At 45.8% G+C, this 70,680-nt stretch overlaps 6 protein-coding genes and 2 pseudogenes across 10 annotated transcripts; 5 read left to right on the forward strand and 3 right to left on the reverse strand.

Annotated features, from left to right (window-relative positions):
• Nucleotides 1–2,843: 2,843 nt before the first annotated feature.
• Nucleotides 2,844–5,513, forward strand: LOC136452688 (auxin-responsive protein IAA5-like). Its single transcript, XM_066453273.1, has 5 exons — nt 2,844–3,248; nt 3,329–3,564; nt 4,147–4,288; nt 4,528–4,589; nt 5,094–5,513. Exons 1-5 carry the CDS (start codon nt 2,905–2,907, stop codon nt 5,129–5,131), a joined length of 822 nt encoding a protein of 273 aa, XP_066309370.1. The 5' UTR covers nt 2,844–2,904; the 3' UTR covers nt 5,132–5,513.
• An 89-nt stretch (nt 5,514–5,602) lies between these two features.
• LOC136454958 (NAC domain-containing protein 2-like) lies at nt 5,603–6,619 on the reverse strand. Its single transcript, XM_066455186.1, has one exon. The coding sequence runs from the start codon at nt 6,617–6,619 to the stop codon at nt 5,603–5,605; it is 1,017 nt and encodes a 338-aa protein (XP_066311283.1).
• Nucleotides 6,620–7,070: 451 nt separating this feature from the next.
• On the forward strand, nt 7,071–18,517 carry LOC136454959 (cationic amino acid transporter 5-like; annotated as a pseudogene).
• A 109-nt stretch (nt 18,518–18,626) lies between these two features.
• Nucleotides 18,627–19,553, reverse strand: LOC136454960 (leucoanthocyanidin dioxygenase-like; annotated as a pseudogene).
• A 590-nt stretch (nt 19,554–20,143) lies between these two features.
• LOC136452689 (NAC domain-containing protein 67-like) lies at nt 20,144–21,980 on the reverse strand. Its single transcript, XM_066453274.1, has one exon. It carries the CDS (start codon nt 21,828–21,830, stop codon nt 20,592–20,594), a length of 1,239 nt encoding a protein of 412 aa, XP_066309371.1. The 5' UTR covers nt 21,831–21,980; the 3' UTR covers nt 20,144–20,591.
• A 14,696-nt stretch (nt 21,981–36,676) lies between these two features.
• LOC136452691 (protein CHLORORESPIRATORY REDUCTION 41, chloroplastic-like) lies at nt 36,677–37,829 on the forward strand. The gene has a single exon (XM_066453279.1). The coding sequence runs from the start codon at nt 36,692–36,694 to the stop codon at nt 37,529–37,531; it is 840 nt and encodes a 279-aa protein (XP_066309376.1). The 5' UTR covers nt 36,677–36,691; the 3' UTR covers nt 37,532–37,829.
• Nucleotides 37,830–37,973: 144 nt separating this feature from the next.
• Nucleotides 37,974–41,691, forward strand: LOC136452690 (uncharacterized). Of its 3 annotated transcripts, none has more exons than XM_066453278.1 (5): nt 37,974–38,472; nt 38,823–39,405; nt 39,516–40,741; nt 40,824–40,954; nt 41,043–41,691. In XM_066453278.1, exons 2-3 carry the CDS (start codon nt 39,036–39,038, stop codon nt 40,193–40,195), a joined length of 1,050 nt encoding a protein of 349 aa, XP_066309375.1. In that variant the 5' UTR covers nt 37,974–38,472; nt 38,823–39,035; the 3' UTR covers nt 40,196–40,741; nt 40,824–40,954; nt 41,043–41,691. The 3 variants fall into 3 exon arrangements, with proteins under 3 accessions (XP_066309375.1, XP_066309372.1, XP_066309374.1); XM_066453275.1 differs by having other exon boundaries at nt 40,836–40,954; nt 41,043–41,690; XM_066453277.1 differs by having other exon boundaries at nt 38,853–39,405; nt 40,836–40,954; nt 41,043–41,690.
• Nucleotides 41,692–62,634: 20,943 nt separating this feature from the next.
• Nucleotides 62,635–65,685, forward strand: LOC136452692 (protein SPEAR1-like). 3 transcript variants are annotated; one of them, XM_066453280.1, is made up of 5 exons: nt 62,635–62,996; nt 63,119–63,223; nt 64,083–64,138; nt 64,277–64,358; nt 65,162–65,685. In XM_066453280.1, exons 1-5 carry the CDS (start codon nt 62,772–62,774, stop codon nt 65,264–65,266), a joined length of 573 nt encoding a protein of 190 aa, XP_066309377.1. In that variant the 5' UTR covers nt 62,635–62,771; the 3' UTR covers nt 65,267–65,685. The 3 variants fall into 3 exon arrangements, with proteins under 3 accessions (XP_066309377.1, XP_066309378.1, XP_066309379.1); XM_066453281.1 differs by having other exon boundaries at nt 63,122–63,223; XM_066453282.1 differs by lacking the exon at nt 63,119–63,223.
• The last annotated feature ends 4,995 nt before the right edge of the window (nt 65,686–70,680 follow it).

Genomic DNA, 70,680 nt, shown 5'->3' on the forward strand with positions numbered 1-70,680 from the left:
TTAGACTCAGTAGAACTAAAACTGAGTATATGAGATGTGACTTCGGCACTACTACTCGGAAGGATGAACATATTAGTTTAGAAGGTCAAGTAGTGTCTAGGAAGAATACCTTTCGATATTTAGGATCAATGCTACAGAGAGACGGGGATATTGATGAAGATGTTAGCCATAGAATCAAAGCAAGGTGGATGAAGTGATGCCAAGCATCTGGTGTCCTATGTGACAAAAGGGTACCATAGAAGCTAAAAGATAAGTTTTATAGAACGACGATTAGACCTGCTATGTTGTATGGTGCAGAATGTTGGCCTACGAAAAGACGACATGTTCAACAGATAAGTGTCGCGGAAATACGTATGTTGCGTTGGATTTACGGTCATACAAGAAGAGATCAAGTTCAGAACGATGATATACGTGATAGATTAGGGGTAACACCAATTGAAGAAAAGCTTGTCCAACACCGGTTGAGATGGTTTGGACATGTCCAACGGAGACCTCTAGAGCCACCGGTGCATAGTGAAATTCTAAGTCAGGATAGTAATGTGAAGAGAGGCGGATGAAGACCGAAGTTGACTTGGGTAAAGACAATAAAAGGAGACTTGAAAGGATGAAATATACCCAAAGACTTGGCCTTAGATAGAAGTGTTTGGAAATAGCTATTCACGTGCCTGAACCTTGATTGCTTCTGCTGGGTTTTAACTCTAGTCTACCCTAACTTATTTGGGACTTAAAGGCTTTGTTGTTGTCGTCATCGTCTAGGTATATAGCGAAATAGATGAAAAAAAATCAAAACGTCTTATAATTTGAAACAGATGAAGTATTTATTAAGGTGGTTCTCTTGTTATCTCTTTCTTGTTGATGCCATTTTTCTTTTTTATGTTTGCACGTTGTTTTTTTATCTATCAGTATATGATCGACATATTTTTGTTGTTGGCTCTTAAAAAAAAGGACAGATCGGCTGTGGGCGGACGGTGGTTAACGCGACCTACGAGGGATGGAGGAGGATTCATGCCTACTTCATTCATGGGGCGTGTCCGTGCGCACGGCAGGAGCAGCGCGGCAGCGCCAGGCACGGGCACGGCTGGGAGCACGGGAACGGGTTGCGTGGCGTGTGGTGCGGGGGTGGGGTTGGTGCGCGAGGTCGTGTGGCCCGGGCGGAGAGGGACGTGTCCGTGGCGCTGTCGGGCTATCTCGCGTGTCGGCGGTTCCGTCCCTGCGCCCCAACCCCACGACCGTGTAGTACGCCTTTTTTTTTTTTTTGCGAGGCGCCTTAATTTTCCTTGCTCATGCTTGGAGCACCGGACTGTCGATTTTCCTCATGAAAAACGCCGGAGACGCACCACACCAAAGTCCAAACACACCAACAACCTGCACCTATTCTTTTCTTCTTCACCACCTAATCGGGACTCCTGCTGCTACCATGGACAGGGGGAAGCCGAGTAACGTACAGCAGTTGTTGTACCCGTAAACGTCGTGCAGGTTTCAGTGTCAAAGATCACTGTTACCATGGACGACATGCGCCAAAACTGCGGAACCGAAGAATAATACAACTTGGAGCGGTAAAAACAGTGACTAGCATTTGGGCTGCCGCGTTATTAGCTGCCTATCAAAGCCAAATTCCCACGTCTACGTTACCCTGAGCCCTGTGCCAGACTGGCCTTTTTCCATTTTACGTTCTCCTAGTTGTTTTCTCCAGCAATACCGTACGTATTATACTAGTCGTCGTATTTGCTGGTCAATGGTCTTGGACGCCATGCCAGCTTATCGTAGCTGGAAAAGGTAGTTAAATGCGTACGATGTGATTAGCTCGCGGACGGCCAATTTGTCCCGTGGATGTGATTGCTCGGGTGCGGAGTTTAACAGCATTGCTTAGGGCTTGTTGAGTTCCTTCTTCTAAAGTTTACTTCTGATCTCATCGAATATTTAAATATATGTATGGAGTATTAAATATAGACTAAAAAATAACTAATTATATAGTTTACGATTAATTTGTAAAACGAATCTTTTAAACCTAATTAGTCCATGATTTGACAATATGGTGCCACAGTAACACGTGTGCTAATAATAGATTAATTAGGCTTAATAAAAGTGTCTCGCGGATTACTGACAGATTCTATAATTTATTTTTTATTAATATCCGAACACCCCATACAACCCTCCATATGACAATCAATATGACACTTCAAAACTTTTACCCACTAGATTTAAATAAGGCCATACTAAGACATACGTGCACTTCCCAAAACTAGCATAGTCGCCGACCTGGCCATTGGCTAGCAGTAGCCGTGCCGAGGGCCGGTTTGCAGGCCTTAAGGCAGAAGTAGGCTCTTTTCGGCTGCTCTAATAAGCTGGTTTATGAGCTGATTTATTAATTATGATATAATGTTTTTTTCTTTTAATAAATCAGCCGTACCAGCGGTTTAAAGACCGACCCGAAGAGAGTTGCGGTCGATTTCCATGACAAGCAAGAGAAAAATGGCCGATTAGCTGAGAGCTGACTCTGCGTCGTCCACCTGTGACCTGGAGAGGACGCCGCACAGGCCGACCCCACAGAGCAGAGACTCCCACCCACACATCGAGACGGAGCAGAGACTCCCACCCACACATCGAGACGGAGACCAGCGGCAGCAGCGACCCAAGCACAAAACACCGCGCGACAAGACGACAACCGGACAAGGGCCCCCCGGGACAAAGAAAAAAAAGGCGAGAGAAATTCGTTAAAAATCCTCCCGGTCGGGCCACTTTTATTACCACCTCCACCAGCACTCCCGCAGCAAGTCGTCGTCGCTCCCCCCTCGTCTCGTCACCTCCACTCCAAACCCACCCCCACCTCGCCGCTCCTCTCTCACTGGTTTCTACCCCCCAGGCCCCAGGTCCCCCTGTCTCTTCTCTTCCCCACCCGCCCCAATGTCGCCGCCCCTCGAGCCCCATGACTACATCGGCCTCTCCGCCGCCGCCGCGCCGCCGACCCCGACCTCGTCCTCCTCCTCCTCCTCCTCGCCGGCGCCCCGCCTCACCCTGCGCCTCGGCCTGCCGGGCTCCGAGTCCCCCGACCGCGACCGGGACTGCTGCGAGGACGTCGCCGCCGCGCTCTCCCTCGGCCCGCTGCCGGCTGCCCCCAAGGCAGCCGCCGCATCCGCTGGTGTCTCCGCCAAGCGCGCCTTCCCGGACCCCGCCCAGCGCCCCGGCGCTGCTGCCAAGGCTAGCGACGACAAGCAGCAGGCTTCCCCCGCCGCGCCGCCGGCCGCCAAGTAAGACCCCGCTTCGATTCGCCGCCGGCGCTACTGTTTTGGCCCGGAACTGACCGATGCGGTGCTGTCGATCCGTGCAGAGCGCAGGTGGTGGGATGGCCGCCCGTGCGGAACTACCGGAAGAACACCCTCGCCGCCAGCGCCTCCAAGAGCAAGGCGCCCGCGGAGGAGGCCGCGTCCGGATGCGGCGGGCCCATGTACGTCAAGGTGAGCATGGATGGCGCGCCCTACCTCAGGAAGGTGGACATCAAGATGTACTCCAGCTACGAGGACCTCTCCATGGCGCTCGAGAAGATGTTCAGCTGCTTCATCACTGGTGAGTGGTGTTCGGTTCTATTCTTCCGTTTGATGCGTTCCCCTCTTGTAATTACACAAGCACTGCGCCCTTTCACTGCCATTTTTGGAAGCTTATTGATTGGATCCGTTGCTATAAGCCCTTTGTGGTGTACTAGATTTAAGTACTCCAAAAGAGTAGGAGGAGCTTGAGTAATTATTGTCGAATAAAAGTTGCTTTCTTGAAGCAAAGATTCATAAGACTTGCATGAAGATAGCATTCATACAGCGATGTGCTATGCATATATGATCCTAAACAAGGACCAAGCACAATACAGACATACAGTCATTTTGTGCACAGGGAGAAATTTCTGCTTATCATGCCACGATCTAAGTGCCATCGGCCTTGGCTCCACTGCTCAATTTTCATCAGAGTTCCATGTAGGCATGTAGCTTTGCTAATGGACGAATAATTGGGACACGTGCGCACATTTTCATGGCCTAACAAATAACGATTAATGTGTGAACAGAAAGTAAATACCATACAAATCACTGAACAGTTTTTTTTGCATAGTATGTCTTCCTTCTTTTCACAAGGATATTTACTTGGCCTGTGATTTTAAAGGTCAAAGTGGTCTGCATAAATCATCGAGCAAAGATAGGCTGACTAATGGCTCAAAGGTGGTTGCCCTCAAAGACCAGGAATATGTCCTTACATATGAGGATAAGGATGCAGACTGGATGCTTGTTGGTGATCTTCCCTGGGAGTAAGTACACCTTATACATTGTCATATATGTTTGTTTTAATGGTGCTAGCGTAGACTATAGTTGGATCAAGTTGGGTTCATCCGTTGTTAATTTTATTGGCAATTATTAAGAACATATTATATGATTATGAAAATAATATCATATGCATTATTTATCCTCTTGTGAATGCATTACCTCATAGCATCAGTAGCTCACTATCTCAGTAGTGCTAGTGCTGACCTTATTTGTTCCTTTGCAGTTATTTTACCTCTATCTGTCGGAAGCTCAAAATCATGAGGCGCTCTGATGCTGTTGGAATAGGTATGTACCATGTGTACAATAGATCTAGAAATTCCGCATGTATTCTGTGCATATGTTACAGCATTGCAGGACGAATTTTATCAATTCCCAAATGCTAATATTTGCAGTTAACTTATAGTATGCGGTGGCTATATTTCTCATTTTTTGCATGAGGTTGTCTTGCCAGCCCTTTGAAAATAAGTTAGGCCAAAGTATTCAAATATTAGCTGCAACTGTATCCTGGCCGCCAACAGATTGTAGCTTGTATGCATAGCTCATCTCTCTTGGCTGATAACATAGCACAAACTTAAGGGAATAATAAGATGATTAAATATTAATTGGAAGAAACAGTTGCTGTTTTGGTGCCTGAATCTGAAACTTCAGTTTGGAAGGTGCCTTTTCTTCTTTTCTGCAACTAAGACCACTGACTATTGCATCCGATCCTTTATTTTGTAATTTTGTGCATTGTTTCATTTAGCTATAATACTTCTTGTATGATTCTGAACTATGTCCATTTGCCTGCAGCTCCAAGAACCATAGAGCAGACAGGTCAGAACAAATAAGCTTGGTCTTTGTCTGCATCCACGGAAGACATCTGAGCTAGCTGGGAGACTATGTTGAAGGCTGAAATAGTTGCTGGGAATTATCAAAACTCGTCAAATGTTTAGTGTAGTTTTCACGTGTCCTTGAGATATGTGCATTTGTATGTGATGTGATCCGTCAGATCGTGCAATCGTAGGTTGCTGTTCTTGTGCCATTTAAAGGCCAAATCAGGGAGCTCTCTGCTTCCTGTGTGTGATTGCTTTCCAGCATTCCCTGTTATTCTACTCTGAAATCAAACATCATGCCACAAGAACTGATGGTTCGTGATGTCAAGAAAGCTGCCCTAATTGTTCAATTGCAACCTCGTAATTGTGTTCTTTTACAGGAGAAATTGGTTCTGCACTCAGCTTCCTACCACATTAACACTAGTGCTAACAGCGCATTTTACAGAGAACAGGGGTATTCGTTTGGGGTTTGTCATGGCTCACCAGTCACCCTTTCTTTGGGTTCTGCGAATCTGAGAAGAAATTGTTGAACGTTGGGTCCCTGGGATCTCTGGGCTCCTGTTCTGCTTCCACCGGAGCATCAAGAGGGGCACTGCTGTCACCGAAGAAATTGTAGAATTGGATGTCCGAAGTCCCGGTCTCCTCCTGTTCTGCTTTCTCCGCCGCATCAAGCGGGTCCTTGCTGTCAGCGAAGATTTCCCCGGTCGTGGCCGCATAAGCGCTCTCGCCGTCGCCGTCGGCCTTCTTCTGGCGTCCAGGCGACGCCGCCACCGTCTCCGCACCAGAGTCCTTGTCGCCCGCCTTCCTCTTACGCCCAGGCCCCGCCGCCGTTTCCGCACCAATCTCCTCGTCCGCGTCCTCGCGTCCAGGCGTCACCACTGCAGACGCAGCGGGGCCCTCGCTGCCCGCTTCCGCCACCGCCATAGAACTCTCGTCGTCTACGTTGGCATTCGGGTTGCGGTACACCTTGCACAAGACAAGAAGGTTCGAGGAGCCCGCTTCTTGGCCGCCTTCATCGGAGTCGAGGCTGAGCTCCACCATGCGCCATGCCGAACGCACACGCTTGCCGTCCACTTTCTCCATGAAGGCGAAGGTCTGATGCTGTCCTATCCACTGCCGGCGGCCGCCGCGGTAGGAGAACACGGTGGTCTTGGGTCCGTTGTTGGCCCAGCTTCCCTCCCTCCCGGTGTCCACTTTGCGTTTCTTGTGCTTCTTGGAGGGGGCCCTGGGGAGCAGCGTCGTGAAGAAGTACCACGTCCTCTCCCCATCGTCCGCAGTCGCCGGCGAGTACTGGCTGGTGAGCAGGTCCGGGTCCGCGGCATACAGGTCCGCCTCGTGAATGAAGTCGCTCACCTTGGTGCCGGAGACGATCCGGTGGCGCAGGTAGGAGTCGATGAGCTCCTCGTAGGAGGGGTGTCCGGTGAAGGTCGCAGGCGGCGGCTTGGGCGAGGAGGAGCCGACGGCGAAGGTCGGAGGCGGTGGCTTGGGCAGGCTGCCAGCCATGGCGAAGATGGATGGTTTCGGCCTTTCGGGAACCGTTGTGAGTTGCGATCACGAGGAGGCGTGCTAAGGGCGGCGGCGGTTTATATAGCCAGCCCAGTAAATTGCATGACTGGTCCTTTAAAGTATTCGTCGGTTTTTATTTAGGTTTCCAAACTATAAAATCACGTTTAGCTACCTAATGTATTTAAGTGATCTTATTTAGATCCAAAATAGGCACGAGGAGGGTTAGAAGCTGACGTGGACATAATTTGAACAGAAAACCGTGAGACATGCAACGTCCCCATCGGTGGCGGCTCCCACAAGCCGCGCCCCATGCCTACGCTCGTCGCAAAGCCGGCTGTCTCCTACATGGCCGTGGGCGGCGCGCCATCGATGGGCCTCGGCATCGACTTGGGCATGGCCATGGGCGTCGGCCTCGGGCCCTAAGTGTCCTCGTAGTAGTCACGGGTACATGGTGCCCGCGGAGATGTCCGCGCCGGTGGAGTACGACGAGGGCGCAGGCAAGGCCGCGGCGACGGTACCAGCGAGGAGCTACTGGCGATGGCACAAGGACGACTTCTTCCCGGAGCCGTCGTTCGCGAGCTAGGGCGCATACCGTCAGGCGCTGGGCGAGACCCCCGCCCGCCTCCGGGACCGCCTCGCGGGGTGGTCCACCGACGCCACGGAGCTGGGCGCGCTGCGCCGCCGGAGCGAGCACGAGATGCGGCGGTGCCTCACGTGGTGGGACCTCACCTGGTTTGGCTTCGGCTCCGTCATCGGCGTCGGCATCTTCGTTCTCACGGGGTAGGAGGCGCACAACCACGCGGGCCCCGCCATCATGCTCTCCTATGTTGCCTCGGGCCTCTCCACCATGTTGAAAGGTCCTAATATGGCTAGAGGGGGGTGAATAGCCTATTTAAAAATCTACAAATCAACTAGAGCAATTTGATTAGTATGACAAATAGCGAAATACAAACTTGCTCTAGCTCTATAAGGGTTGCAAGCCACCTATCCAATAATTCTAGTTGCAATGATTACTAGGCACACAACTTACAATGTTACTACTCACTAAGGGCTCTCAATCTTGCTACTCTAAAGAGCTCCACTAGATGAACTTAAAATAACAAAGTAAGCTCTCAATTCTAATTACACTAAAGAGCTTGCCACAACTAGTTTGCAAGAATATAAATGAGTGAGTAGGGTGATTATACCGTCGTGTAGAGGAGTGAATCAATTACAAGATGAATACTAAATCAATCACTGGGAGAATACCAAAGGGCAAGAGACAACCAATTTTTTTTCTGATGTTCACGTTCTTGCCGGCACGCTAGTTCTTATTGTGTCGACCAACACTTGGTGCTTCGGCGGCTACGAGGTGTTGCACGAACCCCATCCACACAATCGGACACCGCAAGAACCTACTCACAAGTGACGTAACTCAATGACACGAGTAATCCACTAGAGTTACCTTTCAGCTCTCCGTCGGGGAAGGCACAAGACCCCTCACAATCACCACTATCAGAGCCGGAGACAATCACCAACCTTCGCTCAACGATCCTCGCTGCTCTAAGCCGTCTAGGTGATGGCAACCACCAAGAGTAACAAGTCAATCCCACAGCGAAACACGAATGTCAAGTGCCACTAGATGCAATCACTCAAGCAATACACTGGGATTCTCTTCCAGTCCCATAATGATGATGAAACAATGATGAAGATGAGTGGGAGGGCTTTAGCTAAGCTCACAAGGTTGCTATGTCAATACAAATGTCCAAAAGAGTGAGCTTGAGCCGGCCATAGGGCTTAAATAGAAGCCCCCACGAAATAGAGCCATTGTACCCCTTCACTGGGCACAACTCGGGGTGACCGGACGCTCCGGTCAGTTCGACCGAACGCAGGACCCCAGCGTCCGGTCACCCAATGCTTGCCACGTGTCATCGGCTTCAAACGCCGATCGCCCGATTTCAACGGTCAAGGGATGATCGGACGCGTCAGTTAGAAAGTGACCGGACGCGGGACCCTAGCGTCCAGTCGTTTCCAGTAAGGTTCCAAACATAAAATTTCACGACCGGACGCGTCCGGTCATGCTCGACCAAACACACCCAGCGTTCGGTCACTCAATGTTTCCTCTGTGCGCCTCACGTCAGCGTACGTCAGCACTGATCGGACGCATTCCGCCAGCGTCCGGTCACTCTTCACGCCAGCGTCCGGTCACTGCACCACCAGCGTCCGGTCACTCTGTGAACCCCTGTCTTTTCTGTATAGGGCGCCGGTGAAGTTTCTAACCCTTGCTCAAATGTGCCAACCACCAAGTGTATCACCTTGTGCATAAGTTTCTTGAACCCCAAATGGTAACAATTGCTCCCCCTACATATGTGTTAAGAGTTTGGATTGTAGCTTACACATATGCTTAGATAGAAAATATAGGAGACAATTTCTACCGTATGATGCTAAGGTATAAGAGATGGACCTTTGAAGCGTGATATCGATCGGAGTGGACCAATATACCATCCTTAGCACCATTAGTAACTATACATACACAAAAAACTAGAATACCCCATGAGATCAACATTACAAGCAATGGTCTAATTTACATAAAATAAATATAAGTCTAGTTACTTTAGCCTATGCATACTAGTTTTTTATTTCACCATTCAAGCATATAACTAGCATACACCACACAAGCATGGATATTGAAATTTAGAACTTGTGACATGCAAGCAAATATATGAAATACACATTTTAATGCAACATACAAGTTTATGAGCTTGCTCCCCCTACTTGTGTGCTTTTTTTGTTTACTAGCTTTGTGAATTTCTCCCCCTTTGTCAACAATTAGCACAAAAATGTGAGCTCAAATTATAGATAGGTTGTGGTGAAACCATGTAAAAAGAGGATCATTTTCCCAATTTGGCTCAATTTAGATTACTTGTAAAAGATATTTAACTCGGTTTGATTCAAGGACAAACTTCTTCACACCTCCAAATAAGGGTTATCTTGTACCATGTCGAGTTAAATACTTGTAGCTTATTTTCTAGATCAAACACTAGGTTTACAAGCCCACAAATATGTCATATGCTACCACTAGATCATTTCAAACATACAAGCAATAGTGATACCATACAAGCATCAAATTCATTTGATTTTAATGACTGAGCCTAGGACATGATAGGAATGACTAGATGCACTAAATAAGTCCTTAGCAATGGATGGATGACATGTCGATCAACTTTACCTTGCTTTGCTCAAAGAAGAGGCATGTCATATAATGGGGGGTGCATCAACACATATTGGAGAAGTCAAGTATGTTCAATTCATTCCTTAGCTTACAAAATCTCTTCTCATCAAGTGGCTTGGTGAAGATATCGGCAAGTTGATCTTTGGTGCCCACACTCTCAATGCAAATGTTTCCTTTTTGTTGGTGATCTCTTATGAAATAATGGTAGACATCAATATGCTTTGTTCTTAAATGTTGAACTGGGTTGTTGGTGAGCTTTACGGTACTCTCATTATCACATAACAATGACACTTGCTTGAATTTGATTCTAAAATCATTCAAAGTAGCCTTCATCCAAAGTAATTGAGCACAACAACTACCGGCTGAAATGTACTCCGCTTCGGCGGTTGAAAGTGCTACACTATTTTGTTTCTTTGATGACCAAAATACAAGTGATCTTCCCAATAGTTGACATGTGCCTAATGTGTTCTTTCTCTCAACTTTGCATCCCGCATAATCGGAGTCCAAATATCCAATCAACTCGAATCTTGCTCCTTTGGGATACCATAATCTAATATTTTGTGTATGCTTCAAGTACCTCAATATTCTCTTTGTTGCCTTCAAATAACTTTCTCTTGGTGAGGCTTGAAATCTAGCACACATACATACACTAAACATCACATCCAGCCTTAATGCGGTCACATAGAGTAGGCTTCCAATCATAGACCGATACATCTTTTGATCCACCATGTTACCACTAGCATCACTATCCAAGCTTTCACTTATTCCTATTGGTGTACTAATAGCTTTAGCATCATCCATTCCAAACTTCTTGAGCATATCCTTGATGTACTTACCTTGACTCACAAATGTGTCATTCTTCATTTGCTTGATTTGAGGACCAAGAAAGTAACTAAGCTCTCCAATCATGGACATCTCAAACTCACTTGCCATCATCTTGCCAAACTCTTCACAAAAATCTTGATTTGTTGACCCAAATATGATATCATCAACATAGATTTGCATTACAAACAAGTCATTTCCAAGCTTCTTGGTGAAGAAAGTTGTGTCAACCTTTCCCATTTTGAATCCCTTAGAGAGTAGGAAATCCCTCAATCTCTCATACCATGGTCTTGGTGCTTGTTTCAATCCATACAAAGCCTTTCTCAACTTGTAAACATGGTTGTATTTCTTTTCATCTTCAAAACCGGGAGGTTGCTCAACATACACAAGCTCGTTGATGTACCCATTGAGAAATGCACTCTTCACATCCATTTGGTACAACTTGATGTTGTGGGCACAAGCATAGGCTAATAAGATCCTAATTGCTTTCAATCTTACAACCGGGGCATATGTTTCTCTAAAGTCAAGACCTTCAACTTGAGTGTAACCTTGAGCCACTAATCTTGCTTTGTTTCTTATTACTATCCCATCTTGATCTTGTTTGTCCCAAAAGACCCACTTGGTTCCTATCACATTATGATCCTTAAGCCTCTCAACTAACTCCCATACTTGGTTTTTTGTAAAGTTGTTTAACTCTTCATTCATAGCATTGGCCTAATCAATATCCTTCAAAGCTTCATCTATCTTCTTAGGTTCAATGGATGACATAAATGTGAAATGCTCACAAAATGAAGTCAATCTTGATCTAGTTTGCACACCTCTTGAAATATCACCAATGATAGTGTCCAAGGGATGATCTCTTGCAACATTGGTTGGTTGAAGCACTTGCACTTGATTGCTTGCATTTGATAGATCACTTGGTTGAGATGATGAACTAGCCACTTGTTGTTGATCTTGCACTTTGTCATCACTAGTTCTTGCTTGAACTTGATCATGAGAACCACTAGCTTACACATTTGAGTTAGAGAGCACTTGATTCTTGTCATCTTCAACATCAATTACCTCTCTAGGCCTTATATCACCAATATCTATGTTCTTTATTGCATTGACCAATTGAGTGCCTCTTACATCATCTAGATTCTCATCTTTCTCTTGAAAACCATTTGTTTCATCAAACTCCACATCATGAACCTCCTCGAGAGTACCAATAACTAAATTCCAAACTCTATAAGTCTTGCTAGTAGTGAAGTAACCAAGTAAGAAACCTTCATCACATTTCTTTTTAAACTTGCTCAATCTAGCGTTTTTCTTCAATATGTAGCATTTACAACCAAAAACCTGAAAGTATGCTATGCTGAGGTTTCTTCCATTCAAAAGCTCATAAGATGTCTTCTCCATCATGGGGTGATAATAGAGTTGGTTGCTATAATAGCAAGCCATGTTGATTGCTTTGGCCCAAAATGAATGACTCATATTGTACTCACTCAACATTGATCTTGCCATATCAATCAAAGTTCTATTCTTTCTTTCAACTAAGCCATTTGATTAAGGAGTGTACTTGGCCGAGAATTGATGTCTAATTCCAAATTCATTACACAACTCATCAATTCTAGTGTTCTTGAATTCACTGCCATTGTCACTCCTAACTTTCTTGATGATTGTTTTAAACTTATTGTGAATGCCCTTGACAAATGATTTGAATGTTGCAAACACATTACTCTTGTCAACAAGAAAGAATACCCATGTGTATCTAGTGAAATAATCCACAATCACAAATCCATATTTGTTTTCACCAATACTTATGTATGTGGTTGGTCCAAACAAGTCCATGTACATCAACTCAAATGCCTTAGATGTACTCATCATGCTCTTCTTAGGATGTGTGTTACCAACTTGTTTTTCGGCTTGACATGCACTACATAGCTTATCCTTCTCAAATGTGACATCTTTCATGCCTCTAACTAAGTCATGCTTAATCAACTTGTTCAATTATTTCATTCCAACAAGACCAAGCCTTCTATGCCATAACCAACCCATGCTAGACTTAGTGATCAAATATGTTGTCAATTGAGCTTCTCTAGAAATGAAATCAACCAAGTATAGATTTTCATATCTAAATCCTTTGAATATCAAGTTAGAGCCATCTATACTTATAATCTCTACATCATACACACCAAATATGCACTTGAAACTAAGATCACACAATTGATCTACCGACAAAAGGTTAAAGTTCAAGCTCTCTACTAGTAGCACATTGGAAATGCTCAAGTCATTGGATATTGCAATCTTACCAAGCCCTTTGACCTTGCCTTTGCTATTGTCACCAAATGTGATACTATCAATCCCATTGCTCTTGTTTTCATTGATTGAATTGAACATTCTTGGATCACCGGTCATGTGTTGTGTGCACCCACTATCAAGCACACAATGCCTTCCTCTGGCTTTATAATTGACCTACAAAAGAAGATCAATTCTTTTTAGGTACCCAAACTTGCTTGGGTCCTTGAAGGTTAGTTACCAAGGTCTTTGGTACCCAAATGGCCTTCTTCTTTGGGCCTACAATTGGTGTACCAATGAACTTAGTATTCACACCATTGGCACCCTTAACAAGCATGTAACAAGAATCAAATTTAATTGATGATACAATAGGTAGCTTGTTCTTGTTAATATTGCAATATTGCTCTACATGTCCAACTTGCTTGCATCTATTGTAAAATCGACCATTGCCCTTCACAAAGTTAACTTTGGGAGTGACAAAGATCGCCTTGCCTTTCTTAGGGGTATAGCCTAATCCCTCTTTGTTGAGAGAAAACCTTTGGCTACTCAAGCACTTTAGCAAGCGGGCATCTCCACCATAGGTATTGCCTAAGGCACGAGTGAGCTTATTCACATCCTTCTTGAGGGTCTCATTTTCCACCATTAATGAGGCATCATAAGTGAGATCATCACTCAAAGGTGAAGTAGAAGTAGTAGTGCTACAAGAAGTCTTAGTGGGAGCAACTATAATGGGCTTATAAAAAGATTTATCAATAAGATCACATATTAGTCCCACATCATATGATACAATCACTTGCTCCTTCTTGGCTTCCTCTTTGACTTGCTCGATGAGAGATGAGTGAGCTTTCTCAAGCTTAGAGTGAGCTTTGCTAAGCTTCTCATGGGTTTCCATTAGCCTCTCATGAGTGGCATTGAGCTCATCAATAGATTGCTCAACAAATTTGACTTTCTTGTTTAATTCCTTGCACTCCTTTCTCTTTATCTCAAAGCAAGTATGCACTTGCTCACACATGTCCATGAGCTCCTCCTTGGAGTACTCCTCATCATCATCATCACTCCTACACTTTCACATTCATCATCATCACTCACATCATATTTTACCTTGGTAGGTTTTGCCATGAGGCATGTCGAAGGAGTGTCAAAGATGGAGAGGGCTTGTTGTTGATGGTGATGCTTGCTAGTGTTTTCTTGATAGATTTTTTGCCATTATCACTAGAGTCATCACTATCCGAAGAGCCATCACTATCCCAAGTGACCACATAGCCTCCACCCTTCTTCTTTTAGAAGGTCATTCTCTTCTCCTTCTTCTCCTTCTTTTCTTTTTTATCCTTCTTGTGCTTCTTCTTCTCATCCTCATTATTGTCACTATTATAGGGACAATTTGCTACAATGTGATCAGGACTCATGCAATTGTAGCATCTTCTCACATATTCTTTGCTTTTGGTGTGATCTCTTCTCTTTCTTGCACCATAGCCCTTCTTCATGAATTTTCCCATCTTACGTACAAAGAGGGCCATAGCTTCATCATCAATATCACTAAGATCATCATCATCACTTGATTCTTTCTTGGACTTGCCCTTGTTCTTGGATAATGATGAGCTAGCCTTGAATGATATACTCTTCTTCTTCTTTTCTTCTTCTTCCTTCTTGTCATCCTTGTCATCCCCTTCCCTTTCCACACGGTATGTCTCTTGGGTTATGACATCACCTAGTACTTGGTTAGGGGTAATCTCCTTCAATCCTCCTCTTATGATAAGCAATCTCAACATCTCAAATCTTGGAGGTAAGCACATCAAGAACCGATGAGAGACATCATCATCCTTGATCTTCTCTCCCAAGGCCTTCAAGTCAGTTACAATCACTTGCAACCAATGGAACATTTCTAGAATGCTCTCATCTTCCCTCATCTTGAAGCTTGTCAACTTATCCTTGAGAATGTACAACTTAGCACTCTTCACTGCTGGTGTGCCCTCATATGTTTTCTCCAATCTTCTCCACACCTCATTTGCTCTTTCACAATCTTTGATTTGCTCAAACACCTTGGAATCAATGGCATTGTATATGGTGTTGAGAGCCATTGTATTGCATTGCTTGTTGGTCTTGTCTTGGTTGGTGGGGTCATCGAGATCAATGATAGCATAGTCATTCTCGGTCACCTCCCATACTTGATCATTGATTGAACCAAGACACATCCTCATCTTTCTCTTCCAATAATCATAGCATGTGCCATCAAAGAACGGTGGTTTGCCCTCCACATGGTTGAACACAACTTGAGCCATAATTTGACACCGAGGTCGTTAAGCCTTCAATCAAACGATAACCTAGCTCTGATAACACTTGAAAGGTCCTAATATGGCTAGAGGGGGGGGGGGGTGAATAGCCTATTTAAAAATCTACAAATCAACTAGAGCAATTTGATTAGTATGACAAATAGCGAAATGCAAACTTGCTCTAGCTCTACAAGGGTTGTAAGCCACCTATCCAACAATTCTAGTTGCAATGATTACTAGGCACACAACTTTCAATGTTACTACTCACTAAGAGCTCTCAATCTTGCTACTCTAAAGAGCTCTACTAGATGAACTTAAAATAACAAAGCAAGCTCTCAATTCTAATTACACTAAAGAGCTTGCCACAACTAGTTTGCAAGAATATAAATGAGTGAGTAGGGTGATTATACCATCGTGTAGAGGAGTGAACCAATTACAAGATGAATACTAAATCAATCATCGGGAGAATACCAAAGGGCAAGAGACAACCAATTTTTTTCCCGAGGTTCCCATGCTTGCCGGCACGCTAGTCCCCGTTGTGTCGACCAACACTTGGTGGTTCAGTAGCTAAGAGGTGTTGCACGAACCTTGTCCACACAATCGGACACCGCAAGAACCTACCCATAACTGAGGAAACTCAATGACACGAGCAATCCACTAGAGTTATCTTTCAGCTCTCCGCCGGAGAAGCCACGAGACCCCTCACAATCACCACGATCAGAGCTAGAGACAATCACTAACCTCTGCTCAACGATCCTCGCTGCTCCAAGCCGTCTAGGTGGCGGCAACCACCAAGAGTAACAAGTGAATCTCGTAGCGAAACACGAATGCCAAGTGCCACTAGATGCAATCACTCAAGCAATGCACTTGGATTCTCTCCCAATCTCACAATGATGATGAAACAATGATGGAGATGAGTGGGAGGGCTTTGGCTAAGCTCACAAGGTTGCTATATCAATGCAAATGTCCAAGAGGGTGAGCTTGAGCTGGCCATGGGGCTTAAATAGAAGCCCCCACGAAATAGAGCCGTTGTACCCCTTTACTGGGCACAACTCAGGGTGACCGGATGCTCTGGTCAGTTCGACCGAACGCATGACCTCAGCGTCCGTTCGCCCGATGCTTGCCACGTGTCATCGACTTCAAACGCCGATCGCTCGATTTCAATGGTCAAGGGATGATCGGACGTGTCAGTTAGAAAGTGACCGGACGCAGGACCCCAGCGTCCGATCGTTTTCAGTAAGGTTCCAAACACGAAATTTCACGACCGGACGCGTCCGGTCATGCTTGACCGGACACACCCAGCGTCCAGTCACTCAACATTTCTTTTGTGCACCTCATGTCAGCGTACGTCAGCACTGACCGGACGCATTTTGACAGCGTCCGGTCACTCTTCGTGCCAGCGTCCAGTCACAAGACCGACATGTGTGCTCACTGCTGCTACTGACCGAACTCAGGAGCCCAGCATCCGATCACTGTGCCACCAGCGTCCGGTCACTCTATGAACCCCTGTCTTTTCTGTATAGGGCACCGGTGGCACTGTCGGACTATCCGCACTCTATGGGCGGGCACTCCACCGATGAAGTTTCTAACCCTTGCTCAAATGTGCCAACCACCAAGTGTATCACCTTGTGCACATGTGTTAGCATACTTTCACAAATACTTTCAAGGGTGTTAGCACTCCACTAGATCCTAAATGCATATGTAATGGGTTAGAGCATCTAGTGGCACTTTGATAACCGCATTTCAATATGAGTTTCACCCTTCTTAATAGTACGGCTATCTAACCTAAATGTGATCACACTCGCTAAGTGCCTTGATCACCGAAACAAAATGGCTCATACTATTTATACCTTTGTCTTAAGCCTTTTATTTTTCTCTTTCTTCTTTTCAAGTTCAAGCATTTGATCATCACCATGCCATCACCATTGTCATGATCTTCGCCATTGCTTCATCACTTGGAGTAGTGCTACCTATCTTATAATCACTTTGATAAACTAGATTAACACTTAGGGTTTTATCAATTAACCAAAACCAAACTAGAGCTTTCACATGCTCTCCGTCTTCTGCTACACCGAGTTCACCGTCGAGATCCCCATGGCTGGTGGTTCCTTCGCCTACCTCCACATCAATCTCAGCGACGCCGCGGCGTTCATCGCCGCCGCCAACCTCATCCTCAAGAGCGTCATCGGCACGGCGATCGTGGCACAGTCCTAGACATCCTACCTCGCATCGCTCATCAACAAGCCCGCCATCACGCTACGGATCCACGCATCGGGGCTTACCGAGGGGTACGACGAGCTGGACCCCATCGCGGTGGTTGTCGTTGCCGTCACTACCACGCTGGCCATGCTCACCGCCAAGGGCACCTCCCGCGTGAACTGGGTCATGTCCGCCGTGCACGTGGTCATCATCGCGTTCGTCATCATGGCCGGGTTCATCCACGCCAACCCGGCCAACCTCCGGCCCTTCATGCCGCACGGCATGCCAGGCGTGTTCCAGGCGGCGACGATTGTCTACTTCGCGTACGGCGGCTTCGACAACATCGCGACCATGGCAGAGGAGACCAAGAACCCATCATGGGACATCCTGCTGGGCTCCATGTCTGTCATCATGGCCATCTACTGTATCATGGCGCTGGTGTCGAGCATGATGCAGCCGTACACGGCCATCGACCACAGCGCTGCCTACTCGGTGGTGTTCGCCAGCTTGGGGATAAGCTGGGCGCAGTACGTGGTGGCGCTGGGCGCTTTCAATGGGATGACCATAGTGCTATCGGTGGGCGTGCTGGGGCAGGCACGCTATAGCACCCACATCACGTGGAGCCACACCATCCCGCCCGTGTTCGTGCTGGTGCACCCGAGGATCGGCACCCCCGTGCACGCCACCGCGCTCATCGCCGTCTGTAGCGCCTGCATCACCCTCTTCTCCAGCCTCGACGTCCTCTCCAGCCTGCTCTCCGTCAGCACGCTCTTCATCTTCATGATGATGGCCACGGCGCTGCTCGTCCGGCGGTACTACGTGCGGGGCGTGACGACCTAGACGCACGCGCTACGGTTCACGGCCCTGCTGCTGCTCATCATCGCGTCGTCCATCGGCATCGCCGTGTACTGGGGCATGTCGCCGGAGCGGTGGCAGGGCTACGTGGTGCTGGTGCCGGCGTGGGCGGCCGGCACGCTGGGCATCCAGCTGCTGGTGCCCGCGGCGCGGGCGCCCAAGGTGTGGGGCGTGCCGCTCGTGCCATGGCTGCCCTTGCCGTCCATCGCCACCAACCTCTTCGTAGCGGGCTGGCCACGACGGAGATGCTTGTGGTGGTGATGACGGACAGCAGCGGCGAAACTCCGGCGTACGATCAATTTCGGCGGCTAGAGATGACACGACCGGGTCAGGGAGAAGCGCAAGGATGTGGATGAGCTACGACTGCAAGCTATTTGACGTCCGTGTGGGCCTCGACGCCGATGGCCAGCTCCGGCTGTGGGCACCTCGGGTAGTAGTTGATCTTGAACTGCAGGAGGAGGTTGAGGTCCTGCTGCTTCTGTTCAGGTTCGTCTCCTGCCTCTGCCTGGGAGTGGGTGATGAGCGCCTTTTCTAGCGCATCACCGCGGTCTGGGCCGAGGAGCCTCATGGAGAGGATGGCGAGCAGCGTGGAGGTCAGCTCCCGTGTTCAGCGACCGAAGTCGCGGGTGGCGGGGACGTAGTCGGGCGGGTGCGCGGGCCAGAGCGCGTGGTCGGCGAGCCCGTCGGGTTGCACCAGGTGGAAGAGGTAGTCCTCCCACTCACGTTGCCCGGAGGTGTTGGTGGCGAGGCGGCTACCGTAGCCCTGCAAGCGGCCGACGGCGGGGTCGTTGGCGTAGGCCTCCTTGTCCTGGATGGGGAGGGCAAAGAAGACGGCTCCGGCAGCGTGGAGGCGGTCCATGAGCTCGGCGGGGATGCCGTGGCCGGCGATGTGCATGACGCTCCAGTCGACGGCGGCGGCGCGCACGGCCTCCACGCACGCGTCCCGCTGCTGCTGGCTGCTGGTGGCGTCCAGGAAGAGGAGATGTCGACGACAGGGATCCGCGGCGTGGTGTGGTCGTTGGCATGGGTGCACGCCTGGTCGAAGGCGTCCCCGAGGCCGGCTCGCTCGTCGGCGGGGCGGACGTACTCGAGCGGGATGGCGGAGAGGCCGCTCAGAGCCTCCACGCTCGAGCGGGATGGCGGCGTCCCCGTCGGCGGCGGAGGAGGAAGTGGACACTGGATACCGTGGACCCTCGACTCGGGTTTTTATGTTCAAATTATGTCCACGTGACCACCATGTCAGCTTCTAACCCTTCTCGTGTCTATTTTGGACCTGAATGAGATCACTTAAATACATTAGGCAGCCAAACGTACGATTTCATGGTTTGGTGACCTAGATGAAAACTACTCAATACTTTAAGGACCGGCTGTGTAATTTACTCTAGCCAGCCGGACGGTCCACACGTTGGTCTGTGTAGTTCCAGTTCTTTGTAAAATAATTTCTCCTTCATTATTTATTATTAGAACTTGTTTGGAATGCAGAAAAAAAATTCCAGTTCATGTATTTTTTTCTATAAAATTGAATTGTTTCTGCGAAATTACTACATGATTCTTGTGAAATTTCTGCGTTCAAAACAAGCCCTTAATAAGAACAAAGATATTTGTACTTTAGTTTCTGTTTGCGTTTAATTGAAATAAATTGGGGGGAAATAGATGGAGATTTGTGAACATTAATTTCTGCTGCATTTGTGAATTAACTAAGCCAAAGTATCTCCGAATGTTGGGTGCGTTTTATCGTCGTGCACTCGCGCTGCATCGAATCTGCCTGCAGCTAGAGTAGACAGGAAGTTAGGAACAAGAAAAGCTGTATGCTACATTGTTCTCGCAAACACAAAAAGATTTAAGGGATGGATCATAAATCTCTAGTATTTACTGCTTATGGTACATTGATGCTTCAGGCGTTCCCTTCTCAAGAGTTTGTGAAGCAAGCATCTCAGAATTTTGAATTTTGTCAGTGTGGTTTCATGGGTTTTCGACGTGCATTTCTACTATCTCCGCAATGGGAACGTTCAGATCGTACAATCGTGGGTTGAATTCGCTCTGAAGTCTGCTGTGTCAGTTTTGCCCTCTGAAGGTCCGGTCAGGTAGCAGTGTATCACACACTGCTTCCTGCATTCCCTTTCAAAGATAAAGAGAAAAACACTCCTAAACTAAACCATCATCCTACAATTACAAGTCGTAATGCCCTCACGAAACTACCCTAATTATTAACCCCAGACCCCTAATGCCTTCTTCCGACAATTACACGAGGAAATGAGTTGTTTACTCTGCTATCAGATTACTCTCAACACCATGGCTCTGTTTCCAGGATTTATCGGGGGAGGAGCCCTGGATCTCACAGGAACTGATGGAACCGAACATTCTTCTGTGAAGAACCACGCGTCTCGCCTCGCTGAGGAGCACCGGACGCCGACTCGTCCTTGGCGATCGCCGTCTCCGATTTGGACTCAGCCCTTTTCAGAGTGACCACCAGATGGGTGCCGCACTGAGGGCACTGCATTTCCGTCGCAGAAACTGGAGCGCCAGGGGAGCTGCTGCCGTCGGCCTTTTTCTTTCGAGCGGGCGCCCCCGCCGCGCCGGAGCTCTCGTCGTCCAAGGCCTTCCTCTTGCGAGGAGGCGCAGCCGCGGACGTCTCGACGGAATCCTCGCCGACCTCCGCCTTCTCCTTGCGTCCGGGCGCCGCCGCGGCCCCGCCGGAGATCTCGTCGTTCGCCTTGCTATGGCGACTAGGCGCCGCCACCGTCGCTTCGCTGGATTCCACGTCGTCGGATTTCCTCCTCTTGGGTCCAGATGCCGCCTCTAGCGACGCGTTGGAGCTGTCGTCGTCGTCGTAGTCGCCATCCAACGTTGCGTCGCTAGATTCGTCGTCGTCGGCCTCCGCCTTGTGCCCGGGCGACGCCGCCGCCGCCGCGGCCCCGCTGCCGCTAGGCTCGGGGTTGCGCGGGCTCCGGTACACCTTGCAAAGCACGCGATTTCCGAGGGCGCCGTCCTCCTCCGCCTCCGGTTCTTGGCCGGCGCCGTCCTTGAGGAGGCGGAGCTCTATCATGAGCCAACCCGTGCGGACCCGCACGCCGGTATCCTTCTTGACGAAGGAGAAGCTCTGGCGGTGCCCAATCTGGTGCTGCTTGCCGTTGGAGACCATGTACACGGGCTTCGATTTCGCCTCGTTGTGCCAGCACCCGCCGCCGGTGGCCACGGTGCGCGTCTTCCGCTTCCCGTGGACGCTCTTGTGGCGTAGCGGCGTGTAGAAGTACCACGCCCGCTCGCCGTCGCCGGCCACCGCCGGCGCGAACTGCCGGGTGAGGCCGGCGGGGTCGGCGGCGTACACGTAGGCGTCGTGGATGAACGCGCCGGTCTTGACGCCCGTCTCGACCCAGGGACGGAGGTAGGAGTCGACGAGCTCCAGATCGCTGGGGTGGGATTGGAACGCCCGACACGGCGGCTTGATGGCCGCCGACGGAGAGCGTAGCATGGCGGGAGGGTGCGGTGCGGTGGCGGCGGGGTTGGAGGGGGAGACGGGGAAGGGGACGAGACGACTCGGAATTTGAGATGGAATGGAACCGGGTGGAGGCATCGGGCACGGGGAACCGCCGCTTTATATGGCCATCGATTCACGCGTTTGCCTTTTGCCGATCCCCTGTTCGAGTCGGACTCGAACAAGAACAAGGGAAGGCGTACGAGACACGGAAGGCAGGGTCGGTTCCCGGTGGAATCGGACTCGGAGTTCGGGAGAATAGCGTCCGGTTGGTATCTCAGACACTTGATGGAGCCCACTGGACTGAGTGTTTGATCAGACGATTGATTGAAGCCCACTGGACTGTGTGTTGCCCAGACACCTGATTGAAGCCCATTGGATTGTTCTATTCTTTTCCCCTCTTTTTTTCTCTTTCGTTTGCGTCCAGGCCCAGTGCACAATTGAACAAATTATAAGGCAGGAGTGGATTCTAGAATATCCTCAAATTATAAGAGCAAAAGTACAATTCATGATTGTGAAATTTCATAATCAGTGTGCTTTGCCACGTCCTATGTTTCATCTCTTCTTTCATTTTGTATCCTGTATATTAGCTTAATGTAATCCGAAATTACAGTCAGTTACCTTTGATTTTAAACGATCAAAACGGAGAACGTGCACGCTTATAGAAGTACATATATATAAGGCAAATTTTATTGCATTGCCTTTGTCTTAGTATAAATCCTATTGCCAATAGCATGTTAGCAACTGAACTTGGCTTGATTACATGTACGATGTGGCGCTCGGCGCTGCATCTAGATCACGACTTCAGGAGTTGAGCACCGGAGAATGGCCGCAGCCAAAGTCAACATAATGGTGTTCCAGCAGCCGCAGGTACTCATCGAGCCCGTAGGTTTTCTGGATCTCCTCGTCTGTCCGGTCGACGATGTCGCACTCTTCCATTAACCAATCCTTATTCCTCATCCACCAAGAGAAAAACGAGTCGTCCGTCCAGAGCTCGTCGGTCACAGTAGAGTTCTCATCAGGGAGCCCGCGGCGGCTTTGTTGGGTGTTGTCTTTCTCTTCGTCATTATTGGGTGTGGGCGTGCCAGCCTCTGCCTCGGTGGGACGGCCGCGGCGTCGCCTGCGCGCCGAAGTACTAGCCGGGTTCTTGTCGTCCGCGGCGGCCTTCCTCTTGCGCCCGGACGACTCCGCCGCCGACGCCGAGGCGCTCGCGCGCGGGCTGAAGTAGATCTTGCAGAGGACCACGTCGTCGGCGTCGGCGCCGTCGAGGCTGAGCTCCACCATCAGCCACCCCGACCGGACGCGCCGCCCGTCCACCTTCGTCACGAACGAGAAGCCCTGGCGGTGCCCTACCAGGATCCGGCCGGCGCCGGATCCCTCCACCACGGGCTTCGCGCCGGCCTCCGAGTGCCAGCACCCTTCCCCGGTGTCCACCGTGCGCGCCTTGCGCTGCCCGTCGCGGGTCTTGGCCCTCACGGCGGAGAAGAAGTACCACGCGCTGTCGCCGTTGCTCTCGACCACCGGGGCGAGCCGGGCCGTGAGCGCGGCGGGGCCGGCGGAGTAGACGTCCGCGTCATGGATGAACGACGCGCTGCACGGCCTGTCTCTGCCGTCGCCGGAGACGACGCGGGGGCGGAGGAAGGACGTGATGAGCTCTTCCTCGGATGGGTGGGCCGCCAAGTCGGGCCGCGGCCGTGGGCGTGGGCCTGGCGCTGTCTTGGAACGGGTCGCGACCATGGCCCAACGGAGAATGTGAGCATATACAAGTGTGACCCACGGAACACGGTAAGAGTATAGGGGGTATACAGTAATCGAATCGAATCGAATCGGACGAAAATTATAATCGATTCTGAGGATAGCTTCGCAGCCGTCTCGGCGTCTTATATCGAGCGGAATACGATGGCTGGTGTGCGAAGGCCGAAACCGACTCGAACCGTTCTTTCATGACACGGAAAGGAAACACAATTCCAAACTCGGTTTGCGCGGCCCGTTGCTGATCGATCGTCCGACCCGTATGGTTGAGGGGGCAGTGGGCTGAAACCAATACAGATGGGAAGCTGGGGCTTGACCGTTTGAGTTTTTTTTTTTTTTTTTGAAACGTGGCCGTTTGAGCTTTTTTAAGTTGTGTGGTGATACTAAAGGTCTAAAGCCAACATCTATATGCCTATATACCATGTGACTGAAGCAACGACTATCCATATCTATATATGCCACATTCTATAGCACACTCCTTCCGTCCCAAAATAAGTGATGTTTTAGGTTTATTCTAAGTTGCATTTTAAGTTTGACCAAAATTATAGAAAAAATAGTAATGTTTATAGAAAAAACTTAGTTATAGATTTATTTCGGAGAAGTATTTATAAATCTATAACTAAGTTATACATGATCCAATGAGTATGAATTTTTTACTACAGTTCAAGCATATAAGAATTAGCCCACCATAAAAATTTCACCACAATTGGACCATAGAACTGCAGTTATGAATTAATTAAACAAAAGCATAGATCTAAAGTTACAACAAAAATTTGTACTAAAGCATACCATATTATATGTTCAGTGTGTAGATCTACTCATGTGGAGTCCAATAAAATTAGATTTTCTATTTTATGATTTTTCTGTGATTTACTATGATTTTTTAAAAATTCAGCCAAAATAAATAAAAAAGAAAAAGACAAAATCGTCTTTGAAAACCGCTTATAACCGGTCAGGGAGGTAAAACGAATGGTTTTAAAAGTTTAGGGAGATGGTTTATCCGGTTTTAGAGTTCAGAGAGAAAAAGCTGACTTTCGCAAATGATGAGGGAGGTAATGTGGACTTTTTTCGGTTCTCATTGTCCTTAACCTCTCGAAACAATTCAGTCCCGCATGTTCAAAGCTTCTATGACTGAAATTTCTAAAGGTGGCTCCATTTCTAAGGGTGGGTAAGAGGGGGTGCCATGCCTTGACGACAGTTGGGAGGAGTGGGAGGGGGGAGGGGGCTCGTGCCCCTCCCTGCCCCACAGCTAGATCTGGCCTTGCTTAGGTTCTCGTCACGCCATCAACAAGCTCCGGTTGCTCATCCGTCATCTAGAGTTATCCTGGATTCGGTAGGGACCACTAGAAAGCAGTGGTTACCTAAGATTTTGAGATGGGAGTGACTGAGGATGATATAGATCCTACGATTTTGAGGGCCTGGAGCGAAACTAAAACTAAAACTCTTTAATATAAATATTATTGTAATGATTATCAATTTATGTATGTGTGAAAGAATTATTACCAACAAATACTTAAAGTGCATTCTAAAGCATATAATACTCATTTTAAATAATTCAACAATTATCTTAATGTTTTCTTAAATAATAACACATTGGCTCACTACCGGAAACATTAAATATGCCGAGTGTTTTTTTATTTGTGGAGTGCAATTCATCGGGCACTCGGCAAAGAGCTAATTTGTCGAGTGTAGTGAAGAAGACACTCGTCATACATATTACACTCGATAAAAAACCAGATTTGTCGAGTGTAGAATATAAGACACTCGACAAACCATAATACGACACTCGGCAATAAATTAACACTCGGCAAAATACTATCACGTGACCGGCAGGTGTGACGGCCGTCTGACGGCATGCCGGTCGTTAGCAAAAGTGCAACTTTGCCGAGTGTTTTTCCCTAGCACTCGGCAAAATGATAAGTTGCCGAGTGTTTTTCTCCAGCACTCGGCAAAATGATAAGTTTCCCGAGTGTTTTTCCCCAGCACTTGGCAAAGCCAAAACTTTTTTCCTCTCCTGCCCTCCAAAATTTTTCTACCATCCACATACAACATGTGTTACTACATGTTAAAATTTGGTATATTTCTGGATCCGTTTGATATATTTAATTAATTTATTGCGTTTAGAGGAATTTTTTTGGTATAAGTCAAATTTGAATTGCAAGTGATTCAAATAATGGAATAAAATGAGTGGAAAAATAATATTCATATTATTGAGTCCATTTTGAGGCCTTGCCTGAGAAATGAAAAGAATTTTTGAACATCTTGTTCATGAAACCCGACCATGAACATGTGGCCGAATGGTTTTTAAATTCTAAAAAAAAGCAAACGAAGTCTGAAAATCATGAGATTTATCAAAATCTCATGATATCATACGTGGAGGCTGTGGTAAAAATTTGAGAAAGTTTCAGACAATCTGTCATGTACGATGTTTACAATCCGAAGTATCTTAGAAGAAGAATCGTAGTGTAGAGAAGGATCTGGTAAGATTTAGATTCAAAGTGACTGTCAAATTGGGGTTTGACTTTAAAACTTTTTGTATAGACAATAGAGAATATAGATTGATTCATGTGTAATTTTGATAAATTTATGGATCTGTTCCATAATTTTAACTTGTTAAGTGCAATTATAGAATTTTAATTGATATACATTGAATTTGAGCTACAACTATATGAAATAATAAGTTTTTTTCACTCCTGGCCATGAAACTTTTTCTACTCTCTACATACAACATGTGGTACTTCATGTTCAGATTTGGTGTATTTCTAGAATCGTTTGCTATATTTAATTAATTTATTACGTTTCAAGGAATTTTTTGGTATAAGTCAAATTTGAACTACAAGTGATTCAAATAATATAATAAAATAAGTAGAAAAAATAATATTCATGTTATTGAGTCCCGTGTGAGGCCTTATCCAGGAAATGAAAGGAAATTTTGAACATCTTGTTCACGAAACCCGACCACGAACGTGTGACCGAATGGTTTTTAAATTCTAAAAAAAAAGCAAACGAAGTCTAAAAACCATGAGACTTGTCAAGATCTCATGATATCATACGTGGAGATTGTGGTAAAAATTTGAGAAGGTTTCAGATAATCTATCACGTACGATGTTTACAAACCAAGGTATCTCAGAAGAAGAATCATAGCGTTGAGAAGGATTCGCTAATATTTGGAGTCAAAGTGATGGCCGAATTGGGGTTTGACTTCAAAACTTTTTGTATAGGCAATATAGAACATAGATTGATTGATGTGTAATTTTGATAATTTTTTGGATCCGTTAGATATCTTCATTTGTTAAGTGCAATTATAGAATTTTAATTGATATATATTGAATTTGAGCGACAAACTGCATGAAATAATAACTTTTTTTCACTTCAGGCCTTGAAACTTTTTCTACTCTCTACATACAACATGTGGTACTCCATGTTAAGATTTGGTATATTATAATGGAATAATATTGGTAGAAAAATCAAATAAAAATCAAATGAAAAAAGTGGGTTTACCGAGTGCCCCTAATCTGGCACTCGATAAAGATGGGTTTGCCGAGTGTCAAATCTAGGACACTCGGCAAACATCTTTAAGGGCCCCACACATATGCAGTTTAGGTATTGAAAATTAAAAAAAACAAAACGGGGGTTTGCCGAGTGCTAGATCGCGGTCACTCGGCAAACCTCCCTCGTAACCACACTCAAACTTAACACACACCTGCACACACACCCCAATACCACTCGTGCCCGCCCACACCGCTGCCTGGACCTGTCGCTGGTCCCACGCCCACCCACACAGCAGGCCGGCCCTATCGCTGGCCAGCCCCACTGCTGGTCCCGTGCTCGCCCAAACCATCGGACGGCCCCGCCGCCCGCCCACACCGCCTCCACGCCGGCCTCCCACGTGTCGCACGCTGTTTCATCGAATCAGAGAAAAAAAACATGCCGCCGCTATGCGCCCCTGCGAGCGAGCCGCCCCCTACTGACTGCCCGCCGCCCTTGCTGGCCTTCGGCCACCCTCGGCCAGCTGAAAGGTCCTAATATGGCTAGAGGGGGGTGAATAGCCTATTTAAAAATCTACAAATCAGCTAGAGCAATTTGATTAGTATGACAAATAGCGTAATGCAAACTTGCTCTAGCTCTACAAGGGTTGCAAGCCACCTATCTAACAATTCTAGTTGCAATGATTACTTAGGCATAGAACTTCCAATATAATTACTCACTAAGAGCTCTCAATCTTGCTACTCTAAAGAGCTCAACTAGATGAATATAAATAATAAAGCAAGCTCTCAATTCTAATTACACTAAAGAGCTTGTATCAACTAGTTTGCAAGAATGTAAATAAGTGAGTAGGGTGATTATACCGACGTGTAGGGGATGAACCAATCACAAGAAGAATATATAGCCAATCACCGGGAGAATGCCAAAGGCAAGAGACAATCGATTTTCTCCCGAGGTTCACGTGCTTGCCAACATGCTACGTCCCCGTTGTGTCGACCAACACTTAGTGGTTCGGTGGCTAAGAGGTGTTTCACAAACCTCGTCCACACGATTGGACACTGCAAGAACCAACCCATAAGTGAGATAACTCAATGACACGAGCAATTTACTAGAGTTACCTTTTGGCGCTCTGTCAGGGAAGGTACAACTCCCCTCATAATCACTGGAGATGGCCATGAACAATCACCAACTCGTGCCAAGCCTCCACCGCTGCTCCAACTGTCTAGGTGGTGGCAACCACCAAGAGTAACAAGCAAAATCCGCAGTGCAACACGAATACCAAGTGCCCCTAGATGCAATCACTCAAGCAATACACTTGGATTCTCTCCCAATCTCACAAAGATGATGAATCAATGATGGAGATGAGTGGGAGGACTTTGACTAAGCTCACAAGGTTGCTATGTCAATAAAAATGTGCAAGAGAGTGAGCTTGAGCCAGCCATGGGGCTTAAATAGAAGCCCCCATGAAATAGAGCCATTGTACCCCTTCACTAGGTAAAATGCACTCTGACCGGACACTCTGGTCATACTGACCGGACCCTAGACACAGCGTCCGATCCATAGATGTAAGCCACGTGTCATTCTGAGTTAAACTTGAGCCGCTAGATCACAACGGCTATTAACTGACCGGACGCTCTGGCAAAACTGACCAGACGCTGAACCACCAGCGTCCGGTCGTTTACAGTAAGGGTCCAAATCCAGTTTTCTTCGATCGGACGCGTCCGGTCCACCTTGACCGGACACAGACCAGCGTCCGGTGCTAAACCCTAGTCACTGTCACCAAATGTTATACTATCAATCCCATTGCTCTTGCTTTCATTGATTGAATTGAACATTCTTGAATCACCGGTCATGTGTTGTGTGCACCCACTATCAAGCACCCAATGTCTTCCTCTGGCTTTATAATTTATCTACAAAAGAAGATCAATTCTTTTTAGGTACCCAGACTTACTTGGGTCCTTGTATGTTAGTCACCAAGGTCTTTGGTACCCAAATGGCCTTCTTCTTTGGGCCCACAATTAGTGTACCAATGAACTTAGCCTTCACACCATTGGCACCCTTATAAAGCATGTAATAAGAATCAAATTTGATTGAGGATATATTAGGTAGCTTATTATTGTTAGTCTTGCAATTTTGCTCTATATGCCCAACTTGCTTACATCTATTGCAAAACCGACCATTGCCCTTCACAAAGCTAGCTTTAGGAGTGACAAAGGCCACCTTGCCTTTCTTGGGGGTATAGCCTAATCCCTCTTTGTTGAGAGAAAACCTTTGGCTACCCAAGCACGTTAGCAAGTGGGCTTCTCTACCATAGGCATTGCCTAAGGCACGAGTGAGCTCATTCACCTCTTTCTTGAGGTTCTCATTTTCCACCATTAGTGATGTATCATTCATATGTGGAGTAGTAATGATTGTGCTACAAGAAGTGTTAGTAGGAGCAACAATAATGGGTTCATGAAAAGATTCATCAATAAGATCACATGTTAGTCCCACATCACATGTTATGATCACTTGCTCCTTCTTAGCTTTCTCCACTTTGACTTGCTCAATGAGAGAGGAGTGAGCCTTTTCAAGCTTAGAGTGAGCTTTTCCAAGCTTCTCATGGGCTTTCACTAGCCTCTCATGAGTGGCATTGAGCTCATCAAGGGATTGCTCAAGAAATTTGACTTTCTTATTTAATTCCTTGCACTCCTTTCTCTTCATCTCAAAGCAAGTATGTACTTGCTCACACATGTCCATGAGCTCCTCCTTAGAGTACTCCTCATCATCATCATCACTTCTACAAGCATCACTTTCACATTCATCATCATCACTCACATCATATTTTACCTTGGTAGGTTTTGCCATGAGACATGTCGATGGAGTGTCGAAGATGGAGGGCTTATTGTTGATGGCGATGCTTGCTAGTGCTCTCTTGATAGATTTCTTGTCATCATCACTAGAGCTATCACTATCCAAAGAGCCATCACTATCCCATGTGACCACATAACCTCCACCCTTCTTCTTTTGGAAGGTCATTCTCTTCTCCTTCTTCTCCTTCTTTTCTTTCTTATCCTCCTTGAGCTTCTTCTTCTCATCCTCATCATTGTCACTATTATATGGACAATTTGCTACTATATGATCGGGGCTCTTACAATTATAGCATCTTCTCACATACTCCTTCTTGGTGTGATCTCTTCTCTTTCTTGCACCATAGCCCTTCTTCTTCATAAATTTTCCCATCTTGCGCACAAAGAGAGCCATAGCTTCATCATCAATATCACTAAGATCATCATCATCACTTGATTCTTTCTTGGACTTGCCCTTGTTCTTTGATGATGATGAGCTAGCCTTGAATGCTATGCTTTTCTTCTTCTTGTCTTCTTCTTCCTTCTTGTCATCCTTGTCATCCCCCTCCCTTTCCACACGGTATGTCTCTTGTGTCATGACATCACCTAGTACTTGGTTAGGGGTAATATCCTTCAATTCTCCTCTTATGATGAGCAATCTCAACATCTCAAATCTTGAAGGTAAGCACATCAAGAATTGATGGGAGACATCATCATCCTTAATCTTTTCTCCCAAAGCCTTCAAGTCATTGACAATTACTTGTAGCCGATGGAACATCTCCGGAATGCTCTCATCATCCTTCATCTTGAAACTTGTCAACTTGTCCTTGAGGATGTACAACTTGGCACTCTTCACCACCGGTGTGCCCTCATATGTTTCCTCCAATCTTGTCCATACCTCATTAGCACTCTCACAATCCTTGATTTGCTCAAACACCTTGGAATCAATGGCATTGTATATGGTGTTGAGGGCCATTGTATTGCATTGCTTGTTGGTTCTATCTTGATTTGTGGGATTTTTGGGATCAATGATGGCATAATTATTTTCGGTCACTTCCCATACTTGATCATTGATTGAACCAAGATACATTTTTATCTTTCTTTTCCAATAGTCATAGCTTGTGCCATCAAAGAATGGTGGTTTGCCCCCCACATGGTTGAACACAACTTGAGCTATAATTTGACACCGAGGTTGTTAAGCCTTTAATCAAACGGTGACCACTGCTCCGATACCACTTGAAAGGTCCTAATATGGCTAGAGGGGGGGGGTGAATAGCCTATTTAAAAATCTACAAATCAACTAGAGTAATTTGATTAGTATGACAAATAGCGTAATGCAAACTTGCTCTAGCTCTACAAGGGTTGCAAGCTACCTATCCAACAATTCTAGTTGCAATGATTACTTAGGCACACAACTTTCAATGTAATTACTCACTAAGAGCTCTCAATCTTGCTACTCTATAGAGCTCAACTAGATGAATGTAAATAATAAAGCAAGCTCTCAATTCTAATTACACTAAAGAGCTTGTATCAACTAGTTTGCAAGAATGTAAATAAGTGAGTAGGGTGATTATACCGACGTATAGGGGATGAACCAATCACAAAAAGAATATATAGCCAATCATCGGGAGAATGCCAAAGGCAAGAGACAATCGATTTTCTCCCGAGGTTCATGTGCTTGCCAACACGCTACGTCCCCGTTGTGTCGACCAACACTTGGTGGTTCGGCGGCTAAGAGGTGTTTCACAAACCTCGTCCACACGATTGGACACTGCAAGAACCAACCCACAAGTGAGGTAACTCAATGACACGAGCAATTTACTAGAGTTACCTTTCGGTGCTCCGTCAGGGAAGGTACAACTCCCCTCACAATCACCGGAGATGGCCATGAACAATCACCAACTCGTGCCAATCCTTCACCGCTGCTCCAACCATCTAGGTGGTGGCAACCACCAAGAGTAACAAGCGAAATCTGTAGTGCAACACGAATACCAAGTGCCCTTAGATACAATCACTCAAGCAATGCACTTGGATTCTCTCTCAATCTCACAAAGATGATGAATCAATGATGGAGATGAGTGGGAGGACTTTGGCTAAGCTCACAAGGTTGCTATGTCAATGAAAATGTGCAAGAGAGTGAGCTTGAGCCGGCCATGGGGCTTAAATAGAAGCCCCCACGAAATAGAGCCGTTGTATCCCTTCACTGGGTAAAACGCGCTCTGACCGGACACTCCGGTCATACTGATCGGATCCTGGACACAGCGTCCGGTCCACAGATGTAAGCCACGTGTCATTCTGAGTTAAACTTGAGCTGCCAGATCACAACGGCTATTAACTGACCGGACGCTCCGGCAAAACTGACCGGACGCTGAACCACCAGCGTCCGGTCGTTTACAGTAAGGGTCCAAATCCGGTTTTCTTCGATCGAACGCGTCTGGTCCACCTTGACCGGACACAGACCAACGTCCGGTGCTAAACCCTAGTCACTGTGTCGCTATGTCAGTTTGACCGGACGTAGAAATCAGCGTCCGGTGCATCTCAGGCCCAACGTCCGGTGTAACACCGAAACTGGCGACCTCTCTGCTACGCCTGACCGGACACGCCGGTCCACCCAAGATCAGCGTCCGGTCACTCACAGTGACCTCCAATTTTCCTGTCTAGGGTGCCGGTGGCACCGTCGGACTGTCCGCACTCTACGGGCGGACACTTCGCCGGTGGAGTTTCTTACCCTTGCACCCAAACTTCACCACCCTTGAACAAATGTGCCAACCACCAAGTGTATCACCTTGTGCACATGTGTTAGTATATTTTCACAAACATTTTCAAGGGTGTTAGTATTCCACTAGATCCTAAATGCATATGCAATGAATTAGAGCATCTAGTGGCACTTTGATAACCGCATTTCGATACGAGTTTCACTCCTCTTAATAGTACGGTTATTTATCCTAAATGTGATCACACTCACTAAGTGTCTTGATCACTAAAACAAAATAGCTCCTACATTTTATACCTTTGCCTTGAGCCTTTTGTTTTTCTCTTTCTTCTTTTCCAAGTTTAAGCATTTGACCATCACTATGCCATTACCATTGTCATGATCTTCATCATTGCTTCATCACTTGGAGTAGTGCTACCTATCTCATAATCATCTTGATAAACTAGGTTAGCACTTAGGATTTCATCAATTAACCAAAACCAAACTAGAGCTTTCACTAGCCTCTGGTCACCCTCGACGGTAGCCTCGTCCGGTCTCCCTCTGCACCGGGCTGCTACTGCTCTACTCCCGCCGGTCGTTCCCCTCCGCACCAGGTTGCTGCTATGCTCTCGACGGTCGCTGTCCTTCCCGCTCCTCTCCTCGCAGTGGAGGGTAAGCACGTTGATCTGCCATCCCCTGCTCCTCTCTCTCCTCTGCTCACTACCTCCTCCCTCTCTAGATTGATTATTAGAATGTTTGGTTGCTCTGTCTAAAACTCTGAATACCTCTAAACTCTGAACTTCTAGTCAGAGCCTGAATCTATCTATTCTACAGACTTGGAGTGCTAGTGTTGACATGTTTAGCTGATTGCATCTATTTGTATTGCCTCAATGTTATGAGCTTATGACTGCATCTATCTGCATTAGCTGAACATGGGAGCCTATGACTGCATCTATCTGTATTGCCTCAATGTTTAGGAAGGGAGCCACAATCATCCTCTACACTTGTGTTTGTTGCTGTTGACTGCTCTTCATTCAATTCTTTTTGGTGGATTTGTAGCAGCTCAATCTGGCAAGTGGTGAAGCTGCTGTTCAGCATCACTAACAGCAGAAAATTTGACAAGTGCACAGACCGACCATCCACGCTTTCAGGACTTTGGCTTTAGGTCAGCGTGGTCTAATTTCCTGTGTTTTTTGTGCTATAGAGATGAAATGTCAAACTATCAGTATCAGTATGTGACTATGTGTGCTACTATATGAACATGGGCTGTAGTACAAGATTTGATGCAGATAAGTAGATCAGCAGTAGTATTTTCTTTGATGCAGAACTGCCAGCCATGTATTTTAATGAGACTCGATTATGTGATAATTAACTGTAAATTTAAGAGCATTATATATGTATGTCCGTTCAGTCATTCATTCAGTCATATACAAAAATAAAAACAGCACTATAGTACCAGTCAGCTTAGTTATCAGCTTAGCTCAGTGTAATTGATCAGTTCCGTCATGAAGATGCATTTTCTTGTCGCAACGTCTTGAAGTTAAGAACAAGCTCCTATTGTGATCATCGTAGCATGTGTATGTGGTTGTCGGCCATCGTGCCGTTAGTTTGATGTGTACGTGGTTGTCGGCCATCGTGCCGTTGGCTTGTTGCAGGTGCTGCCGAAATTTACAATTGACACTATTATATTCATTTGTTGCAGAATAGGCTATTGCTAGGATTATTCCCCACCGTCCTCGACTCGTCACTTTGTAGGACAGCAAGGTGAGGCATCCTACACCCCTCTTTTCATATCATGTTTATATATCACGTAACCTAGCTAAGTGTCTCCCATTTGAAAGAGATACGGTTGAAAATATGCAGATCTTTGCATATCTATAACCGTATCTGTTTTGAATTGTCCACGTTTTTTGGACAGCTCGAGGATATGTAGATGGAGTTAGTTTCCATACTCTACTTGGATCTAAGACAGAGTTTCAGCAGCATCTTCCTGTTGTTCTCCGGATACACAATCTCCCTGCCAGGACATGTATTTGGAGAACAGCGGGGAGATGCTGCCGAAATTCTATCTCGGATAGGAGTAGAGCATAGAAACTAACCCCATCTACACATCCTCGGGTGGGATTATGACCTATCTTCACCTATTAGACAGTATAGGAGCCTGTAGATGTAATTGATTTTTATATTACTTGGTGATATGTTAGAGGATGGATGACTGTGAGTTGATATACACGGGCTGCTCTAGTCAGGGTTCGATGACCGATGAATGGATTGCGAAGACCGATGCTTTCTTGGAACTAGCATTTGCAAGGGTTAAAAGAGCGTGTGACGTCATTAGCTGCTGTTAGCCTTCATAGTTGAGGAAAAAAAGACTACTAGTGTTGTTTAATCTTGTCTCACATATGCCAATCTCTTCTTCTTTGTGCAGCATAAATCAGCGGCATCGAATGAGCCTCATGACCCAGCCTCGTCGTAGCGGAACTCGTGGCCTAAGTGAAGCCCTGTCGCAGTGAACTCGTGGCCTAAGTACTTGTGATTTTATTTGTATTTGTATTTGTGGATTACCTGTGACTACTTGTGGTTGTGAATGAACTTACTTGTGATTCTAAAGTTTATTTGCATCTATGTGTTGTCGATATATCTATATGAACTGCCTGTGATACCTATTGTGAACTATCTGTGATGGATGTGATGTTTATTTGAATATGGTACGTGGCTGTGACCAAACCTAATAAACTGATTATTTGTGACAGCTTTGCCGAGTGTAACACTCGGCAAAGAGGACTTTTACCGAGTGCCAGGTGTAAAACACTCAGCAAACTAGACACGTGGCAAAATTCGGTGCATTCTGGGACTAAAATGGCATCTTTGCCGAGTGTCTGCCCTATGACACTCGACAAAGAAGCCAAATTCTGTGGATTTTGGAACGATCTTTGCCGAGTGCCCACACTTTGACACACGGCAAAAAAGGCGCTTTACCGAGTGCCCACGCATTGACACACGGCAAACAAGCTACGTTTGCCGAGTACCCAAACTTTGACACACGGCAAAAAAGCAAGATTTGCGAGTGCTCACACTTTGACACACGGCAAAAAGGCCAGGTTTGCCGAGTGCCCAAACTTTGACACACGGCAAAAAAGAAAGCTTTGCCGAGGGCCTAATATTTGACACTCGGCAAACGCGCCGTGACCGTTTCCACTCCGTCACACACTTTTTTTCGCCGAGTGTCATTTTTAGCTCTCGGCAAAGTCTTTGCCGAGTGTCCGACAGAAAACACTCGGCAAAGCTACTATTTGCCGGTACTGTAGATTCCGTGTGCTCTTTGTCGAGTGTTACCGAGTGTTTTTCGGGCTTTGCCGAGTGCCTGTGGCACACGACAAAACTACTGTTTCCGGTAGTGGCTGAAACTTTTCTTTAAACATTCCTACATTTAGGACCTGTTTGGAGGGGCTCCGGCGGCTCCGGCTCCGGCTACTGTAGCACCACTGTAGAGGAGCCGCCGGAGCACCTAATTGAAGGCTTCTCTGGCTCCACCTTTTTTCACGTTCATTTGTGCCGGAGCCGGAGCCGTTTTTTCCGATGCTACAGTGATCTACAGTGTTGCACAGTGCAGTTGGAGCCGGAGCCGCTGGGCAAGGAGCCCTGCCAAACTGGTTCTTAAATTCACTTGTAATGATATCCATATCAATCTGATCCAATATCTTTCTTCTATATACATAAAGTAGCCAAACTATTTGTCTATTTATCTGAGGATTATCATTGTCGTTATGATTCTGTTAACTCGTCTACTTGTTTATTGTCATTTTATTTCTCTCGCTGTCAGATACATATTTTGTAAATGACATGAAGGTGCTGAAATTTAGAGAAACAATTAGTGCGAGTACACGAATAAATTTACTAGATTAATCTTAGCAGCTACCACGAAGAAGTTGGAAATATCAATAATATATATCCCTAGACAATTATCCAATCAGTCAATTATGACGCTACAATGAAAATGTAACTTTATCTATGGCAACATAAGTGCACTTTTGAATATAGATTTTATAATAATATAAGATAATAATCTGGTATTGTAAACATTAAGAATTTTTTAATATAAATTTCATCAAACTAAAATGGTTTGATATTAGACAACGATTAGAGAGAATGCCGGACAAGCTCAAAATATCTACTACCTCTAGCCGCACGCAAAAAAGGTTATGGACGTCTCTTTCCGCGCGGCGAGCCGGCGACAGAGCCCATTTCTAAGCTTATCTCCAAATCGCACAGCCATCCGCTTCTGTCGTCTCATCCCATCATCCGTCATGGCGGCCTCCTTCCTCAGGCCCCTCCTCCCTCCCCAACCCCTCCTCTGCGCCCGCAGACCCCACCTCCCCACTGCTCTCACCACCACCGTACGCTGCACTGCCGCGCCCAAACCGGCAACCTCGACGCCGAAACCCAGCCAGGAAGAGGCCAACATCCGAGCACTACAGCAAGTAGTACCGCAAGTAGAACCCAACGGCGGCGCCGCCACTCCGGACGAGGCGAACGGCAGCAACCCCAACAGCATCCCCGACGAGGAGACCCCGGCGTCGGCGACGGTGACCACCTCCTTCGCGGTGGCTCGGCGGCTGCCGTCCGCCATCTCCCCGGACCGGCGGCCGCGGACGGCGCTGACGCAGGAGGAGCCACCCAACTACGAGATCGGGTGGAAGCGCACCAAGCCGCTGCCGCTGGAGAAGTCCCGGGGGTGGGCCATCGCCGACTTCCTGGAGAAGCTGGACGGCCTGCTGGCGCGCGGGCGGTACGGGTCCGCGCAGCTGCTGGGCACCGTGGCCGGCGTGGTGACGGAGCGCGCCCGCGAGGAGGCCGAGGTCCTGGTGGCCGAGGGCGGCGTGGAGGAGCGAGTCGTCACGGAGGTCTTCCGCGTGCTCCGCCTCGTGGAGATGGACGTGGAGATGGTCAAGGCCGCCGTCAAGGAGGAGACCGTCAAGGAGCGCGTCGAGACGGCGCGCGCCCGCTGCCGCCAGGCCATCCTCGTCGCCCTCTCGCTCTGAAACTGATGACACTATATATATAGTCAAGGGAGATTAGCGTGATAGTATTGGTTTTTTCGGTTACTGGAAATCAATCTTGCCGCGTGCTGGGTTATCTATCTGGAAAAAAAAAATCTCTGCACTCAGTGGATGCAGTATACATGGGCAGGGTATGCTATTGCTGCCTGACAGCGTCATGCCGTGCAAACAAAGTGTGAAACTCCTGATCCGGTCGCCTGATCGCGATCGTATTATGGCCTTATGGGCGATCTGTACAAATCTGTACTGCCGATCTAGGAGAGCTCCTCTCCTTTGTTCATCTTGACCTTCACGTTCAGTTTGTCCATTAGAATTGCGTGGGTTCAGCACCGGCTTCTCCACCATCTGTTGGAGCTATCCGTTGTTCAGGGAACACGGGGTACTGCACCCAAAGTTCCCAAAAGCGGTATTAAGCGGCTGCTTAAGCGCGCTGAAGCACTACGCGGGAGGCTGCTGCTTCGCTTCGGGCCATAAGAGGCCCCTAACCGGCGCCGGCGCTTCAGCGGACGAGGACGCGCGTGGAGCGTGGAAGCCGCTGAGGCGGAGAAAGGCGCCGCGGAAGCCCTGCTCCGCGGCCGCTCAGCAAGCCAGCGACCGGGCGGGAAAGGCAGCGCGGGAAATGGGTGCACGCACCGTGTGGAAGTTCCAATCGGGCGCGCGCCGTGCGGAACCCGATTCGGGCGCGGGAGAGGAGGGGATAAAAGCAGAAGAGACTTCCCGCCGCCGCCCGCCGCCCGATGCGGGACGCCCGCCAATGCCAGACCGACGCTCGACGCCCGCCGACTGCTGATTCGAGCCGCCGCTGGAGGAGGTCGAGCTCGTCGGTCTCTTCCCCAAGTCCAACGTCTCTTCCCCAAGGTCGAGCTCGAGCCACCCCCATCTCCGGTGTCGTCCTCTCGATTCTCTTCCCCACGCTCGGCAAGGTGAGCTCCTCTGCCTCTGCTTGACTTCTTCACTGTCCGCTCCTCTCTCCTATGCTTCTCCGTTCGTTCTCCCTTCCCTTCTCCTCCCTCCCCTTCCTTTGAGTCCTAATGTGTGCTACACTGCTACTGCTAGGCTCCAGTTCCATATAGGTGTGCGCATGTGCAGTCTTGGATTGCTAGATTAGTTTATGCCTAATTCCTTCCTTGCTTTTCTTGTACAGATTAGTAGAATACATATTTTTTGTTTTGTTTTGTTTTGTGCTTTTAGATTTCTTTTTGTGTTGTGCAGCACTACAGATTAGTGATTAGTTAGTCTATGCCTAATTCCTTTGCTTCTTGTCCTTGTCTAGATTAATAGAATACTAATTAAGTAATTATAGGACGGAGGTTGCTGGGACACAAGCAATAGGAGAATCCCAGTCAGCAGTAGAGGAAGCTTTGTCTCTCAAGAGGAAGTCAGATGATGTAGGATGTGAATATGGGTATCTATGTGATCCTACAAATATTAACAAGTTGAAGTGCAAGCTCTGTAAACATGTGAGCATAGGGGGGGGGGGGGTCGTATGAAGCAACACATAGCAGGTGTTGGGAATTCTATGGCTAAATGTGAAAAGAGCACAGAGGAAGATAAAGCAAAGTGTAAGAAAGCACTAGATGCAGCAGCAAATAAGAGGAAAGAAAAGGCTATTCGTGAGCTCAATCTTAGAGAAGAAGTGTCTGTTTCTCGAGTTTCAGGAGAAGGAGAGAAAGAAGGATCCTATCTTGGCAGCTTAGAGCCTCACAAGTTAGGTTCCATTGATAAGTGGACAAGGCCAATTGATCCTAAATCAACACAAGCTGAAGTCTTGAAGCAACAAAAGATAAACAAGAAACTTTGGAAACAGAGAACACATGAGGTGCAACAGTATGTTGTAAGATGGATGTATACACATGGTAATTCACTAATCACCTCCCTTGCATATACAATTCTAGTATTCTTCATGTACATTATTGTTTGAAAATACACATGGTAATTAACTTGTATTCTTTTCTCTATTTCACAGCCATACCATTTAAAGCTATTGACAATGATGAGTTTGTACAAATGTGTGAAGCAATTGGTCAATTTGGTGTTGGATTTGAACCTCCTTCTCAAGATCATTTAAGGGGGGTTTTGTTGAATGAGGAATATGCAAGAACCAAGAGTTTGCTGCAGGAACGTGATGCTAAAAAGGTGAAGAATGGATGCTCTATCATGACTGATGCCTGGTCTGATAAGAAGAGGAGAAGCATAATGAACTTGTGCATGAATTGTGCTGATGGAACAAGTTTTATCAGCTCAAAGGAGATGTCAAATGTGTCACACACAAGTAAAGTCATCTTTGAACTAGTGGACAAAGCAATTGAAGAAATTGGCCCTGATGATATAGTGCAAGTAGTGAATGACAATGCTTCTAATAACATGGGAGCAAAGAAGTTATTGCATGAGAAGAGACCAAACATATTTTGGACCTCATGTGCAACTCACACAATCAACTTGATGCTGCAAGGAATTGGCAGCCAAAAGAGGTTCCAGAAGGTAATTGACCAAGCAAAGGCATTCACTACCTTTGTGTATGGGCACACAAGAACCTTGGAATGCATGAGACACTTCACAGAGCGTAGAGATATAGTCAGGCCGGGAGTAACAAGATTTGCTTCAGCATTTCTTATTTTGGAAAGCATTCTAAAGAAGAAAGATTAGTTACGAAAGATGGTGATTCATAGCAAGTGGGATGGACTGAGGGAAGTGTCATCCAAAAAGGAAAGGCTGCAACAACAACAATGATGAATCCAAAATTTTGGAAAGAAGTCAAGATGTGTTTGAAAGTTTTTGAGCCTCTAGTAAAAGTTCTTCGTTTGGTTGATGGGAATGTGAAGCCATCTATGGGTTTCTTGTATGGAGAATTATTGAAGGCAAAGAGAGAGATTAAGCAAGTTTATGGCAATGTGAAGTCTCGCTACAAAGATGTCATGGCTATTATTGATAAGAAGATGGAAGGCAGGCTTAATTCCGCTTTGCACCTGAGTGCATACTTGCTGAATCCTCATTACAGTTATGCTGATGCTTCAATATTTGATGATGGCACTATAATAGAAGGGTTTATTAGTTGTGTTGAGACTTTCTATCATGATGATGATGACAAGCAAGATTAGGCTATAAATGTTGAACTGAGGAAATTTCAGAATAGAGAAGGTTCCTTTGCGAAGAAGCTTGCTAGGACTTATCAAAACTTTGACTTTAACCCAGGTAACAAGTTCTATATAGAACACCCTGAAATATTTATGTTCCTGCATTTTTTATTTATTTTAGCAAAACTTAGTTCTCTTAGTGTTTGTTTTAGCATCTTGGTGGAAACTCTATGGAAATGAAACACCTGTTCTACAAAGGATGGCTATGAGAATTCTTTCACTAACTTCAAGCTCCTCAGGCTGCGAAAGAAACTAGAGTATTTTTGATTTGGTCAGTAACCTGTAATCTCAAGTCCGAATATTCAGTTTATTCTCCAACCTGATTTGCTTATGTTCTTAATTCTTATGTTTATTTGTAGGTACATACTAAGAAAAGAAATAGGCTAACTACAACCCGCCTAAACTCTCTTGTCTTCATATAATTCAATTCCAAACACATGAGCAAGAGACAACAGATTAAGTCAAAGAAGATTACTGATGTTCTCTTATCCAATGATTTCATGCAAGCTCAAGGTTTCATGTTTGATGGTGGAGATGAGTGTGCAACAATTGTCTATGAGGATGGTGATGATGAAGAAATGTTCGGTACAGGGATACGTTGGACTGTTATTGGAGAAACAATGGGAGCAAGTGAACAACTAGAGCTGTGTCGAAGTTCAAGAATAAGAGAGCTCTATGCAGAAGAGGAATTTGATTCTAAAGAAGAGGAATTTGACAATAAGGATGGGCTAGATGGCATAGATGAAGATGAATGAGTCAGCTGGAATGATGGCATCTTTTGTTATGTATATCTATGCATTGCCAGTTGTGTTGTACTATCATGCTCATGAGTGGGCTGCAATGATATATCTTTTAATTTGGAACTAAGTGGGACCTGAAAATATGGTTTATGAACTTTAGATGCAATGTTATGTTCTTATGAACTAAGTAGTAGTGTTCTTGCCATTACTATTCGCCTTATCTGTTTATAAATATTTAATCATGAGGTATATTTTTTGTTTTACGAACCTAATCAACATTTGATGTTTCTCATATCAGTGACAGTTAGGAATATTACAACATGAAACCAACAATTACTGAGCTCTACAAGTCTAGGAATAAGATCAAATAAGGTATGCTTTTATTTATACTTCTCAAGTTCACGGCCTATTACATGAATATGATTTGCTATAGTACAAAATACTTAAGCGACTCTTTGTACGCTTAAGCCCGCTTAAGCTCTAAGCGGCGGGTCACCACTCGCTTAGCGCTTAGCGCTTTTTTGAACTTTGACTGCACCAAGGCCGCACATTCCTCGTTATCTTGCCCGATTAAAACCGGGAGCGGCACCTGATGCAACTGCAAACAAGTACATGAACTAGCATCTCAACTCAGCCCATTTCTGTAGTAATTTGGAGGACAAATGCCTCAAAATCCCCTTCGGACTTTTCCATGCCCCTCTCTCGTGACCAAATGGAAAAAGGTCTAATTTACCTCCAACTATCGTGGTCGTCCGATTTTCCTTCTTAAGCTATGTTCGGCTGCCATTATAAGCCGCTTATCAGTCATGGTATATTATTTTCTCTCTCAACAAATTAGCCGTATAAATCAGCACAAGCGGCTTATAGACCAGCCGAACAGAGCCTTAATCTACAAAACCAATTTTTTAACCTCCCTCGAACTTTTAAAACCGTTCAACTTTGCACCCTGGACGGTTTTGATGATGGTTTTACTGATGTGGCACCACGTCAGAGGAGTAAATCGGACTAAGTTAAAAGTTCAAGAAGGTAAATCGGACTACACGTAATTTTTATAAATAAATATCTAAAAATTTGTAAAAGTTTAAAAATTATCTAAATATATATTTTATGTGAAAAATAATACAATTAAAAATCCTAAAACCTGGTTTAACATTAAAAAATTCATGAAAATATGTTTTTAACTTAGAAAATTATGAAACTAGTTTTAGATTTTTTTCTAAAATCATGCTATATGTTATGGTGCCTAGTTTGAAATATCTTGTTTATGTCACTTGATTGAATCAAGATATTTCAAGCTACCATCTAAAACTAGAGACATAATATCAAGTGAACTTTCAACTGGTCGGATATACCTCCTTGAACTTTCAACTTAGTCTAATTTACCTTCTCTGACATGACATCACATCAATAAAACCACCATAAAACCATCAGAGTGCAAAGGTGAACGGTTTCTAAAAATTGAGGGGGTTAAACAACTAGTTTTATAGATCGATGAGCTACTGATCAAATCTCCTCCGACAAGAAATATGGCCCGGCCGGGTTTTTTTAAGGAACAACCCAATCGGAGATAAGTCAACCAGCTATGGATCTCCTCCGACAATAAATATGGCCCAACGGAGTTTTCTTTAAGGAAGAGCCCAGACAGGAGGTAAGTCAACCAGCTATGGGCTCTGCCTTTTTTTAGAAGGGTGGGCTCTGTCTTGCTGTCTTACTAGACACGTACTATTTAGGGGAAAAAGTCTATTTTGCGTCTCCCAGCTATTGAGAAAGTTAGTTTTTCCTCCCCCAACTTTAAAATCAGACATAGTTTCTCCCTTATCTCTCAAAACCGGTCACTTTACCTCCGTGGCTGTTTCCGTTGGTGTTTTTTTATGTTTATTTTGGCTGAATCTTTGAAAAAACATAGTAAATCACAGAAAAATCATAAAATAAAAAATTCAATTGCGTTGGACTCCACATGAGTATTTCTACCCAGCGAATATATGATATGATATGCTTTAGTATAAAGTTTTTGCTGTAATCTTAGATCTATATTTTTATATAATGAAGTCATAGCTGCAGTTTCTCTTGTCCAAATATGGTGAAACTTTTATGGTGGATTAATCATTGCATGCTTGAGATGTAGAAAAAATTTCATGCTCATTGTATCATATATGACTAAGTTATAGATTTATCTATTAATTTATCTAAGTTTATATAGATAAAACTATAACTCAGTCATGCATGATCCAACGAGCATAAAATTTTTGCTGCATCTCAAGAATTCAATGATTAGCCCACCATAAAAATTTCACCATAATTGGACCACAAAAAGTGGAGCTATGAATTAATTACAGAAAAGCATTGATCTAAAGCTACAACAAAAATTTTGTACTAAAACATATATCATATGTTTATTGTGTAGATCTACTCATGTGTGGAGTCTAACAAAAATTTCATGCTCATTGGATCATGTATGACTGAGTTATAGATTTAATTTCATTTAAAAACTAACAAACATAAACCTAGATAAATCTATAACTCAATCATGCATTATTCAATGAGGATGAAATTTTCACTACAGCTTAAGCATGCAATGATGAGCCGACCATAAAAATTTTACCACAATTTGATAAAAGAAATAACAGCTATGAATTAATTATAAAAAAGAATAAATATAAAGTTACAACAAAAACTTTATACTAAAGCATACCATATCATATGTTCACTACGTAGAACTACTCATCTGGAGTCCAATGCAATTGAATTTTCCATTTTATGTTTTTTCTTTGATTTACTATGATTTTTCAAACATTCAGCAAAAAAAAAACATAAAAAGAAAAAAAAGAAAAAACCACCAACGAAAACAGCCATGGAGGTAAAGTGACCGGTTTTGAGAGATGATGGAGGAACTATGTCTAGGTTTAGAGTTGAGGGAAGAAAATGTGAGCTGGGGAGACAAAATGGACTTTTTCCTTATTTTGGCTCAGTGGGGTTTGCCTCTCGGCCCATCTAGTTTTCGCTGGGCAGGACCTGGACCGACTCTGACCCAGTCCGTCTCAGGAACAGAAAAGGCTTTGGCCCAACACAATGGTGGACGGGCTTGGCCTGCTCTTAATAACATCTCTGAATGGTAAACAAGCTATCCCAACGTCTTTGAACAAATTCAGAAGAGGAGCACCCTTCAGCCTCACAGCCTCACATGTTTTTTAGCATGTCTTCCCACGCATCAAACAGATGTCCAACGGATTAATGATCAACGGAACAGGTTATTCAATACTCAGCAAGCATCTTTGAATTGACTCGTATATATATACTAGTACAACATAATATACAGAAGTTAATATAAAGAAGTTAACGCTTATGCTCATATCCAATCATGAAGTCTATGACAACCGGAGGTTTTAGCGCTAGTCAAATGCGTGCCTCTCTACGTCAGCCAGAGGTCGATAACGATAACAACCTGGCCGCATCTCCAAATTTTCCATATATTTTTTTTGGGTGCCATCACTTCTTTATCCCCAAATCCCATCTCCAAAGAAACCGATGAGATGCGAAAGAGAAAGGTCAGTTGTGTTGTTTGCCAGCAATCCCAACAAGCGTGTAGAGAAATGGTGTCGTGATGTAACATTAGTGCAGGCTTTTTACATGTGTGTGGTGACTGATGCTGCCAAGAATCAATTCACTAGTGCTTGATGAGTTTTTGGTTGCAGAAAATGCAGGGAGATTATTTGGCCGATCCGTGGCCGTGAGCTTCGCGGATACTCTCTCCGTTCCTTAATATAAGCCATATAAATTTTTAATTTTTTTTTTCAAAATACAGGTACGTATCAGCTCTCATGCCGATTAGTTTGGAAACCTTCTCACCGTACATAGCACATGCCCTAACCAATCCCTTAGATTTAGGAAGCAGTCTGATTAGGAGAGAAGATGGCCTAATTTTCTTTTTTTTACTCGGTCTCACATCCTTCTCTAAGTCGTGCGTTAATATGGATGCTAAAAACTATATGACTTATATTAAGGAACGGATGAAGTATTATATTACCAGACAAATATTTTTACGCCTACTGCAACTACAAGGCGTATGAAGTTCCTTTCAAGGAAAAGGCAAATATACTACTCTATTGGAAGTCGTTTGGCTGTGAGGGAAGAAAGCAAAGAGAGAAAGGCAACTGAATTCAATTAGGTATGAGCAGCTCGTCGGAGCGGAAAATGGGAGCTTGACGTGCTCCCAAATGGTATTCTGCAGCCGCTATACGCACAGGCTAGGCCGCCGCTAGCTACGGTGACGACGCTGAAATCTAGCGAGCTTCACAAGTGGCGCTGGTGCTGTGAGGTCGGAGCTGGAGTCGTCGCAGCTACTACTACTAGATTGGATCCGATTTTGCCTCCACCATTTCCTTGCGGAGATGCCTTACTTTCCACTCACTCAACCTCGCCTGTTGCGTCACACAACATCACACGTGCGCACAAGAAGAACCATCAGGGTTTCAGGCTTTCAGTTCAGCCTCACTGACAGCCAAAGTTTCCTGTAGCAAGCAAAGCTACCGGATGGCTCCATATATATACTGCATGGTGCACTCTTTCTACTGGAAAAACCAACCCGATTTTTCTTTATATACTTCCATGTTTAAGGCCTGCAATCAAAAATACGAACCGGCACATAAGGAAATTTCTTAAATGCCCTTTTATGGCCCCTGCCTCCTGATAAAAATCCCAGCCCCCAATCAAACCTGTCGACGAAATCTAGTCGGCAGTCTATCGAAGGGTATGTCCACGATAGTAGAATTGGTGGAGGTGCGCGTGAGAAAACCGGACAGTGACATAGAACGCAAGAGACAGCGATTAGGCAAGTTCAAGCCGTCGACTTGGCGTAATACCCTACGTCCTGTGTCTTTCGATGGGTTGTATTGCGTATGATCAGATGAAAACGAGAAGGGTCCCTACCCGTCTTATATAGCCAGGGGTAGGGTTACAGATCGGTTGTTTCTATTCTGATCGATTTACAAGATAGGAAGTTACATATATTACGGGATCTAGCATATCTGAGCAGGTTTCCTAAATTACCGAGGATCGTCACGCAGTCTTGCGAGGCACGCCGACTTGTGTCGTGCTTCACGCGATGTCGTTTTGTAAGCTGGGCCTCCACTAGTAACGCGACCCATGCGCAGTCTCGTGGGTTAGATCTCCCCTAGCGGCTCGGCCCATGTATAACCCTGCGGGTATCGGGGGTCATACTCCCACGAAACCACCCTAGCTAAATTTCACACCATCCCTCCTAGCACATATAGATTGGGGTAGATGTATGGGCATCAAATAAGCCCATAATTAACCTTGCTATTGACCGTTGCCAGAGTTGAGGAAGGTGACCCGGACGCCTGAATTGAACGGATTCAGAGCTTGATTAGAGCATGAATCGAATGGTGTTTAAAAGGTCTTGCAGTTTATTTGTCAAACTCTCCAAGTCTCCAGCCATATGTGGCATTATTAAAAAAGTATTTACAGACGTGGGAATGGGTCTTCCTAGCCGTAATGGATCTTTAAAAGATAAACCGAGATAAAATTTTAAACTAGGGGGCATGCAAGGCGCGATGCATTATTTTTCTAATCCGATTGCTCACTAACCCCTTACTAATAAACTCGGATTAGAAAAAGGGCCATACGGGGCAGATGTTGTCTCCTTTAAGGAGTTTGATGGGGACGGATTCTCCTGTTTATTTACCGCCAAGTTCATAGCCACATAGCAGCCATCGATTCTCGGTTCTGATGACAAGATGTTCTCCACTCCTTTGCCATCTTGCTTTGGTTCATCCATCAACTCATCACCTCTCTCTACTCACACAATCTTTTTTTTTTCTTTTCTCTGAGATACATCATCCCCTCCATTACATTTGCAAGATATATTCTTTATTGGTCCACCTGTTTGCACATTATTTTGGAGTTTGCGTTGTATTATTTGACCTGACAGTACTCTTGGATGTCCAGGCTGGAGTCGACGCAAAGCTTGGTTTTTTTAATTTGTTTATTATTGGCCCTTTGATCTCATGAGTCGTGATCAAATCAAATCTATTCGTGCTGACGTGGAGGAATAATGTTTATTATTGGACTGGTTATATAGGTCTCATGTATATGGACTATTTGATCCATATGCACTGTGGTTGCTCTTATGTAGTCCTAGTATATGCAGATCTTGCATTGTCAGTTTTGTCAGAGTTACCCTACTATCCATGCCGTGCTGTTCTTCAGTACAAACTGACTAAAGATTCTTTTTCATTAACTGATGCAATGATATGAAAGATACACTACTAAATTAGATTACTATCGCTGCAATCCGAGAACTCTGCGATGAAGGAATCGCAGCCCTCCTTGAACCACGTTCCAGCCAAGTTTTATGCCTTAGTTTTGACCTATCTGCTATTTTTTTACTACCTTATTCGTTCTTTTGGGGATCCGATTGCTGAATACTACTAGCTTATTTGATCGTCGTACGCAATTGTTGACTGAAGCAATCTGATAGTTTAGCTAACCTTTTGTTCCGTGAGGTATCGTCCTTTTTCTCATCTCTCTGCTTACACGAGGAAGAAATGGAAGCTCACGGTATACACGCAGTACGTGTGCCCCTGAGGTATCGTTTGGTGAGCTATTTTTTTTATGTTTTCTTTGGTTTCGTCACATGTCTTCGACTGGACTTCGCATCATGTTTTTTACACACATATGATCTACATAAATTATGTAAATTACTCTCTCTATCGCAAAATATAAGTCATTCAAAAAATCATAGAGAGTCAAAGCATCTCAACTTTGACTAAATTTATATGATAAGATACTAACATTTATGGTACCAATTAAGTCTCATTAGGATCTTCATTAATTATATTTTCATAGTATATCTATTTAATGTCATAAATTTTTATAATTCCTTTTTATAATTTTAGTTAAACTTGAGATGCTTTGACTCTCTAAGATTCTTGAAATGATTTATAATTTAGGATCGAGGAAGTATGTCTTAGCACATATGTTAGTTTCAACGATTATTTTGGTTATTTTATTCATGAAAATTATAAAATACCATGTACTCTACACCACTTCAAAATAATAAAAAAAAACTAGCAATCACTACGGGAAACACGTGATTTGCCGAGTGCAAAAATCTTTGCCGAGTGCCAAATTTCGGACACTCGGCAAAGGCCTGCTTTGCCGAGCGCCGCACTCGGCAAAATATGGCACTCGGCAAAGGCTGTCTTTGTCGAGTGGTGGCACTCGGCAAAGACAGACACTCGATAAAGATTGGTAGGGGACTAACGGCATCCAGCGGCGTCCTCTTTGCCGAGTGCCCCTCGTTTGGCACTCGGCAAAAAAAAAATTTGGTTTTTTGCCACCAATTTTTTTTGAAGCTTTAGTACACTACCACAAACAACATGTTTAAATTTGGGACATTTTCATTGCCTTTTGGCATATTTCTATAGTTTATTTTATTTTGTTGAATTTTTTCAGAAAATGTAAGTTTGAACTGCAGGTGCATCGAATAATGGATGACATTCGTTCAAAAAATGTTATCCTTGTTTCTTCGTGTAAATTTAGACTAAATCCAGAAACTGTCTCGAAATTTCGATCAACGTGCTCACGGGGCAACGCCGCCAACTTGCGTGGGAGTGGTTTTTTTAATTATGTCCTGGATTGTGAGCATCGTACATGACAACGTGCTCGAAACTTTTTCAATTTTTTTCCACGGCATACGCATACGATACGGCGACAACTCGACAAGTTTCATGATTTTCGGAATTCGTTCGCATTTTATACAATTAAAAAACCACTCCCACGCAAGTTGCGCGGCGTTGCCCCGTGAGCACGTTGATCAAAATTTCGAGATAGTTCCTGGATTTAGCCTAAATTTACACTAAGAAACAAGGATAACATTTTTTGAACGAATGTAATCCATTATTCGATGCACCCAAACTTACATTTTCCGAAAAATTCAACAAAACAAAATAAACTATAGAAATATGCCAAAAGGCAATAAAAATGTCCCAAATTTAAACATGTTGTTTGTGGTAGTGTACTAAAGCTTCAAAAAAATTGGTGACAAAAAACAAAAAAAAAATTATTTTGCCGAGTGCCTAGGGTTGGCACTCGGCAAAGTAATAACTTTGCCGAGTGCCGCCCAACTAGCACTCGGCAAAAAGCTGCTGAATTTTTTTTAAAACTTCGCCGAGTGCCAGATCACGACACTCGGCGAAGGAAATTGACTTTGCCGAGTGCCACCGATCTGGCACTCGGCAAAGCCGCCCTTATCCCTTCACCCGCGCCCGGCCGACACGCTCTCTCTCTCTCTCTCTCTTTCTCTCATTTCTCTCTCCCTCTCACCTCTCTCTCCCTCAGCCGCCGCCGCCGCACATCGCCGGCCCACGCCTCCGCCCCAGCCACCGCGCCTCCCCGCGCAGGCCCCCACGGCGCCTGTCCCCATCCGCCTCCCCGCGGCGGCGCCTCGCGTGGCGGCCCGCACGGCCCGTCCCCGTCCGCCTCCCCGCGCGGGGTCCTCGCGCAGCTGCCGCCCCCGCCCGGCCTCCACCGCCCGTGCCGGCCCCCTTGGCGGCCACCTCCCTCGCCTGCGCGCCCCCCTCGGCGACCACCTCCCCCGTCGGCGGCCACTGCCCCCGCTGGCGGCCACTGTAGAAGAGAGGAGGAGGAGGCAGGGGAGAAGAGAGGAGAAGGGGAGAAGAGAGGAGGAGGGGAGAAGAGAGGAGGAGAAGGAGAAGGAGATGAGAAAGAAGGTGCCAGCCTAGGCCCGTCGACCCTCACGCCGCTGCGGTCATCCCCGCCGTTGTCGCCGACCCTTGTTGTTGCCATTCTCGTCGCGAAGGTATGCCCTACACCTGTAGTAGTTAGTAGTAGTACTTAGTAGTGTTAGTAGTAGTTAGTAGTGTTAGTAGTAAGTAGTGATAGTAGTAGTGTTAGTAGTAGTAGTAGTAGTGTTAGTGTTAGTAGTAGTTGTAGTGGTAGTAGTACTTGTTGTTGTACTACTTCGATACTTTCATCTGCATGGAAAGAGAACTAAAGTACATGGCTCGTCTTGGTATATATATGTTTGTTGGCCTTCGTGCCTATATTTGGTATATATGTGGTTGTTGGCCATCGCGCCTATATTTCTTGCAGGTTTTGGAAACCTCCCCATGCAAGGGAGGTGCTACCGAAATTTTCAATGGATTCTAACCTATTGCCTTTTTATGTAGGAGAAGGACCCGTGGGAGGGACTCGGCGACCCCGATCGTCTTCGTCGGCGCTGCTGGTCTGCCTACACCGCATCGCCTCGCCACTGCACCGACACACCACTGCCCCGCTAGCCGGACTCCACCGCCACCCTAGGTATAACCCCCTCCTCCTTTGCATGCATGTTTTATATAGTCACGTAGCCCAGTTAGGCGTCTCCTGTTCGAAAGAGATACGGTCGGAGGTATGCAGATCTTTGCATATCTACGACCATATCTCTTTTGGATTGTCCACGTATTTTGGACAGCCCACGGATGCGTAGATGAGGTTAGTTTCGATGGTTCGCTCCGATTCAAGACAGACTTTCGGCGTCACCTCCCTGTTGTTCTCCATATACACACTCTCCCTTATAGGATGTGTATCGGGAGAACAGCGGGGAGGTGCTACCAAAATTCTATCTCGGATAGGAGCGGAGCATTGAAACTGACCTCATCTACGCATCCGCGGGTGGGATTAGGACCTATCCTCACCTATTAGATGGTAGGAACGCCGTGTAGATGCAATTGCTGGTTATATTACTTGCTTACATATGTATATGCCAGAGGATGGAGAACCGTGATTGGATGTACACGTGCCACGCAAGTATGACCCTAGAATGGATGACTAAGACTAATGCTTTCTTGGAGCATTCATTTGGCGAGGCTGCTAGAGGGTCGAGTCGGATGCCATGTCCCTGCAGCAAATGTGACAACCGTGTAAGAAAGAATAGGAAGAACGTGGGGGAAGATCTTTGCAAGTATGGATTCACGCCAATATACCTGCTGGATCCACCATGGTGAAGCCGATCGTATTAGAGAGAAGGTGGTGAGACCATGCCTCGAGGCTTTTGATGGAGATGCCGGGGTAGCAGACTGGATGGACGACTTTTAGGAGGCACAGTTTGATGAAGGATTAGAGGACGAGCCAGAGGAATCCGCAAAGGCGTACTATGATATGCGTCTTCGACATAGAAGCCCCTTCACAAAAAGACAATGGTTTCGCAACTGGATGCCATTGGACGCCTAATGGCGTTCAAGTCGCAGTGTAGCATGAGTCGAGACAACTTCGATGGTATGTTGGTAGTTGTTGGATCCCTGCTTCTAGAGGGTCACATTCTGCCGAAGAACTTGTATGAGTCACAGAAACTTCTTTGTGCCCTTAAGATGCCGTATGAGCACATCCATGCTTGTCCGAATGGTTGCGTCCTATTTAGGAAAGATCACAAGAAAGCAACGCACTATCCAAAGTGCAAATCCTCTAGGTATCTAGAGGTCAACACTAGTGATGGCAAGAAGGAACAGCTTGGTATCCCCGCGAAGGTCCTACAGTACCTTCCTGTCATATTGAGGATCCAACGGCTATACATGACAGAGGAGTCCGCGAAACAGATGACGTGGCACAAACATGGCAAAAGATACAATGCTGACAAGATGGTACACCCATCGGATGGCGATGCATGGACCCATTTCGATGGCATACATCATGGTAAAGCTAAGGAGGCTCGGAATGTACGTGTAGCATTGGCAACAAATGGGTTCAACCCCTATGGATTGTTGGCGGCCCCGTACACTTGTTGGCCCATGTTTGTGATCCCCCTCAATCTCCCCCCGGCGTCATGTTTCAACCCAAGAACATATTCTTGTCACTGATAATCCCTGGACACCTAGGGAACAAGATGGGTTTGTTCATGGAGCCTCTCATTGATGAATTGATCCTTGCTTGGGAAAAGGGGGTACTGACAGACGACCGAGCTACAAAGAAGAACTTCACAATGCATGTGTGGTACCACTACTCCCTGTATGACTTCCTAGCGTATGGCATATTCTGCGCGTGGTGTGTTCCCGGGAAGTTCCCATGCCCAATATGCAAGACAGCTGTGAGGTTCACTTGGCTGAAGAGGGGTGGCAAGTTTTCTTCGTTTGATCAACATCGTCAATTCTTCTCTTTTGACCATCCATTCAGACAAGACGTCAAGAACTTTAGGAAAGGGGTTCAAGTCACCGACCCTGCACCTCAGATGATGACCGGTGCCGAGGTCCGTGCTAAGATAGAGGCTCTCAAAGATGATAAAGAGAAAGGTGGTTTTATTGGATATGGTGAGGAACACCAGTGGACTCATAAATCGAGCTTGACTAGGCTCCCATATTTCAATGACCTTCTTCTTCCACACAACATTGATGTAATGCACACAGAAAAGAATATCACCGAGGTGCTTTTTGCAACACTCATGGACATTCCTGATAAGTCAAAGGACAACGTTAAGGCTAGACTAGACCTGGCAACGATGTGCGATAGGCCAAAGCAAGTGATGAAGCCTCCCACACCTGGCAAGAAATGGAGAAGGACTTCGGTCGATTTTGTCTTGAAAAAGGACCAAAGGAAGGAAGTACTGTATTGGATCTAGACGTTAATGTTCCCTGATGGGCATGGGCGTGACTACTATGGCATAGTAGAAGAAATATACGAGCTCAATTTTGAGTGTCGCAAAGCTCCTAATCCAGTCGTATTCAAATGCCATTGGTTCGATCCTAATGTCACGAGAACAGCCCCTGAGATTGGACAAGTTGAAATTCGTCAGGATTCAGTCTATCAAGGAGAGGATGTCTATATTGTGGCTCAATAGGCCACGCAAGTTTATTATCTCCCATGGGAGTGCCAAAAAGACCCCAATCTTATCGGTTAGTACCTTGTGCAGTTGGTATCGCCGCACGGTAAACTGCCTATCCCAAACGATGAGGATTACAACTTTGACCCAAACACACGGGAGTTCTATCAACCAGAGGGGCTAGAAGGGAGGTTTGACATAGACATGTTTTCGCTGATGGGCATGGAAGTAGACAATGACATTGATCAGGACGATGGAGATGAGGACGATGGAGAAGAGGTGCAAAATGCTAAGGACTTACAAATGCTTGAGCGATTATAGTTAGGCGATGACAATGATGACAACGATGGAGATGAGCCCGATTTACTCAACAATATTGATAGTGATGACGACACCTATGATCCAGCCACTGCCAATCGTGAAGAATATTTCTAATTCATGTAATAATATATTATTATGATTATTATTGCAATTATGTTTCGTTCATTTTGCATCTCTTTATAAGTACTTGTAATTTAACTGTGCTAATTGGTTTACTCTTTGAAATTGCAGGCACTCGACAAAATGCTGGGCGAAAGGCAGGCCCATCGGGGGGTCAACTCCCTCTACATGAGGGAGCAGTCACCACCCCACGCTGAGGAGGACCCCTTGCCAGAGCCATCAACGAGGAGGACGAGGAGCGGCCACCCCCGTGGCTGTCTGAGGATGAGGGTGCAGCCGACTGCCACCCCGTCGGTGGACGAGGACGACTAGGCGGTGGGCCTGCACATAGGAGGGGTGGCACTTCCTCTGACTCATCAGACCACGGGGAGGCGGCGATAGCGACAGCAGGGGGTTCCACTTGCACTGCCTTTGGCTCTACCTCGTCGGGAGTCTACTTGCGCGGGCCCTCGCAGCTCTCGACGCGGCCGATCCCACTTCACCGACGCTCGGTGATTCGACCCAGCGGCGACAAGTAAGTATTATTTCACTACTATTTCATATGACATGTTGAAAATCGAACTGGAGACTAACAATTCTTCTTAATGACTCTTGTAGCAACTGGGAAGTTGTGTCCGGAATGGGCCGGCACATCAATGGCACCCTGAGCCTTCTGATTCTGAAGCACTACCCTGGCATGGTCACCTACGCCTCAGTGACTTTGCCGCCCTAGACGTGGGACCACTTCTACGCCGCTAAGGACAGCAAGTTCAGCACTGTTGCGGCGCAGATCAAGGCCGAGTTCTGGGTGAGTCTTCATCGCACTAAATTGGTCAATACTACACATTCATTGGTCGTTCTTGAAATAATGAAACAATACATGATGTCTGTATGCAGGACTTCTTTAGGTGCGACGAAGGGTTTGAGGACCGGGTGGCGCGAGTGCAGGACAAGGTCTGTAGGTCCTGACTCTCGGACCTGTACCACAAGACGCGGCTCCAGTGCATCATCAACTACAGCGCCGACGTCCTTGGTCAGGTGGTGAGGAAGGCCAATGCCAGGACCAGGACGCTCACCAAGGAGCAGTACCTCTCGGTAAGTACGAAACATTAATACTGACTCCTTCCATGAAGAATAGGTAGGCTTCATTTCATCTTCTGACATATCAATAACTTGATGGCATGCAGCAATGTCCTGATTGGTGCACCAGGCACTGCCTCTGCTAGGAGGCCATTGTGGATAGGTGGCTCTTGGAGGAGTGAGCGGAGAAGCACAACATCCGTCGGGACTGTCGCCTATAGATGGGTGGGGCGCCACACCACCAAGGCAACCGGAGCCTCAGCGCGTACGCCCAGACATGGGTAATCTTTTTTGTGTTTTCATCTTTATTTATTTATTCTAACGCTCGATTCTCATTACTTGTAATCATCTTTGTGTTTTCCTCGTAGTCCTAGGCGCACCAAGGCCAGGAATGCAACGAGTTCATGGCGTACGCCCTGGCACACAAGGGCAAGGCAACGGCCCCGGAAGTCACCTACAACCCGACGGATGGGCCCGAGGCGTACACCAACGCGACGTCCACAACAAGCTTAGCGAGTACACCTCGGTGGCCCATGAGCACCATGGGGAGGACTTCGATCTGGCCACCTAGCCCCTGGACACAGACCTCCTAATGAGGCTAGGAGGAGGGAAGCAGCATGGCCGGTACTAGATGGCGGACGGCACAGTCGACTCCGCCTCTGTTCCCATCCTCGCCAAGATTCGAGCAAGGAGCATGAGCTCCTCCCTCCCCATATGCTCTCGGCAGCAGAGCTCACAACAGCAGATGGCGAAACTCCAGGTTAGTACTATTTTATTCGTCGTTCATTGCTTTTACACATCTACCTTGCCTTTGCATTGTTTAAACATCGCGGGTGAAATGTTGCAGGCCGACTTGCGGAGGTTGGAGGCCCAGCAGGCGGCCCAGGTGGAGGCCCATCAGCTGGAGATGGAGGCTGTACAAACCCAGAGGGTGGCCGAGGCGCAGAGGCTATAGGACATATTCAGCTTCATGGCGAGCCTTTAGGCCTTGCCAGGTGTGGTCGTGCCCCAGTCGCTGCTCGCTCCAGTTGTGGCTCCTCCTCCTCCTGTAGGGACTCCGGTGAGTATATATGATTGTTTATTCCTTTAGCTTGTGCGGCCCTCCTATAGATACTCATGAATTCGCTTCTCCTTTGTGCAGCCACAGTCGGCAGGTTCGAACCCGACTCCTCAAGGTGACCCTTCTCTACAGGCCGGGTGGCCAACTGGCCCTCCTCAAGGTGGCAGTTCACACTCCGGGTGGGGAGGCTGGCAGTAGGTACCGTTTATTTGTTTCTTTTCATGTTGCATGGATTTGTGTTAGACTTAGCCTTATGTTGGACTACTACTAGAGACATATATATATTGTGATTGATATTGTCATGGATGATGCGAATGTATGTGATGGATTATGGACAATGGATTTGTATGTGATGTATTATGGATGGTGGATGTGTATGTGATGGGTTATGGATGTGTATATGATGGAATATGGATGTGAATGTGATATATCATGTGCTGTGTGTTGATATATATGTGATTTCTTTGTTTGTGCTGATGGAAAGCAAAAAACAAAAAAAAGCATTTTCCCCTCTTTGCCGAGTGCCACACTTGGCAAAGAGGGCTTTGCCGAGTGCCGTGACCATGGCACTCGGCAAAGCTGGGAAGTAGAGACCCAATTTCCCAGCTTTGCCGAGTGCCAGAGCCATGGCACTCGGCAAAGATTTTTTTTAAAAAGAAAAAAATTCTTTGCCGAGTGCAAGAGTATGGCACTCGGCAAATAATTTTTTAAAAAAAGAAAAAATTCTTTGCCGAGTGCCGCTGAGGCCGTCGGAGTTGACGTCGGATTTTTTTGCCGAGTGTTGACGTGACACTCGGCAAAGGCTTTACCGAGTGCCTGATATGTGGCACTCGACAAAGAAACCTTTGCCGACGGGTTCTTTGCCGAGTGCGGCACTCGGCAAAGCCTTTGCCGAGTGCAATAGGGACTTTGCCGAGTGCCCTAAGCACTCGGCAAAGAGCCCGTCTGCAGTAGTGAATGTGGCCCATGCTTGCTAACCGCACGGGTAGCTAGCTTTTTCACTATAACATTTGGGCTTTTTACATGAAAATATTTCTTTGGCACGGATTGAGCGTAGCTCAGCTGGTTTGGTTTGTTGTGGTGGAATATGTCCGTCTAGGTTCAAGTCCTTAACTTGATGTGTGTGTTTGTATTTTCATGAATTTATTCTATAATTTAACTTTGTGGGTGTTGAGTGAGGAGGCTCGCGTTCCCTGCTAGATAACATAAGAGGCCCACTAGGCCCAAGGTGACCTGATTTGAGGGGCAGCCTTGTCGTTTAGGAAGGGCACCTTTGCCCGGACCAACAGACAAGCCCCTCGCTTGGGAACTCGGAAACTCTCGGGCGATTCTGCTTGATAACATAAAAGGCCCGCTAGACCCAAGGTGACATGATTAAAGGGCAGCCTTGTCATTTAGGAAGGGCACCTTTTTGCCCGGACCAACAGACAAGTCCTTCGCTCGGGAACCCAGGAACTCTCGACCGATTCCCCTAATTGGTTTTTGACCTGATTAAAAGGGCAACCTCATTGTTGAAAAGGACCCTAATTGTCTAGGGGCATTGCGCCCCTCCAGCTGGATAACATAAAGTCCCTCGCTCGAGAACCCGGGAACTCCCAAGCGATCTAGCCCAGGCTTCAGGAGGATGCCTTTGCCCGAACCTGAAGACAAGTCCCTCGCTCGATAACCCGGGAACTCTTGACCAATTCCCCTAATTGGCTAGGGGCCTTGCGCCCCCACTGGATAACATAAAAGGCCCGTAGGCCCAAGGTGGCCTGATTAAAGGACAACCTCATCGTTTTGGAAGGGAGCCTTTGCCCAGACCAGTCGACGAGTCTCTCGCTCTAGAACCCGGCCTTTGCCCAGACCAGCAGACAAGTCCCTTGCTCGAGGACCCAGGAACTCCCAAGCGACCTGGCCCACGCTTTGAAAGGACGCCCTTGCTTGACCAGCAGACAAGAGGCTAGGCTTTGGCTCAACAGAATAGGCTGTGTGTTGGGTTACTGGAGAGGGCTTAATGGGCTGTTCTAAAAACTTATTCCTAAAAAAAAATTTGCGCCGGGCCCTAGACCTATATTCGTCCCTTGTGGTGTCGTGCCACCTATCGTGATGAGATCCTAGGCACAACATTGTCTCACATTTATATCGTACCGACATGGCCTAAATTTTTTTTCGTTCCATACCATGCTTTAAGTTGTGCCATGACCCACCCTTAAACTGTACAACCCAAATTCTAGGTCTACCTGCCATGGACAGCTCAGGCTCGGCCCAACACAACACGAAACACACGAGCGACCAAAATTTTACCTTGCAGGAGGTGGCGTATTGGCGGCGGTGGACGTGAGGACGTCTGGTTCGGTCCCGACGATCGTAAGGTAGTCTTCACGGGAGACAACAAAAACATGGGTGAGATCTCCACTTTTCGGTATCAGATCACAAGGGGAGAAGGAAATCAAGCGGAAAAGTGAGGAGCTGGCAGCTTCGATTCCAACTTGTTGGAGGTCCAATTTTCTTGTGGTGCGCCAAAAACCAGTTTAGAGAGTAGTTTTTTTAAACTCTTAGAGATGCTCTTACAAATGTATAAGTATTATTGAAGCAGCGAAATCATTGTGCAAGACACCGGTCCCGTGATATGCCAGTTTGTTCGTGAAAATCAAAGATTCAAGGCGGTTTGATTGAAGCACGGGATCGGAAACTAGATGGCCGAACCTGTGCTGTGCACTGGAATTAATCTCTCAGAAGAACAAGACCTAAGATCTTGAAAAGGGACGGAGGGGGCAACACTGGCAAATATATTGTCGAAGTACAAGCGGGCTGTTTGGCTCAATGACTCTGGTCACCAGTCTAACTAGCCGATGCCCAAAAAAGGTTACTGCCAAAAGCCCCAAACTCACCATGTCCCCGCCGCCGCCGATACGTGCGATGCTCAGTCGCTGATCACCAGCTGACACTGACTGACAGACAGCCAGGTAACCAGAGCGGTAGCGTACAAGGCCGCAAACACCGAGCGAGCCAGCCTACAACGCTCGGGCGCAACCGCGTGCCGGCATATCTAGCCGTGGTCCCGGTCGCACGTGAAGCGAATATCGGCAAGGATCCCCCGGCTACTTACCAATGCAATAGCCGGAGCCGGCGGGCGCAGCGCGTGGCGTGATTGCATTGTGAGATCGTCGCTGGGCTGTTCGCGATCTTTGCGCCGACGCCGCATGTCCCCGCCCGCGGCCCCCGGGCAGCCAGTCCATCCGCGGTGTCCGATCGATGCACTCACCACCAGCAGCGGCATCGGCTAGCGCGCTGGCTCTGGGGTCTGGCCGTGCTCTGGGGCTCTGCAGGCGCGAGGCGCGTCGCGAGCGATACGGTACGGTCGAACCAGCGAAGCTTCTGCTGGACGGGGACGGGATGGCCGGGCGCTCCCCGACGCTGGCTAAATCCCGCCCGGATCTCCGTGTAGATCGCCTCTGAGTTGTACGTACCGAAGCCGATCCGCTCCGACGCTTTGTTTATGGCAGGGGTTCCTCCTGTCCCGGCCGGCGTACGTACTTAAACTAGTCCGCCTCCGTGGCCCGCGCCGCGCGGTTTCTTTACTCCCTCCGCCGTGTCGGAGCGACGACTTGCTTGTTCTCCCCACCCCGGCGGCCCGCCGTGTCGGAGCGAGCCAGCACACATGTCGCGCCGCGGTTGGCTGCGGCCCCGCCCGGCCCCCAGGGACTAGCTAGCTAGCTGCGGTGGTAGTCGCGAGGTCCATCGCAATAATGGGGGCGTACGCCCTTCGAGGAGGAGGAGGAGCGTGTGAGGTGAGGTCGCGACCTGCTAGTAGCCGGAGTAGATAGCTAGCTGAAGAATCGTGGAAGATTTTCCAGGTCTCAGCCCGCCATTTGCAAGCAAAGCGAGCACGCACACGGGCGGATCACGATAGATCAAGGCTGCGTGTGCCGGTGTGTGAGAATGGAGCCAGGTCAAGAATCTCTGCAGGTACGTACCAAGTGTATCGTATCATCGTGGCGAAGATCGCGATCTCATCGATCATGTGACAGTACTAAGCCGGGAACTCATTATTATCAGCAGTAGTGTTCTGCATGCGGTTTATATATACATGTGGTCTAGCTTGATTGAAAGGTTCATTAATTCACGACTAGCTACTAGGGGAAGACGACCAGGTGGCTCTATCTATTACACACACGACACACACGTCGGACCTGTAGAGTCTATCCCCTTTGAAAGCACGCCTTACGTCTTGTTTAGTTGGACCCTAAAGTCCAAAAAGTTGCTATAGTATCTGTCACATCGAATGTTTGCGGCCTGTGCATGGAGCATTAAATGTAGACGAAAAGAAAAACTAATTGCACAGTTTGGTGGGAAATTGCAAGACGAACGTTTTAAGCCTAATTAGTCAATATTTGGACACTATTTGCCAAATAAAAACGAAGGTGCTACAGTAGCCTAAAATTCCAAATTTCGCGGACTAAACGAGGGCTTATACTACTAGCGTAGCGTGGCACACGTTCGCCACTTCCTACAGTGCGTCGAGCCCTTTCTACTGCACTCGGCCTCAGGTCGCCGTCGTCGTTGCGTTTCGTTTCTAGTTGGCCGTGTTACACGATTATTCTGATCGTACCGTCTTAACACGACAAGATGTTAGGTGCTTAATTCCAACCGCGCTAACGTGCGCAGAGCGACCTGAGCGCTATGTGACAAACAATTAAAGGCAAGGCCGCCGGGGCGGATCACTGTCAAATTTAGGCCTTGTTTAGTTGTCAAACTTTGGATGTGCAAAGCTGGTAAAGCATACTGTAGCGTCACTGTAGCATTCGTTTATATTTGGTAATAATTATCCAACCATTGACTAATTAGGCTTAAAATGTTCGTCTCGCAAAGTACAACCAAACTGTGCAATTAGTTTTTAATTTCGTCTACTTTTAGTATTCCATGTATGTACCGTAAATTTGATGTGACGGAGAATCTTTTTTTTACGTAGTGCCAAAATTGGGAGTTTGGAAGGAACTAAACAAGGGCTCACCTAAGCTATCTTTTTCATTTCCCAGATCCCACCAGAGTTTGCACCCCAGCTGGAGTAACAAAAAGGCCCAATGCATTGCTTTTTGCACCCCCTTTATTTAATGATGATAGTAGATGTTTCCATCTTTGATTTGAAATGTCAGCACACAACGGGAGTATTTCTTTAAACGCCAAATTAATTATGTCATTAACACGTAAGTCGTAACGATGTCAGCATTTAACGTTTCAAAAGATGACGTCATTTAGTTGGAATAACTCATAACTGAAATCCTCGCCAAAAAGTGATGATGCATTTTTAGTTTGCATCTTAAAGTCATCTTACTTACTCCTTCTGTCCCCCAAAAAGAGTACAGTACACCTCTTGTTTTTTTTAAATAATCAATTTTGAGCTTAGCTAAGTTTATAAAAAATAGTATTAATATTTATATTTCTAAATAGTTTATATAAAATTGTATTATATGATTAATGTAATAATACTTATACGATATCGTAAATGTTAGTGTTTTTTTTAAAGATTTGGCTAAACTTGAAATTAGTGGACTTGTCGGAAAGTGAGATCTACACTCTTTTTTGGATGGAGGGAGTATGTATGTACTGACTAGCAAAACATCAGTAGTAAGTATTCAGGATTCTAATAAAAAGGACTGCATCTAACTTTTTTATTTTTTAAATTAATCAGATATGAGATGATTATATTAATATAGAAGAAGTGTTGAACCTAACTTTGGTTGATTTGATTGTCACTATAACACAACCAATATTTGAAGGTGTTTTATTAATGTTATATTGTTATCTTTAGAAAACGCCGCCTCAGGTACTTTGTGCTTGAATGCATGTTTTTAGAGAAAATGTCTCAAAGTATAAAACATATATATAACAGGGTAAAACATGTAAACGCCAAAAAGCAAAGTTTTTTTTGTATGTTTTGCAAAATGCCTTACAAAACTTATCACGAAGCTCTTCGATAGTTACTCCCACCATCACTCTGAATAAATCAATTCCTAGAATTGTCTTAAATCAAACCTTTTTATGTTTAAATGAATTTATAGAAAAGAGCAAAAAAGTTTATGACACCAGATAAGGATATTATAAAAATATATTTTATGGTGTTTCTAGCTATTTGGTTTCATAAATCTTAGGGCTCTTTTCAACAAATTCGATCAAACTTAAAAAAAGTTTGGCTTAAGACAACTTTAAGAATTGATTTATTCAAGGATAGAGGTAGTAGAATTTATTGTCCAATGAGTAAATGGTATCTACATGTGCATAACCTCCGATTCTAAATGTAAAGGTCATCTTAGGATTTCATCCGGTCAACTTTTATTTTAACTTGGACCAGTAAAGCTACAAGGATTCACAAACATACATATACGATTGATGCTACCATATTCACCAAAAAAACTTTCATAATATATAATTTTGCTATTTAAAATGTTTTATTTGAACAAAATTGCAAGTCAAAGTGTGTCATATTAGAGAACATGTCAATGTCATAAAATGACATACATTTGGAATCAGAGGTAGTATTTACTTCTGTAACTAACCAACAAAAAAAAGGGGGGTTTGATGAAAAAGATCCTAGGAGATCACCTAACAAATAAAAATGAGTTAGCCATTCTTATTTAGTTTTGTACGTATTTTTCTTGCAAACGATAGGGTTTTGTGGCACATGGTATTAACTATAATCTAAAGATGGCCGTACGGTACCACTAGATGCAATTAAAAATTTGAAGCAAGAAAAGCTTGGGAGGACAGGTCTCCCGGCCCTTTTAATAAGTGGGGGATATATTTGCTCTGCAAGGAGATCTCTTCCTTCCCATTTTAAAAGGGGCTCGTGCATCATTCAATCAACTCTCTCTCTCTCTCTCTCACACACACACACACACACACACACCTCCTCTACCTAGCTTTGTTCATCTTGTTCTCTCAAGTCTTCCTTCTAGCTAGGTCTTCGGTCTCGGACATGAGTGGGAGCAACTTTGGGGACAGCATGGGGTGGAGCAGTAGTGGGAGAAGGGGCAAGAGAGGCGGAGGCAGCGCCGGCGGCACCGACAAGCCCAAGCAGCCGCAGCGAGGGCTAGGCGTGGCGCAGCTTGAGAAGATTAGGTTACAGAGCGAAATGGCGAAGTACTTCCATCCCCTCGGCCAGCCCCCCAGCTTGATCCACAGAACGGGCAGCCTCAACTTGGTAAGTGATGATGGGTGTCTTTGCAAAACGTCTCTCTCTTCGTTCTATGTAGTTTGCTGGCATGCCATCATGTATTATTAGGAATCCTAATTTCTTTGTGCTTTTGAATTGGATCGATCTAGCAGGAGGATGCACGGGCGTCGACGTCCTCGCTGTCGTCGTTGCCATCTTCCTCCTTCCATCCTACCACCATCTCGTCGCCGTTCCCAATCCATCAAAATTTCGCGGTACATGGACACCTTTCCCTTGGAAAGATTACTAGTACTATCTGTCACATGTAGAACAAACTCTACCTCACTCTTACTAGTAGTTCCTTAGGAAGGAATTGGTCTGTCAGAAGTTCAGACTTACATATATCTAGCTTCTACATGAGAGAGGGATAATCCAAATGGAAGCCTTCTTTGATGCATGATTCAGTGGGTATGGGTTGCTATATAGCACAGGCCGGTGACACATGCATGTGGAGATAACAGAAATTAGTCCCCTTTTTTCTGAACACAGAAGAGTGGGTCTTAAAGCCTAATTCTCCATGGCCAACAGTGAATTGATTGGTCTATCGTTTGTTCAAAAGCAACTTCTTTGACGAGTCATGCTTCTACCAGATTCAGTTGAGTTGCATATATATGTACTTTCTAGCTAAGTTGGCTGGACAGCTCTAAATCTCTTCTTTCTTTGTGATTCGTTAGTTGTCGCCTTTTTCTTGTTTGTGTGTTTTCTTTGATATCTAGCTCCATCATGTGGTTTCTTTGTTTGTGTGGTTCTTCTAAATGCATTATGAATTATTGTAACACCAAGATGTATAGAGTTGTTAGGGGGTGTTTAGATCCCTTCCAGTTTGGAAAATGGACACTGTAGCACTTTCGTTTGTATTTGACAAAAAATGTTTAATTATGGATTATTTAGGCTTAAAAGATTCGTCTCGTCAATTACGGGCAAACTGTGCAATTAGTTGTTCTTTTTACCTATATTTATTGCTCCATGCATATGCCGCAAGATTTGATGTGACGGGGAATCTTGAAAAATTTTGGATTTTGGGTGGGATCTAAACACCCCCTTACATTATCTCTGGCTTTATCATGCATGTAGATGCCATACGGAGAGAGACACGTACGATACAGTGAATTCCAAGCTCCCATCATAAGGTACGGTGGTGGGAACTCATATATTATATTATCACTGCATGCTCATTTACTGAATTTAAGAGATGTCTCACTCCCAATAGCTTGTCACAAGCTCCAACTAACATTGCTGATTTTGCAACTACGTGTGCCAACTACCAGATCACCGAGGAGCAGTGCTGTCTATGGCAACCCACATTACGCGCAGCATCCTAACATCACATTGCCCCTCTTTGAACCACAGGTACGTATATGTAACGCCCCTGGGAATACGGCTAAGATCCACTCTACATGTTGAATGGACCACACCTGTTAATTAACTCTCTTGCGCTTTCATCCTCGCTTCGCGCAAAACGGTTAATCGAAGATTACCAAAGGATGGGTGAAACAGTGCTTTCACGATGATACAGCAATCACATGAACAGTGACTGCGCCCCATTACTGTGTCACAACAGTAAACCCTCCGTTTGGCCCGGCCCACCTTGTCGCTACAGTGCCACAGCTACAACCTCGGTCCATATATAGCCCACGCGCGCAGTTATAGTACCTCGGCCCATTTAGGCGGGATGTTACAATCACCCCTTAGAATTCAACGTCCTCGTCGAATGCTAGACTGGCTTAACGTGAGACCCCGCTAAATGGGCCAAGTTGGGCTGGCCCGAACGGCAAGCTACTGTAGCTCGGGTTGCTGGTTGCTGTAGCAACGGAACACTGTAGCTACGCTTTAGTCCCTTACCGAAACTTGAGGGGAAACTGAACCAACTTAAAAGCCTGAGCCTGGGAGGGAATTAACTCCGGTTCGAACCTTTTGCGCGAAACGAGGACAAAAGCGCAAGAGAGTTAATTAGCAAGTGTGGTCCATTTAACGTATAAAGTGGATCTTAGCCGTATTCCCGAGTTGGGACGTTACAGTATGTAGATCATCATAAGAGTGAGGCGGTAGAGTTGAATGAGTGTGATCTAGTCACTGTTCACCTAGATGTATTATCTTACCGTTAGTATTTATATAGAGAGATAAACATGTTCGTTTGCAAAATTTTGGTATAGGAATCTGCCCGATTGAAGGGACATCATGATCGAAGTCAGTCAGCAGATTCAACAAGTTTCAACTCCGACGATCCACAAGACGTGGACCTTGAACTCAAGCTATGATCCTAAAATGTTCCTCCTTTCTCCTCTCCTTCGATGTGATCTGATGTGATAGATTTGTTAGTCTGCATGGGAAGATTTGTTAGTCTTCATGGGCCTTTTCACTTGTGCAATAAGTTTCTGAATTGGTGCCACTAGTCAGAACCAATGCAAGAGGATTTGCCGCCTTTTCTGTAATGATATGATGCCTGGTTGCCTGCTGCCAGAAGAGAGAAATAGTATTAACGCGCTTTTTTAATCAAGACATGCATGTTGTGTGCATGGGCATGGGATCTGGTGATCATATCTAGCAGTTGTTCTGATTGTACTGTGAAGCATACTAGTAGATGTGTTGACTCTTGCCTGCAACTGCGCTGCAAGCTTGTACACTGACACAGTTGGTACATGGGTTGTCATTAATTTATGCAACACAAATTTCATCATTGCTGAGATCAGAGAGAATGTTCGTATGTGTAGGAGCACTTGCATATATATGCTGAATATTTGGATCCACAAGCACAAGAGATGGAAATGTAATAATAACTTTATCTGCAAGCATGATCTCAAACACAGCTGTCTTCTGTACCACTTCTCTAGTACAGCTTGCCTCCTGTTCGTTTGGCTGTGGCTTGTCGTAAACGATCGTAAATTTTCGGCTGGAACAGTATTTTTCTCTCACACAAACTAGTCAGCAGTACTTCTTCACGAACCAGCAACGATACGAACCAGCCAACCGAACAGTAAAGTTCTTGATGTCTGTATACAATCTTCTCTCCGTATGCATCAATAAGGTTCTTGATCTACCTTCGCATAGTAATATAAGAATGCGTCTTTTGACCATGCATTCATAGTGTGCATATATACAGCATACATGCTTATTAGACAAGGATACATATGCTCCATATTAGGCTTTTTGTATTATTGATCAGAAGCTATCACATTGTCATACTTTCAGACTTCAAATATATGTTTCTATTCTCGTCATCTGTTTGTTTTAGAGCTTTTAGATATATACATGCACGACACATTATCAGCGCGGTGTGGAATATTGATCAGCAGCTAGCTCATCATCTACGTACATTCTACGCTACAATATATAAGGTATGGTTTGCCCACGCTCAAAACTATGTACCACAATTCATGCTTAGTTGCTTATATACTAAACTAGCTAGCTACATTCTAGTGCAATTGTATGTGTGCAAATTTAACATCATAGTAAAAATAAATTGGCAGTGTAATTGTGCATACTAATATACACTACTAGAAAACAAACCTTTCATTCCGCCTCTATTTTTGCCTTTAGTACCGGTATTTTTGTGTTCGGGACTAAAGGGACTATTAGTCCCGATTGTATCCTCAAACAAGGATACAAAGTTCCTGCCCCAAGTGTGTGGCGACGGCAAGCAACAATTAGTCCCGGTTATAGCCCAGAGCTGGGACTAAAGATTATCCTTTAGTCCCGTCTAGACCCTCCAACCGGGAATAAATCTTTACTCCCGACTTGAGGATCCAGCCGGGATTAAAGGATGATCTTTAGTCCCGGCTCTAGGCTATAACCGGGATAAAATCTTTCTTGATAAAATAATATAGTCGCGCTGGACAAAAAATAGGGCAGCCAGGCATTGAACCCACGACCTCATAGCCAAGGTCCAAACCGCAGCGCACTAGCTAGCCATCTGAACTAAGTCACTTTCTCGACAAGAAAGCACCCAAACATTTATTTAATAAGAGAAAAGACCATTTAATTGATTATATTTTTTGTTAACTATACTTTGAATTTTCTGATCTATGTGCTTTCTAGTGCCTGATTGATCTCATAATTTTTATCAGGGTTTCAAATGCCCAGTGTGAAGCCACCACCAAGTTCGAGATTTTTCTGAATTGGTTTGGTAATTTTTTTCACTTTAATTGAATTTCCACGCGACTTCACCGATTAATTATACGTTGAACTGAGTCCACCCCCGAAAAGATACGGAATGGTGCCAAGCTTTGCCAAATGGTCTCTTGTGCACTAGGAGACAAATATTTGTGGAGGTTGATGCAAAATTATATTGTTTTGAATATGTAATTCGCCGTGTTTCGTCTCACGCGGCACAAAGAAAAATGTAATAATAAAAATAATTATCAGAAAAACCTAAGATCTTGTGTGGGGCCATATTTTGGGTGTAAATGACTGCCAAAATTTTTTTAAGCCATTTCGACATAGGCGGAGTCGACGTGCTTCACAGAGGTATATAGAACCTCTCGTCGAACCTTATCTATACACCTAGGTTCTCTAGGATTCTGAGGTCCATGTGCTTTCTAGTGCCGGATTGGGCTGAAACTTTTTCTCAAGACTTCAAATGTCTTATGTGTAGCCACCACCAAGTTTGAGATTTTTCTGAGGTGGTTTGATACTTTTTTAACTTTAATTGAATTTCCGCCCGAACTCACCGATTAATTATACAATGATTAATGAAGAACCTAAAGATTTATGTTACAATTACGTGAAAACTAATTTTCTATCGAAAACCAATAAATTTAATAATTTCAATTAAAGTCTACATTTTTGCATTAACGAAAATAGTGAGTATTAGTTGCATTATGTTCAACATTTATAATAAAAAACACAATAGTTTAGGTCACATATTTTTTTTGTGTGCAGTAAATGAAAATAAAGTTTATTACTTTTTCTAAAAAAATTTATGCCTAGTATTGAATTTACTGCGCAAATAATAAGACTTAAACATTTAAATACAAAACATATATAAAATAAACTGATCTGCTTAAAAGTTGGCTGGAAATGAAAATGTAGCCCACCTTTAGTCTAGGCTCCTGCCACCCGCTAGGACTAAAGGTGGGCTGCATTTGGCGGCCCGCCAAAAAATCCTTTAGTCCCGGCTCTTGCCACCAGTCGGGACTAAAGGTCCCCCCTTTAGTCCCGGCTGGTGGCAGGAGCCGGGACTAAAGGTGCTTTAGTCCCGGGCGGTGGATGGAGCCGGGACTAAAGGTCCCTCTCCTTTATACCGCCGCCTCCCTTCTCTCTTCTTCCTCATCGATCGTCTTCGTCTTCAGCGCGTCTCCAGAGCTCCGTCGCCGCCGATTCGCCTCCCCGGCCACCCCCGACGCCGCCTTCCTCATCGGAGGGCACCCCGAGGATCGCCCACCTCGCCGGAGTAGCCCCGACGCCACGCCCCTCACCGAGGAGCCCCCGGCCACCCCCGACGCCGCGCGCACGCCACGCCGCCGCCGATTTTGCCTTCCCCGCCACCCCCGTCGCCGCCTTCCTCACAGGAGGGCACCCCGACGCCCACCCACCTCACTAGAGTAGCCCCGATGCCGCGCCCCTCAAGGAGGAGCCCCTGGCTGCCCCTGACGCCACGCGCGCGCCACGCCGCCGCCGTTTCGCTTTCCTGGGCCACCCCGGCCCGACGCCGCTCCTTCTTCCTCACCAGAGGGCATCCCGACGCCCACCCACACCTCGCCGGAGTAGCCCCGACGACGTCGTGCCCGACCAGGAGCCCCCATGCCTTGATCCAGGCCGCTGTCCACCACCGCCCATCGCCAACACTCCATTCTATTAATGTGTGTATGTATGAAATGTGTATATATATATATCAATTAATGTATATATGTATGAAATTAATGTGTGTGTATATATATATATATCAATTAATGTCTACATGTATAATTTTTCCTTAGGAAAAAAAATCAATTGTGTTATATTCTGATACCATGTGGCCTATACCCTAAACCCTAAACCACCCTAAACCCTCCCCGGCCGCCCCGCGCAGGCACCATCGCCCTGAAATGTGTATGAAACCCTAATTGCATAATTATTGTTTTATAATTGTTTAGGCTCTCTATGGCCGACCCGAGAGACGATGACCTGGAGGCGGAAATGATGGATATTATCAACGCCGGCACTGAACATTGTGCCGATGTTGATAATGACCAGCAGGAAGGCGACAAGAGTCAATACTTGAATCTCGATCATATTGTTGAGGAAGTTGTTCATGAAGATAATTCCGGCGAGGTATATATTTCTCAATATCTAGCTCTCATTTATTTATTATGCATACATGTAGCCCACTGGATCGACCTTCATTTTATAATAATTTTTGTGTTTCTATGCATACATAGCCGTCTGGATCGACGACGACGACGGGGAACACAAAGAATGTTCGAGGGGCCAAAAAGTTGTTGGAAGGCCGCTACATCATCTTAGAATTCAACGTGGCTACAGGCGAACCACTAGGACAATATGCACATAAATTCATGTACCACTGTGGGTACCTTGTAAGGGACAAGCTTCCGATCAATGCCCGTGAATGGAAAAAAATAACAATGCTCCTCATATTAGTTATGTCTCTGATAAGGACAAGGAGCTGATTTGGCAAGATGTTCTTGCACATTTCACGCTCCAAACAGATGATTATCATGAAGACATCACCCACGAAAGGTTGATGGAGCGAGTTAGGCACTGGACAATGAAGAAGATGGCCACCCAATTCCAATCTTGGAAGAAGCAGCTGTACAAATCATACATCAAGAAGAACAAGACTCCAAATTGGAAAGATAAGGGCCCAATCGCGAAGGCAAGGCCCTACTAGGAGGAATTTGTATAGTTCAAGACATCAGAAGAGGGTGCGGAACGGGCAAGAAGGAACCAAGAGAATTCCAGACAAAAGCAATACCACCATAACATGGGATCAGGTGGCTACGCGACTTCCGTTCCCAAGTGGCAAAAAATGGAAGCAGACCTTATTGCCTAGGGGGTCGTACTTGAATCAGCACCGTGGCCTGAACGCACAAAGCGTTGGTTTTTAGGTCATGGGGGAGGATTGGACCCAGTCACCGGGAAGCTCGTCCATAGCACAAAACTTGAAAGAGCAACAGAAAGGTTGATTCAAATTCTAAAAGCTAGAGATAGTGGACTATTTTGGCCCAATAGAGAGAAAGATGAACTGACATATTCCATTAGGACTGCTGAGCATTGTGGACGAACTAGAGGCAAAGGGGCCGTTCCGTGGGTGCAAGGTTTCCCTAAATGGATCGATTCGTATAGAAGCCGCCAAAGATGGAAGGATGAGGAGGCAGAGAGGATCCGCATCTTGCAGCAATATGTTATTGAGTCATGGGAAGCGGTGCTTGAATCACAAAGGCGAGAAAAAGAAATGCAAGCGAAAATGCAAGAGGAAGTCACAAGGCAAGTGCAAATACAATTGAGTGCCCATGAGATTACAACAGCTCCAGGAATCAACATTAGCCCCCCTGATCTGTTGAGAAGCAGTTGTGCTTCTATGGAGCTGCCTGATGCCATAAAAGATGCAGAGCTGCGCTTCCCCGTGGATGATGTCATTGAACCTTTTACATCATGTGAGCTGCACATTCCAAAAGATAATGGCACAGTGAAGGTGGCTATTGGTGTTGTAAACCCTATCGACCATACCAAGACA

This window comes from Miscanthus floridulus, chromosome 5, assembly GCF_019320115.1.
Source record: "Miscanthus floridulus cultivar M001 chromosome 5, ASM1932011v1, whole genome shotgun sequence".
NCBI lineage: Eukaryota > Viridiplantae > Streptophyta > Magnoliopsida > Poales > Poaceae > Miscanthus > Miscanthus floridulus.

Bases quoted from the DNA above. Each gene is read 5' to 3' on its own strand.
- LOC136452690 (XM_066453278.1), top strand. From the start codon at position 39,036: ATGAAGCAACACATAGCAGGTGTTGGGAATTCTATGGCTAAATGTGAA. The intron at 39,406-39,515 runs GTAATTCACTAA...TCTATTTCACAG, and splicing joins AAGATGGATGTATACACATG to CCATACCATTTAAAGCTATT.
- LOC136452689 (XM_066453274.1), bottom strand. From the start codon at position 21,830: ATGCCTCCACCCGGTTCCATTCCATCTCAAATTCCGAGTCGTCTCGTC.
- LOC136452691 (XM_066453279.1), top strand. From the start codon at position 36,692: ATGGACGTCTCTTTCCGCGCGGCGAGCCGGCGACAGAGCCCATTTCTA.
- LOC136452692 (XM_066453280.1), top strand. From the start codon at position 62,772: ATGAGTGGGAGCAACTTTGGGGACAGCATGGGGTGGAGCAGTAGTGGG. The intron at 63,224-64,082 runs GTACATGGACAC...TCATGCATGTAG, and splicing joins CAATCCATCAAAATTTCGCG to ATGCCATACGGAGAGAGACA. The intron at 64,359-65,161 runs GTACGTATATGT...ATTTTGGTATAG, and splicing joins TGCCCCTCTTTGAACCACAG to GAATCTGCCCGATTGAAGGG.
- LOC136454958 (XM_066455186.1), bottom strand. From the start codon at position 6,619: ATGGCTGGCAGCCTGCCCAAGCCACCGCCTCCGACCTTCGCCGTCGGC.
- LOC136452688 (XM_066453273.1), top strand. From the start codon at position 2,905: ATGTCGCCGCCCCTCGAGCCCCATGACTACATCGGCCTCTCCGCCGCC. The intron at 3,249-3,328 runs GTAAGACCCCGC...CGATCCGTGCAG, and splicing joins GCCGCGCCGCCGGCCGCCAA to AGCGCAGGTGGTGGGATGGC. The intron at 4,289-4,527 runs GTAAGTACACCT...GTTCCTTTGCAG, and splicing joins GTTGGTGATCTTCCCTGGGA to TTATTTTACCTCTATCTGTC.